We start from the raw sequence: 72,089 nt of genomic DNA, 5'->3' as shown, positions 1-72,089 counted from the left end.
CCTGCAATTTCCCCACTGAGGGACTAATAAAGGAATATCTAATCTAATCTAATCTAATCTAATGGTAATATTTGATATATTTGGTATATATATTTTATGTGGCGCATGTGCACTGATGATCTTTGAAATATGGAATATAAAGTCGTGTCACCCCAAACTCGGAAATGTCATTTAAAACATTTTTTCCAAACACCTTCAGCACTCAAATGACAAAAAAACAACAACAAAGCAAAACAACATTTTCATGTGCAACAACAACCCAGAAAGAAGAAATTATGTAATACAAGTTTATTTCTAAGAGATTTCAAGTTTCCACATCAAGTTTTAAAGTGCCAAACTGCATTGTTGATGTGAATATCTTTCATGATGATGAATTCAACTAGCTGGTGTTTAATTTTTGAAAAAAGGAAAGAAAAATACTTCCACGTATTTCCTTACAACGCTTATTTATCTAGGAGCGGAGGAGGCGTGTCCTCCAGTGTGACAGGCAGGTTTACCGTTGGCGTGCTGTGTGACCACCGGGCCATACTTCCTTCCTCTCTGCTGGCCCGGGGAAGAGTGTGTGTCCTGTTTCTCTGTTCCTCTAGGGGGCTCGAGCATTCGTGCATGTGTGTGTGTGTGTGTACGTCTGTGTGTGTTTTCGGTCATGGCCCGACGCTCGCGGGAGGTCAGGTGAGATTGGGTCTGGTTCCTGATTCCTGGAATAGTGGACAGCTGCAACTTCTCAACACAAACGTCGTGACACAAGACGCACAAGCAAGAGACTCATCCTCGTTACTCCGCATGTCTCACAGCTTCCCCTAAATGTCCACCAAATGCCTGCACGGTCTCCATTTTCTCTAAATTATTCTCGCGATAGTTCTGGGTTTCATTATTCGTAATAACGCACAGTGCTTATATGTCTTTCAAAGTTAACATTAGATAACTCGTTTTGTCAAAGGTGCTTCTTCTCCATATGCATGTGCTGATGGCAGCAATATGGATCAAATCATATTCCAGTGTCTGACCACCTTTAAAAAAAAAAAAAAATCTAATCACGTGTTATCTTCCCACCTCGCTCTACAGTACACAGACTTATCTCAGGGGGCCATTATAGCAACTTCTCCATATGCTGCTATCTGCACCGACAGTGATAAGATACCTGGGAGGGATGTAGAATAGAGAAGGGGGCCTGGCAGGGTCTCCCTCACCCTCTCTCTCACACACACACACACCAGGCCATAAACAGGTTGTCTGCGTAGTATCAGAGACGCGGCTTTGCTGTGATGCACTGGAGGAGCTGCCGTCTCCTGATCTCTTAGCTCTGTGTAAATACACCGCTCACTGTTTATATAGCGCGGTGTGGCTTCAGGTTCCAGGGACCATCACTCTGGGTCTGGGTCAGATCGCCAGAAACACACACACACACACACATTCATCCTAATGCAAACCAGACTCCCTCTCCCTCTTTTCTAAGAGAGAGGGAGAGGGAGCGCGAGTATAGGGAGACCGCACAGCGTTGGATCTCGGCCAAATGGACCAGCGGAGCTTGTTTGGAAAGCTTTCAGTCAGAAAGCCACTTTTTGGCAGGGGCCCTGTGAGTGCTGCTGAGCCCTCTGAAGCGGGATGGAGCTGCTAAAATAAATAATGGTTAGGGCCGAGGAGGTAAGAGTGGCGTTGGAGGGTAGGGGGGGGGGTATAGAGGGGTAGCAAGAGGGAGGGGAGGAGGGGTTGGGGGGACAGTGGAGGACGGAGGGAGAAGTGAGGGGGGGGGGGCGGGAGTTTAGAGACCGCTCCTGTAATTATATCTGTCAGTCGACACCGAGGCACTTGGACCGCCAACGCTCACGTTTCCCCCCTCGCTCTCTTGCTGTCACCAGATAGAGAGAGAGACGTGGAGAGAGAGAGAGAGAGAGAGGAGAGGTGGGAGGGGGGGAAGCATATGTAGGTTTTTTGTGTGTCTGAATTTCGCACTACTTCATACAAATTATTATGAGTGCATCAGCACGAGTCTGCGAACAGTCTTGCTCGCTCTGTGCGTCGTGTGTGAGCGTACGCACGTGTGTGTGTAGGTGTGTCGGTGTGTGTGTGTGTGTGTGTGAGTTGGTGGGCCTACAGGGAAACAAACCTGGTCATTCTGGGAGAGGGAGATAAGGAGGTGTTTCACACAAGAGTGTGTTGGTCTTTCAGCAGGGAGTGGAAGTAGCGGCCCCTCTTGTACGCGGCGCGCTACGAACATTTCACACATTCGCTGAGTGAGGCATGTGGAAGTGTTCTCTGAAATGGACTTTATATTTTTTTTAAGTTCGCAGGTAAATCTGCCGATTTATCCGATTTTCGAAATCTGTTTAATTCGGAGGCCTCGAAAAACGACGCCGGCAATCCCTCGTGGCCCAGGAAAACCACGGCGACGCAGAGAAGTCACATGAGCTGCGTTCACGTCTGCAGAAGATGAAGGTCAGCGAAAAATAGCTCTTGTTATTCCGACTCGGGGAGTGTTCACACATTATTCCGACCGCCGTAACTTGTAGTCGCGACCAACGCAACTAAGTCAAATGTAAACAATGTAACGTAAGTACGCGTAAACGTCGCTAACGTCACAAACGCGATATTAAAATAACTCCTGGTCTAAAAGTCCCCTCCTGCCTCCAGCGTTTTAGCTTCTTCGGTCTTTACTCTACGTCATCGGTTATTTTCTCTGAGACAATAATTACACGGGTGGGTTTACATTGCGGTTGCTTTTAAAAACCGTGGTGCGTCTCCTCCAGACGTCGGGATGAGACGGCGGAGTTCCGTGAAATAACGTTCGTAACTCTCCAGACGTCCGGCTGGGGAAATTATAACCAGGAAGACCGACTTTGATTATAATCTTTTACAATTTATTCAGCGAGCGCAAATGCCGCCGTTACTGAAACGACTGATGACCCCAAAAAGAAAAGAAAAAAAGTCCCGTGCTGTAATAAACCTGAATTATCCTTGAAAGGTCACAGGTACTCAATAGACTTTTATTAACAGAAGACATTTTGAGTGGGAAAGCAGGTGTTACGAGTAACATTAACCCTGCGCTTCGTGACAGGTGAGCACATTACCGGCACCCCGAAACCGATGCGTCTGAATATAATTCACCCGTTATTTATCCCTCTGATTTGCAATTTCTGCTTTTTCCTGCAGCGATACAATCAAATATCATTTCAACACAAATTGCTTCTGTGGCTTTAAAACTGTATCTTCAGTCTGTGGCTCTAATCTGATCCCATGCAGTCATCTTATGTTGCTGTTAGCGCCGACTGTAAAGCATCGAATAATTGTAGTTAAGGTATGCGCGTATGGATTCGCTTTGAACGCCACGTCGTCCCACACATACGAGTGCAGAGCATTCCTTTGCTCTGGCTCACTAATTCGTTCTCTTTCTCTCCGTCTCTCTCTGCTTTGTAGTGATCTGCCTGGCTCTCTGATCTCAGCCGGGATCAGGTCCAGGGATCTCGCCCCAGAGACACAATTACCACACCGGGCTAAATGCGCCGCCCACAAGCTACTGCTACAGTATCCACCAAAAGGCCCTCGCGCACTCTCGTTTCCTCTGATTCTTTCTATCCTCCCCCCCCTCTCTCTCTCTCTCTCTCTCTCTCTCTCTCTCTCTCTCCTGTATCTCATTCACACACTCTTTCACTCCTCTCACTCACTTTTTACCTTCGCATTGAAAATGCGGAAGGTTATGTTTTGGTCGCCGTGTATTTATTTATTTATTTGTATGCGTGTTACTCGCATAACTCAAAAAGTATTAAACCGAATCGCATGAAATTTGGTGGGATGATTGGTTATTATCCGGGGACCATTTGATTAGATTTTGGGATCGATCAGGTCAAAGGTCAAGGTCAAGGTCATGAAACGGTCAAAATCTTCTGGAATCGCATGCAATTTGGTGGGATGATTGGTTATTATCCGGGGACCATTTGATTAGATTGTGGGATCGATCGGGTCAAAGGTCAAGGTCATGAAAAGGTAAAAATCTTCATTGTTATCCAATTGGCATGCAACTAATGCCAACATGTTCATAATTCAATGCCCAATCTTGTGATATGCGAAGGTATGCGCTCTACCAAGTGCCCATTCTAGTTTCGTTCTGTTATGATGCTTGAGGTGAAATGAAAACTCATGACGCGTAGTGTACCTCGCAAGTACATATACAACAATAGCGACAGAGATTTTTTTTAACGAATTTTGTTTTCTAACTATTCTGTAGAGAGCTGAAATCCCGCCGAGAGGCACGCAGTCCGATCGAGTGGCAGACGGTCGGTCCGCCGCGGTGTTCTGGCGAGGAGTATGTGTGAGAGGTGTTGATTTAGCTGTAGGAAGGAGGATTAAATGGCTCATTGGCGGGGCTAGAAGGGGAGAAGGTGCGAAGCGATGAGCCCTCCCCTCTCCCCCTGCTCTGTCTCTCTCTCTCTCTCTCTCTCTCTCCCTCCTCCCTCGGCCAGGAGAAAAGGCCATTGGGGCTGAACAAACAAATCACATGGCCATCAAACACTACTCACCACCGCTGCACTGGGACTTCATTCAGACAGCATTTTACTGGTCTCTGCAGTGTGCTCATACACCACATCCAAAGACACACACACACACACACAGTCTGAACACACACACACTCATGCACGCTAACACACTGCAGAGTCTCCCCATCAACATGACAGTGGTTTTTTACAAGTCCCCGTAGTGTGAGGTCTCTTATTCCCCGAGTGGCAGTAGAACAACATCAGCAGAACGAGCCGGGGGAGGGCGGGGGAGGAAGGGGGGAGGGGAAGAGGGGACAATTCAACTATTGAACTGCTGCCGCTCGGCGTCGCAGGGAGGGTTGTCAATAAAGCTCATAAAAAGGTTGTGAAAGTTGTAACTGTTTTGTAATGGGCAGTTGGTGTCAACTCCCTTTTAAAGTTATGGCCCCTTTAAAGAGAAGTGTGCTTAGACGTGACAAGGATGCACCTTGCAGGGACATTTAAGATTGATGGGGGAACACTGAAAATGGCCGTTTACGTGTGAAACTTCAGGCGTGCGTGTGTGTGTGTGCGGTTTGGGAGGGTGTGTGTGGTATATGACAACCTGCCTGTAACAGAAACCTCGGGCTGGCATTTTCTTTTTTCCGAAAAAAACCCCAAGACTTTCACTTTCATGTTCTCTCCCTCGCCCCTTGGTTAGCCACTAAATGTCACTCTCCCCTCTTTAAAACAAACAAAGCCAGTGGAGTCTAGCATTAGCTGCTGTTTGAAATGGCTCCGAGCCCTCAGAAGGAACCCCTACGGTACTTTAAAAAAAAAGTGTATCACACACAAACACACGTACTAGCACGCTATTAGCTTAAAAAAAAAGAGAATCAAATGGAAAACATACCGGAGAAAATCTCTGACTTGACTGGATAATCACAGCCGTTGGTTATTACGGAGGGATGTGGGAGAGGCTGTGGGAGACACAGATAGTGGTAGAGAGAGAGAGAGAGACAGATAGCAAAGGGCACAGACTCTTGGTTTTTAAGCTACGCTAAACACCAGCTAGCTCCAAACCGCGCGTGACATGCAGCTATCGCCAGAGATAAGTCTTCAGTGTCATAACTGTCATAACATAATCACAAGGAGCTTATGGTAAAGAGCTCCATTGCCGTCGGTTTATGGAAACATATCTCAGTAGCTATAGCGCGTTTCATCTGCTTCTATAAAACACGTCCTCAGGAGGCCGATCCCGACACCTTGATACATACACGTTAAAAAAGCTGCGGTTTTACTTGTGAGATTTTACAAGATACGGTTCAGAGTTTTTCTCGGGTTGGATGGACGCTCTCCTTATTCCACAAGCGTTGGCGGGGAGACTGTCGCGCTCTTTCTTTCTGTTCGGAATATCTGCACATTAAAAGCTGCCAAAACTGAATGTTCAGAGGCTGAACCTAGAAAAATAACCAGCAAAACAACATCCTAGAAGAGATTTATGCTATAGAAGGGGCATATTTATTCATCTCCCTATCAGGCTTCACTGGGAATGGACCCAAAAGCAGGAGTCACAGACTAAAAGTACAAGTGAAAGAACCTTGGCAGAAACAACGAAATGGTCATGGGAGACTTTGAAATGAAGTGTCAGACAACAGAACCAAAAAAACACAGAGCAGAGTCAATTCAAATCAAAACCTCTTGAAAACTATTTAAGAATTGATCTCTAAGGAGCCTCACACAACGAGTAAAAGAGGAGCTAGTATAGACAAAGAGGGGCACACACACTAAATACACAAGGAAGGGTAATCAGGGACAGGTGAAACCGATCAGGGCGGGACAGGTAGGTTAGGGAATCACACTGGTGGGAAGCACATAGCTGAAACTAGAGATGAAGGTGAGTATCAAAATAAAACAGAAAATACCTTAAAAAACCACTAAAGACAAGAAAACTAACATTTATACCGGAACCAGGATGTAATATTTCACTTATTGATCTGAAAGCATAAAAATTGGTATGCATTAAAGGGACACTCACTACAAATGTACACATCAAGGTTAGTCCATTCTCCAAATTGTATGAGAAAATAATCCGGAGGAAGTCATTGAGATGTTCGGCATCATCTCAGGTTAAAATTGAGACATCAGTAGTTATAAATGGAGGTGGAGGATTTATGATGAAGGATCGCCTTATAAATGAAGGTGTACCAATGACAACCCGTAGGTGCTGTCATGGGTACACCTTCATCTATGAGGCGATCCTACCTGTGAGTCTTCATCGTGCAGAAAAGTATCGGAAAAATACTTCTCAGGACTTCCTGATGCTCACCGTCACAAAATGAAAGAATGGAAATATGGAAAAAGGCTTTTTTGGACTCTGCACCCTCATCCTGGAATATGTTGCAGAATAATTTAAAACTCACAGAACTGATAATACCACGTACTGCTTTTAAATATAAGATTAAATAAATGGAGGCAGGTTTCCAAAAATGTTAATGGTTCTTAAATAAATTCGGTTATGTCACTGTTTTTTAACTTTTAGTTTCTTTTAACTCGTGTTTTTTTGTTTGTCACTACGTGTTTCTTGTGTTGCTGCCCGTCTTGTCCATGTTCACCCCCGGAAAATATGTTTTGAATCTCAATGGGATTCACCCGGTTCAATAAAGGTTTTAAACCTTTTTTTTATTTTTATGTAGGACTGTTTTGGATGCGACTCATGCTCTGGATTTAAAGTGAAGGGACAGTGCCCCCACCATGATGCATCCCCCACCCTCCCAACATTTTCATAATAACAACAAAGAAATAGACTGCTTCCACTGCAAATTGTAAAAAAAAATCCATTGAGAGTCTTGAAGAAAAAAAAAGTTTCCTCCAATTCAATTCAATTCAATTCAGTTTATTTGTATAGCCCAATTTCACAAATTACAAATTTGTCTCGGAGTGCTTTACAATCTGTACACATAGACATCCCTGCCCCAAAACCTCACATCGGACCAGGAAAAACTCCCAAATAACCCTTCAGGGGGGAAAAAAAGGGAAGAAACCTGCAGGAGAGCAACAGAGGAGGATCCCTCTCCTAGGATGGACAGATGCAATAGATGTAATGTGTACAGAAGGACAGATTTAGAGTTAAAATACATTCAATGAATATGACAGAGTGTATGAATAGTTCATAGTAGGCATATTCCACGATGGAGACCTCCACGATCCATCAGGCAGATGGCGGTGGGGAGGAGGAGTGGGCGGAGTCTCAACAGGACAGTGGCGTAGTCATGAGCAGGAATTCCACGACCCAGACGATCCATCAGCAGATAGGATCTATGCCGTCTCATAGGGTCCGATGACCCCATGAGACGTAAAGTCAAAAGGACTTCGGGGAGAAAGCAGAGTTAGTAACGTGTGATTGAGAGATGAAAATTCATCCTTAAGGAGAGAAAAAAGAGGAGATAGGTACTCAGTGCATCCTAAAACGTCCCCCGGCAGCTATAAGCCTATAGCAGCATATCAAGGGGCTGGACCAGGACAAACCTGATTCAGCCCTAACTATAAGCTCTGTCAAAGAGGAAGGTCTTAAGTCTACTCTTAAGCGAGGTGACTGTGTCTGCCTCCCGGACTGAAATTGGAAGCTGGTTCCATAAGAGAGGAGCTTGATAACTAAAGGCTCTGGCTCCCATTCTACTTTTTAAGACTCTAGGAACTACAAGTAGTCCCGCATTTAGTGAGCGTAGCTCTCTAGTGGGGCAATATGGTACGACAAGCTCCTTAAGATATGATGGAGCATCACCAATCAAGGCTTTGTAGGTTAAGAGAAGAATTTTAAAAGTGATTCTTGATTTTACTGGGAGCCAGTGCAGAGCAGCTAGTGCAGGAGTGATGTGATCTCTTTTCTTAGTTTTAGTGAGAACACGAGCTGCAGCATTCTGGATCAACTGGAGGGACCTAAGAGATTTATTAGAGCAGCCTGCTAATAAGGAGTTGCAGTAATCCAGTCTCGAAGTAACGAACGCGTGAACCAATTTTTCTGCATCTTTTTGAGACAAGATGTGCCTGATTTTTGAAATATTACGTAGATGAAAGAATGCAGTCCTTGAGATTTGCTTTACGTGGGAGTTAAAGGACAAGTCCCGATCAAAGATCCAACCACTGTAGATGAATGCATCACGCACGTCAGACACAGCTGTTCCTGATATATTCCACACAGACACGTCGGCCTCAGACAGCCTCGGGAAGGGGAGGTGCTGAGGGGGCTGCAGCAGACTCCCCCCCCTCCCCCCCCCACCCACCCTCAGGCTGAGCTATACATGTGTACGCCTTTTCTCTTTTTATTACACCTTTGTTTTAATTATTGCGGCTGCTTTACAGATGAGTTCCTATGATATGTTGCGTCTGTCGTCTTTTGTCCGCGGGCCTGTTGACCGTGTGGTAGTTGATTTTCGTTGGTGAGGTTGGAGTCGAAGATCATTTTAGTCGATTTCTTTATTGAACATGAATTGTGGGAGGAAAAGCAGTCTCTGGAGAACCCACCGTACCTTTATGCCATAAACTCGCCACATAGCGAGACATACTTTATGTCCATTTATAGATGTTTACCAGCTTAAACTTAGGTTCTAACCTAAAGGTCAGTTATTTACATGTCAGGGAGAGATGCTGAGCACAGGCACACGAAACACAAGTCCATATATGGAGATGGTCAGAACACAGGCATGCGACACATTGATCTGTAAATAGAAAAGAGTTGACCCCACTGGTCAACCAGCCACACCTGTTTGACTAGAATGGGTCCAGTCACGCAGAGTTCATGTGTGAATATCGGTGTGTGTGTAATCCAACAACAAAGCTGGAGATATACATATATATACTTATTAGGGCTGTCAATCGATTAAAAAAAAGTTACTAAATAATCGCACATTTTGAAATTCATTAATCGCGATTAATCGCGATTAAAAGGTTTTTCTTCTTCTTTTTAAAGACAAAACTTCACACAGAGCTGTGTTTCAAAGAGGCTCCTACATATAAAGTACCAGCGAGGTATTTCATATCGTGGATCAGGCACGTGCAGAGATAGAGCCCTAGTGGTGCTCAAGCACCAGCCCTTTTGCCCTGGATGAGAAAGGTGCCCTTTTTGCTGGAGCCCACTTTTTTTATTCATCAGTATTTAAGAATAAACGTTACTCTTTCTGTCATCAAGTCCCCCCAAATGTGTTTTAATATCCGACGGGGCATTTATCTGAGAACTTCGCCCCGACATGCTCCGCGGCGCTCACAAGCTCACGTGCCGCCCTCCGCCCCCTCCTCCTCCTCCTCCTCCTCGCGCCACCAAACGGGTGCACCTCCTTCCCCTCTGACCCGCAGCACCAGACAAACAGGTCATGACAGTGTTTGTCCCCTGACGTTGTTTTGTGATAAATCAACCACAACATTAGCTGAAAACATGACGTCACAAGTACTGGTCCGACGTTTCCTAAAAAAATAAACAAACAAAAACTCACGAAATCCGTGATTTCAAAGCCTTGCAGCCGTTTACTGACGTTAGTTATGTTTAGAGAATAGAGAGAGTGAGAGAAGAAAGAGAGAGAGTGCATTCTTATTCCGTTTTATTTAACAGGGGCTAGTCTAGGATTTGCGTGGCCAGACTGAAAAAAAAATCATAATGCCTCTGGTATTGTTCAGAGGGATGTCTGTTGATGTCTATCAATATCGCTCATTTTGAAAATGACGTAAGAGGGCAATACTGATCCGTATCAGACCAGCGAGGAGGGCAATATGTGGCTGGCATGACGACCCATTAGCCAATCAGAACGCGTGTACTGTTGCTATATATAATAATTCATCTTTATTCATAAAGAAAATGTAAGCAAGCGGTCTGATGCTGCCCAGAGGAAACGCAGGTCGAGGATGTATTGCATCATCAGTGTATTGGTGTTTATGCTTCAACTCTGTCAGAATTCTTTTTGTGGCATTGGGTGCCCTTTTTTTGGTTTGAGCACCTGCCCCCCAAAATGTCTGTGCACGTGCCTGTCGTGGATGATAAATTGTTTCTTCAGTGAAACATCCAGATTAGTTTTTAAAAAGTATATTGAGACCCCATTGGTCCTGTCATCTTTAACATTGAACAGCAGCAGAACCAGTGGCCTTGGTAACTGACTGACATTCACATATGTCACGTTAACCCTCTGGAGGCTGGGGGCATTTTATACATTAAAAAAAAAAAAATGTAAATTCACCTTTTAAAGGCGTTTTAATGTGACACATACCCACGTGTTATACATCAAACATTCCAGAACAATCTCAGCTCTCTATATATTGAGGCACATTGTCCTCGCGCCGTGTTCTCTGTCTTCTCTGACTGACAGGCTGCTAATGAGCCTCACCTGTGAGGTGGGAGGTCCTTTGTGATTTACTGAGTGTTCATTGGTTGTTTTTTTCGCAAAATGTTGACAGACAAACGGATTGACAAATCACGTTGAAGGTTTCGTGTGACGAGTTATTTCCGCGCCGCGTCACCCGACACGTCGCCCCTTCGTTCCTCTGTGTATCAGAGGGGGAGACGGGAGGAAGGAGCGGAGGAGGAAACCCGACTGATTCATCCACGAGTTAAACTGATTTCTGCTCCTTATTTTCGCGGAGAAATATTTTTTTAAATAACGGAAACAGTGTTAAACCGCACTGCCGCGGTTTGACACTCAGAGGAGTGTAAAAACTTCAAGGCACACCGGAAGTAAACAAAGTTGCGTTAATTGCGTTAAAATATTTTAGTGCGTTAATTAATCGCATAGATTAACGCGTTAACGCTGACAGCCCTAATACTTATACATTGTGTTGAGACCTCTCAAACTGCTATAATACTACATACAATGTTATCAATCTTAACATGTATGCAGGTGGTATAACATATAATTTGGACTGGATTCAGGCGGCTTTTCAACTAAAAGCACAGACGTGTGGTTTTGAGTGACAGCTGAGCTCTCGATGGAAGGGTTAAAATAGTAATTTCTGAGCTGTTTTCATACTGTGATATTGTTTCGCCGATTAAACGTCATTATGGTGCTTTCAAGATGTGATTGATGGAGCTGCCGGAGCATTATGTCAGTCGTTTGCACAAAAGTGTAATTAATTCAAACTAATACTGTGGTTTTATTGGCCTAATTAAAAATGTAAGTAAGAAAAATTAGCTCACATAAAACATTTTTATAATCACCATGCAACAGCTTCTCACAAAGTTTAAAGTAACTTCATCAATTCCTCACTAAAATAAAAAAACTGTTTTATTAAAAATGATATATGACGGATATCATTTTTAATAAAATGTTTAAAAAACATTAAAAATCTAAAAATCACCATTCAACAGCTTCTCACAAAGTTTGAAGTAACTTCATCAATTCCTCACTAAAAGAAAAAAATAAACGTTTTATTAAAAATGATATATGACGGATATCATTTTTAATAAAACGTTTAAAAAACATTACAACTCTAAAAATCACCATGCAACAGCTTCTCACATAGTTTTAAGTAACTTCATCAATTCCTCACTAAAATAAAAAATAAACGTTTTATTATAAATGATATATGACGTTAAACGTTTAAACATATTATTAAACATAACATATTGTATAGTCTGGACGTGTCACACAGCTTTTTCAAATTCCACCAACGGTTTACAAAGTGTTTCAAAATTCTTTTGTGTGATGCATTTCATTTCTATCACAGAAAAAAGGGAGATACAAGTCGTGATGAATTGCCATAAGCTTGGCTAATGCACAACATCAGCTGCATAACTCATATTCTGGTGACACGCAGATACTTGAAAGCTACAAAAATGAATTCTGCTCCACTTTCCTCTCTCCGGGTTCGCGGTGTTTGTCAAATCTCTGTCTCTATCGGGACGCCGTCTGACATCTGTAATGTGTTTTTCTGTTTCTTTTTGCATGATTAAGCAAACTTGGCATGCAGGTGCTACCCAGTGGACTGCACGAGTACAACACTATTCCCAGAACAAATTAAACTAGCTGTCATATGGATCAGTCTCTCTCTCTCTCTCTCTGTTCCTCTCTCTCTCCCTCAGACACAAACAAAAACCAACCCGAAAAACAAATTAATGACACAGCCAATCTCAAATCGCAGGAGAATGGCAGAATTCAAACAAACAAGAGATTCACACAACTGCAAATCTCTCAAACTTGGACAAGACACGGTCTAGAGAGAGAGCTTTAGTTTGGCTGCATATTGAAATGTTTCCTGTCTGCCGTGATGCCGGCACATCCGCACGACGGGCCCACTCCTCTACGGCCGCCGCTAAAGTGTAACCCAAATGCACTGCGTCCTGCTCCGAGAGTAACGACGTAGGGGTCTCGAGTGACATCGCTAATGCGCTAACTGGTTTCAGTCCTCCGCAGTCTCATCACTTATTCAGATGAACCCAGAGAGAGAGAGAAAAGAGAGAGAGAGAGAAAAGAGACAGATATGGAGAGAGGAGGGGGTAGAGAGAGGAGGGGGTAGAGAGAGAGGCGACAAGCCCTTTGCACTCTCAATTACGCAGTGGAGCTCATCACTTGGCAATCTGTCCCGATCGCTTTAATTGGCTTGTAATATTGCCTCTGATCTTGTCGACCAATTAACAGGCCTGTCTGGCAGTGGGACCGGGGAGCTGGCGAACACATGTGATGCCTCCCCGATCGGTGCCATATGGAACGGAACCACTGATTGGCTACTGATGAGGCACCGCTTTGCTCCTCTCGCACCATGCAGGCCACTGTATGACGTCCCTCTGTGTGTGTGTGTGTGTGTGTGTGTGTGGAGGCATGTATAACTCTTGTTTCTAGGGACATGAATCTGTTCACACACTTACATTGTTAGGACTTGACATCCTTTTTGGGGACCGAAGACCTCAGAAGTATTTCTATGTCGATGAGGCGTAGAAAAGCACTTTTGGGAAAAGATAACTTGTCAGAAGCGGAATGAGTACGTTCACCAAAAGGGACAACTTTTAATCATCAACTACAGTCAGTCACACGTAGTGTGACACTTGCTCAGCCCGATGGTCCCACTGGCTTCCACTGGAAGCTGGTAAACGTGCGTGGAGAGACGAAAGAGGCAGAACGCATTGGCCAAAATGCAATCTGCTAACCCGCCGGCTGGTGATGTGTTATTGACTAAAATAAGCTTGTGAACTGGCTACTGATGAAATATATAAATTCAATTCAGTTTATTTTATGTAGCCCAATTTCACAAAATATGAATTTACCTCAGAGGGCTTTACAATCTGTACACAAACGACATCCCTGACCTTTGACCTCACATCGGATAAGGAAAAACAACCAAGAAATCGAGAAAAAAAATAGAAATAGAAAAATTGAAGAAAATATTAGCAGTGCAAAGGCAGGAGGCCTCACAGACATAGCCAGGTCCAATGGGTTTACATTTTGTCTCTCAACTCCAGTCTTACATCCTAAGTTGCCCGTTGGACTTTAAAACAATAAACCTGGCCTGTTTACCCACTAGCTACACCAGAACCCTATAAATAAAGCCCCTTGCACCTAAAGGCGTATCCATTGTCATGTTCCAAGATTGTATATCAAATAAGATACATCAGTTGATAATTTGGTCCACCTTCATCTGTATCCTCTATGTATTTCGGCATCCCCCAGGGATCTATACTTGAACCCCTTCTTTTTATCAATTTGCTCCCGTAGTTCGGATACCTTACCGGCATGCAAGGACAGACGGATTTACTTTGAAATCCATTCAGCTCCTCGTTACCCAGAACAATTCCCTCATCATATTTTTTGTTGTGGTAATACAATTGTGTAGCTATGTGACAACACTTGAAGTCTCACAAACGTATCGACAGTCAGTAGCAGGAAAATGGCAAATAAGGAGAAAAGTGCCCTAGGTTTCAAAATACTCAAAACGATTGTCTTTGCAAATGTTTATTGTGGAAGGGAATGCAAAGAACAAGTGTGTGAGGCCACATGAATACACTCTTTTTGACTCTTGGTGTCTTTTTTAGCATATCAGGACATACTGCTCATTACTTTGTTTGGATGTAAAAGAAGCTCTGTTGTCCCTGGTCCCTCCATGGTGAGATTTCTCAGACATAGAATGGGAGATAAATCCACGGGGACCAATGAGGGCCCTCAGATGGGAAGCATTTCCTGTTTTCAGCCTGAGGGAATCAAACAGAGATTCAGATGGACAAACGTCGAGAGGATGAGAAAACAAGAGATCAGTATTCATAGAAAGATCTACCTGCAAGTTAGCCAGAATAACTTGCCCTCACTTTCTTTTTACGGTCAGTATGATTCGCCCTGCGGTCTCACTATATGCTGTGGCTTAAACTGTCTCTCTTTCTTTCTGGAAACATACAACAGCAGCAGGACACAATATCTCACATCTCCATAATAACGTATCTCCGTTTCATCCGTCTTCGCCTCAGGACTCTGTGACATAATGTTCCGCAAGAAATCGTACAAGTCAAAATCACTTCAATGCCTTTTATTATTATTTCACAGTCCAAAGGTGTTTAACTTTCAACTGCTCTGCCAGCTGACCAGAGAGCACAAGCTCCAGAGGCCTGGACCCCGTGCCAGGCGAAGTATCCCCTGGATGCCGAGCACTTGGCAGGGAACCCACTAAACAGTACATGCAGGCACGTGCACAGACATGTTGGGGGGCGAGTGCCCAAACCCCAAAAAAAGGGCACCCACCCATCGCCAAAATGATCTATCTATTGATCACTGTAACTTAAAGTTAGCAAGTAATTGGTTGCTACGCAACAACTGAAACACATTGTGTCGTGAGACATGAGAGCTGAACAGAATGACATGTTTTCTATTGACAATTACAATTTATTTTCATTTATATAATAATAGGAGCGAAAAATGCCATATAATTCAATTCAATTCAATTCAGTTTATTTGTATAGCCCAATCTCACAAATTACAAATTTGTCTCGGAGTGCTTTACAATCTGTACACATAGACATCCCTGCCCCAAAACCTCGCATCGGATCAGGAAAAACTCCCAAATAACCCTTCAGGGGGAAAAAAGGGAAGAAACCTTCAGGAGAGCAACAGAGGAGGATCCCTCTCCAGGATGGACAGGTGCAATAGATGTCATGTGACCAGAAGGACAGATTTAGAGTTAAAATACATTCAATGAATATGACAGAGTGTATGAATAGTTCATAGTAGGCTTATTCCACGATGGAGACCTCCACGATCCATCAGGCAGATGGCGGTGGGGAGGAGGAGTGGACGGAGTCTCAACAGTGGGCGGAGTCTCAACAGTGGGTGGAGTCTCAACAGGACAGTGGCGTCGTCGGTAGCAGGAATTCCACATTTTAATAAATAATAATAAACACGTGAGGAGGAGGAGGGGCGCGGCGGAGCGTGTCGGGGCGAAATTCTCACAATAATTCGAATAAATGCCTCGTCAGATATAAAAATACATTTGCGGGGGAATTGATGACAGAGAGTATTTTTTATTCTTAAATACTTATGAATAAAGAAAAAAATGTGGCTCCAGCAGAAGGGCCACTTTTCTCATCCAGGGCAAAAGGGGCGGAGCTTGAGCACCACAAGGGGTCCATCCGGCACATGCCTGAGTACGTGGCATAAAAAAAAAACCCGATCCAGCAAAGCTAAACACCTGAGGAGAGGAAGCGGGCGGAGAATGGGTAGCGGTATAGAGGAAGTGGCAAAAGGAAGAAAGAGAAACAGTGTGGAAGTGGTGCAGAAGAAAGGGGCAAGAAAAGAAAAAAGAGCCAAAGAACATGAGCGAGCCTGTCTGGCCCCGTCTTTGTGTCCGCAGCGTTTTCATTTGGCTCTTTTCAACTGAAAGCCAGGCGATCCGAGCACTGCTTTCCCCCCCATTAACAGGGCCCCACATCTGTTTCTCTCATTCCAGCTGCACTTTAAAATCCCTGAAGGTGCAGTTAAATTAGAGCCAGCACAGGTTTATAAATGTAAAATCCTCCAATAATCTGGAGCTGACATGACCTCTAATCTTCTCGCTCTAGTCAGCATGGTGAACAGTGCTAACTGAGGCTTTGGCAGCAACAACATGTGTTTTGGCCTCCAGACTTTTAAGAGGAAGGTAGAGCAACGGAGGATTTTATGGGAGGAACAAGTTCTTATGTGTGTGTCTTTTAGCGTGGTTGAGACGTAGGTGGGCAGCACGAGTATCTGTGTTACTGCGGTTTTGATAAATAGGAACACTATTGTAGTTATTCCAATGAAACGATTAATGTCCCGAAACTACACTTGGAGAAACGTATTTAATGCAGAAATACGTTTGCAATAAAATTCAAACGATGGATCACAGAATCCTTCAAGATCACGACTAAACCTCGGGGGATAGAAACAGCATTAAAAGGATCGAGAGAAGTAAAGAAGACAGAAAACCCATGCCTCTCAGCTCCAGAGGAGGGGGGTTTCACTAAACTAGCCTGTCTAATGCAATTAATCTAATTGGAGCCGGCATAAAGTGACAAATTACTACCTTTCACACTGGGGACTAAGAGGAAACCTCTGGAGATGGATGTAGAAAAAGGATACCTAGGTAGTTAATGTTATATCTGTTAATTCCATCTTAAACTCTTTTGTAAATGGCTGATAAAACCTAAGATACACATATTTTCCATTATCCATTATGCTTAGCTTAGAGCATGTGTTTATATTAACAGCATACATGTAAATACATACTGTATATATATTATATATTTTTTTGGAGATATATAAAAATAATAATAACAATCCAAACTTATATAGCGCTTTTCTAAAAACACAAAGATGCTTAATATATATATATATATATATGTATATATATACACTTATATATATATGTATATATACATATATATATACATACAGTTTTTAATACCCTACTAGTATACTTTTTCATGATATTCTAATATTTAGAGATAGGATATTTGAGTTTTCTTAAGCTGTAAACCATAATCAGCAATATTAAAAGAATAAAAGGCTTGCAATATTTCAGTTGATTTGTAATGAATCCAGAATGCATGACATTTTTGTTTTTTTAATTGCATTACAGAAAATAAAGAACTTTATCACAATATTCTAATTTTCTGTGACAGTCCTGTATATACATATATGTTTTTGGGCTACACATACAAGCCCATTATCTTTATATTTTTTAATATAACATTCATGTCTTTATAACAGATTAATGTGTTCATGATTAATGTGTTTATATTAATAGCATACATATATATATATATACATACTGTACATATATTATAATTTTTTTTGAAGATATATAATAATAATAAAGTGCTTTTCTAAATACACAAAGACACTTAATATTTACTGTATACTGTATATATATATATATACACATGTTTTTGGGCTACACATACAAGCACATTATCTTCATATTTTTTATATATAACATTCATGTCTTTATAACAGATGATTAATGTGTTCATGATTAATGTGTTTATATTAATAGCATACATATATATATACATACTGTATATATATTATAATTTCTTTTTGAAGATATATAATAATAATAATAATAAAGCGCTTTTCTAAATACACAAAGACACTTAATATATATATATATATATATATATATATACAGGACTGTCTCAGAAAATTAGAATATTGTGATGAAGTTCTTTATTTTCTGTAATGCAATTAAAAAAACAAAAATGTCATGCATTCTGGATTCATTACAAATCAACTGAAATATTGCAAGCCTTTTATTCTGATTTATTGCTGATTATGGCTTACAGCTTAAGAAAACTCAAATATCCTATCTCTAAATATTAGAATATCATGAAAAAGTATACTAGTAGGGTATTAAACAAATCACTTGAATTGTCTAATTAACTCGAAACACCTGCAAGGGTTTCCTGAGCCTTGACAAACACTCAGCTGTTATAAATCTTTTTTTTACTTGGTCTGAGGAAATATTAAAATTTTATGAGATAGGATTTTAGAGTTTTCTTAAGCTGTAAGCCATAATCAGCAATATTAAAAGAATAAAAGGCTTGCAATATTTCAGTTGATTTGTAATGAATCCAGAATGCATGACATTTTTGTTTTTTTAATTGCATTACAGAAAATAAAGAACTTTATCACAATATTCTAATTTTCTGAGACAGTCCTGTATATATACACATGTTTTTGGGCTACAAATACAAGCATATTATCTTCATACTTTTTTATATCACATTCACGTCTTCATAACAGATGATTAATACAATAATTGATTATTAGGAGAACATGTATAGGAAGCAGCAGCATTTCCTCATCGACCTCGATGAGCCTGCAGTCAGAGGATCAATAGCAGCTTCTCTGCCCTGTATTTCATCGGTCTGAATGCGTTTCCACTTGACATTTGCGTTTTTTGATTTAATCTTAAAGAACTTATGCACGTGAACTCTGCATACTTCAGTGGAATTGTGTTAATGCGTGGCCTTTGCCGTAACCTTGATTACTTACTACAGTATAAAAAAGAAAACCTCTTTGCGGACATTGATTTCCGCCGGGGGCCACGCCGCTGAACCTGGAGCAGCGTATCTAGGATTTAATGAACTTGAAGAAAACTAGCTATTACCGAAACCTCTGACATTTTGACATTATCAAACGTCTCGGTTTAAAAGAAAAACCCGCACATATAGGAACAAAAATACGATGCGATTTCCATATTATTTGCATGTCCATTTCCATAAGCGATGGAAAGTTGCACATGATCCCTTTGGGTGTGCAGGTGTTGATCTTGATCGTAACATAACGGTTTTAATTGCATTTCCTAGACGTCTGTGTCAAGTGCTGTTGAAGTATTTATGTAAAGTGGGAAAACTTTACAAGCGTTTTTTTTTCCTCGTTGTTGTTGTTTCGGACCATGAAATTCCACATTTGTGTGACTCCACTTACCTACGATAACCGTGAACTCTGACCCCAATAATTGTTCTAAATTGTGACCTGTGAACTCTTGAGCTCGTGAAAAAAAACACGGAGGAGGAGGAGGAGGAGGAGGAGGAGGAGGAGGAGGCATCTAGAGGTGGAATGCTGTGCCGTTGGGGCAGGTACCAACGGGCCCAGAGGGAGAACCTCATTGACCCAAAAAATGTGTCTCTCTTCATCTCCAAGTCCCCCCCCCCCCCCGACCCCCCTCCTCCTATATATAGTTTGGTTCCGGGTCTCGTCTTTCAACAGATTAAACTTTTTTTTCTCCCTCCGTACCTTTTTCTTCATCCCTCTGTTCTTTTAGTTTCTTGAAGTCCATCCCCCCCTCCATTACCTCCCCCCCCCCCCTCCTCCTCCCTTCTCTTTCTCTCTGTGTCTGGAGAGGAAACGGTGGCCATTAAAGGTGTCTGCTGGGGTCTGGGAGTCTGGAGAACAACCGTCACATTGTGTGACCCCACCTTGGACCCCAGACGGACTAATGAATAAGGGTACCCCCCCCCCCCCACACACACACACACACACTACCAAACCCCCCTCCCCTCTCTTCATGCCAGACCCCTGGTAGGTAATTCTCCCACTTCTTTCACAGGGTCCCAGACATCTCCCGCGGCCTTTGACTGAGGGCTTATCTTTTCAGAGGGAAATGTGTGTCATTTGGGGTTTAAGGGAAAACAAAAACAAAAACATTGTCACTATACCATACAGTTCGACCCCCTCCTCAACAAAAAAACCCCACAGTCCTTCACTTCTTTCCCCTTCTTTTCCAAAAAACTTGCAGGGTCTGGACGCGGGCTTAAGGACATAGTGTGAGACATCCACAGTGTTTCCAATTATCTAGAGGAATATGTAAATAGGTGAAGAGACAGTGGCGGGATTATATGCAACTGGCAACGGCTCATGACATGCGGGGGACAAAAGGCTCGGTGGAAAACAGGATTATTCTAACTAGAGGGGCCAATATATTACTGAGACAGATACAAACCTAATTATTCTATGAAACTACCGGAGAAACTAAGCAAACTGTAGTATAACATGCCCTATATATCAGAAACAATGACCAAATATCACTAGAAAGTAGATACAAGTATTCGATATTTCACACGGGACCATGTTGGTCTCCATCTGGTTATTTCTGCTCTTTATGAGGCAATTTCTACTGTAGTTTGATTCGTTTGTACAATAGTTTAATGGAATAATTAGGTTTGTATTTTACTGAGACACATTCAAGCCTAATTATTCTATAAAACTACGCAAAACTATGATAAAACATCTAATACATCAGAAAAAATGACCAAATATCGCTGAAAAGTTGATAAAACTATTAAATGTGAAGAACACAAAGCAACCAGGAACCCTCAGAGATTAACAAGGATGACATGAGCTCAATGCACACAGAACATATCTTCTTCTTCTTCTTCTTCTCCTCCTCCTCCCTCTTCTCCTTCTTCTTCTTCTTCTCCTTCTTCTTCTTCTCCTCCTCCTTCTTCTTCTCCTCCTTCTTCTTCTTCTTCTTCTCCTCCTCCTCCTCCTCCCTCTTCTCCTTCTTCTTCTTCTTCTCCTTCTTCTTCTTCTTCTCCTTCTTCTTCTCCTCCTCCTCCCTCTCCTCCTTCTTCTTCTTCTTCTCCTCCTCCTCCTCCTCCTTCTTCTTCTCCTCCTTCTTCTTCTCCTTCTTCTTCTCCTCCCTCTCCTCCTCCTTCTTCTCCTCCTTCTTCTCCTTCTCCCTCTTCTCCTCCTCCCTCTCCTCCTTGTTCTTCTTCTCCTTCTTCTGCTTCTCCTCCTCCCTCTCCTCCCTCTTCTCCTTCTCCCACTTCTCCTCCTCCTCCTCCCCCCTCTCCTCCTTCTCCTCCTCCTTCTTCTCCGTCTTCTCCCTCTCCTCCTCCTTCTCCCTCCCCTTCTTCTTCTCCTTCTCCCTCTCCTTCTTCTTCTCCTCCTCCTTCTTCTCCTTCTTCTCCACCTCCTTCTTCTTCTCCTTCTTCTTCTCCTCCTCATCCTTCTTCTTCTCCTTCTCTTCCTTCTCTGTCTTCTCCCTCTCCTTCTTCTTCTCCACCTCCCTCTCCTCCTCCCCCTCCTCCTCTTCCCTCTCCTTCTTCTTCTTCTTCTTCTCCTCCTCCTCCTTCTTCTTCTTCTCCTTCTTCTTCTCCTTCTCCTCCTCCTCCTCCTCCTTCTTCTTCTTCTTCTTCTTCTCCTTCTCTTCTCCCGTCTCCTTCCTGCGTGTCATGTGACGCGATGCCCACAGCGCATCTGAACTTCGTTTCACGACGCTCAGTGATTCAGAGCGGTCTCATCATTAGCATTTCTCGTAGCTAAAGCGCTCGCACTTACGGCTAATGTATTCCTCACACACCAAAGGATCGACCGCCGCTATCAAAGGCCTCGCCTGAACGGCGGTAATAACTGGCAAATTATTTCTGACAGCCTGAAACAATCTACCGAATGATCACAGAACTTTATTAAAATAATTTCAAATCAAATTAGCCAGCGTCCCTCTGTAATGAATTAAGTAAAGGGTTATGCCGGCGTTAATCCCATCATGCTCGGAGGCACGGGGGGGGGGGGGCGCTTAATAAACCGGTCGGTCCCTTCCAGCTTCTGGATCCACCATCCTCCGCCCCGATGCCCGCTCCGGAGAGAGGGAAGCACATCAAAAGACTTCCTCTCGCCTCTTTTTTTACTCTGCCCTTCACCCCCCCCCCCCCCCCCACACACACACACACACACAGCCTCCTCCATCCCTGCTCCCTTTATTCTCTCCATCCCGCATCTCTCTCTCCTCTCTCCCCTGTCTCCCCTTTTTACTCTCTCTTTTTTCCATTCCCCCTCAGACCATCCCTAACCCTCCTTGTGTCTTTCTAAATAATCTGTCCCCCCCCCCCCCTCCCCTTCTAATGCTCCATTGTGCCCGTGGGTGAGATTATTCATAAGGGGGTGAATCTTGGTGGAATCTCAGAAGGCGGGTGATAAGTGGTGGAACCCTTTGGGACGGCTTGGCCTTCCAAGAGAGAGAGAGAGAGAGGCAAAATCAAATAGGTTACTCTTTTTTGCTGTGGTAAAACAGAGAGGTATTTGGGATGGAACTATGGCCTAATATGTCTTCGAATGGCCCAGAAGGAATTAAAATTCAAAGAATCTAAATTTGAACGTGGGAAAAAAAAACTAATAGTGTAATATATGTGTTCAAATTCAAAATCCGGGAAGTAAAATGTCCGCCCGAGCCTTTCGTCATTAAACTAGACTTAATGGGACGAGCGGTCGTCCCGTAACCACAAGGTAGCCGGTTCGATTCCCGCTCTCCCGCTCTCCCCCCCCCTCCCCCCCCCCCAGTTCACTGCAGCCCGCTGCTCCTTCATGACTCAGGATGGGTTAAATTTCCCCACGGGGATCAAAAAAAGTGTAAATTTCTTTCTTTTCTTTCTTTAATGGGAATATGAAAATGAAACTGGTCCTATACCGACACTATCGCTATCTATTGTACATCTGGAGTGAGGCGACAGAGGCACCGCGACATTGTTCGCTCTCCAGGTTCTTCAGGTTCATTTGATTCAAATGAATTACAACGTGATAATAGGATTGATCGTCCGCTGCGAATCTGTTTTCTGAGATCTGTGGACGTGGGAGCAGCCAGACCACAATCACAAAAACCCTCCAGTCAGCCAAACTTATTCGGGAAAGGAAAAACAAAAGACGGAGAGCAAAGCGATCGCCCCAAACTGTTTGTTGTGATCAGTCAGCGCAGTTTACCGACCTCCTCCCTCAGCCTTCGTCCACCGAGGGGCTTTTCAAACAATCGGGCGTGTTTACAACCCGTCTGTCCGCTCACGTTGCTTCGTCTCACGTCGTCGAGGCCGTGCCGCCGTCTTCAGACGTATGTGTATTTCAGCCGTGGTTTGGTGTGTAAGAGCACCAGATTCTACCTGCAACGCCCATATGCATTACGCTCGTCTCGTGTCAACCCACATGCATTCCTGAACCTCCTATCTCTCTCTCTCTCTCTGGACCGTTCACCCATAACCACCGCCGCCGCCACTCCTCATGAAAAAGTCTTTGGACGTGGACTCGCAGGTCCTGTTGCTGGGGCGGGGGGGGGGGGGGTCATTGTGTGCAGTGCGGGCGGGGGTGAGATAACATCTGCATGTATAGCGGGGGGGGGGGGGTAATGTCCGCGAGGCGGGGCCCAACAGGCCGGCCAAAAAAAAACATTCTCTGAATATGTCACGGCATGCCTTGATATCACCATGCATAGCTTGTGTGTGTGTGTGTGAGTGTATGTGTGAGTGTGTACGTGCTTTGATTGGCATCACTGATAACCTACCCCCCCCCCCCCTCCTCCCCTCTATCTTTGTTTCCATGTGTCTTCAATGTGTGAGAAAGTGTGGGTGAGAGAGGGAGGAGGGGTCACTGCGCTGTTTCCCCTAAGGAGGGTTTGTCCTTTGCCATCTGGCACCTCAGAAGCATGGGCACAGGGGCAGGGGCGGGGGGGGGGGGGCATGTGTGTGTGTGTGTGTGTGTGGTTGAGGGAGGTGGGGGGGGGGATCTTGACATTACGACGCATATACGTCGTGCATGTCCCAATGTGCCCACAGCAAGCCCCTCGTTTCAACACCTCAACATCCCATACGCCGTGTTTTCTTTTATTGTCTCTCTTTTTTCTTCTTTTGTCTCTCTCTCTCTCTTTCTCTCTCTCTCCATTTTTTCCACACGTTCAAAACTGCGATTAAAAAAAGTGTTGTTTTTTTGGGGGTATTCGTGCCATCTGTCCTTTTCCTGCCTTTTTTTTTTTTAATGATCTCCAATCACCTTCTCGTGTGTTCTTCTCGTCACCTGCTTTCCTTCCCTTGCCCCCTCGTTTCCCCTCATTCTCCTACTTCTTCCTTCCTGTCACGTTGCACTTCCCCCCGCCTGTGATGCATGGCAACAGCTTGGCCAGCTGATGAGGGCCAGTTAGAGATAGCACCCAACCTTGACACCCGCAGCTGCAGTCCACACACATACACACATACGCGTGTACACACACACACATACACACACACAAGGATTGGGGGCATTGCGCTATGTCAAATAATCACAATGCATACATTCATTGTGCTGTGGATTTGTTGCTATAATAAGGCTGGAGGAATCATGAATATTCACAGACACTTTAAGCAATTATGATAATCGGCATTATTCCTCGCCTCGCCGCGATCTGTCAGCGGAGGCGAGAGAAGTAGATCGGGGAGTCTGCAGTTTTACACTCTTGAAGTGATATTATTATATTACACTTTCCCCCCTCTCTCGTTCTTACCTCTTCTTTGTATCTCTGTTCCTCTGTTCTTCCTGCGGCTGCTTCTTCCTCTGCTTCTTCCCTCATCTTTCCTCCCTTCTTCTTCTTCTTCTTCTGGGCTTGTGTTGGTGCTAACGTCCATTGTGGCTGTATGGGGATCCTGAAGAGTGAGAATGGCCCCTGGGTGCCACAGAGATGGCAGCGGTGTTGGTCTAATCTTCCGGGTCAGGCCTGACGCTTTCATCTTCTCCCACTCGGAGTCCCTTGTGTTTGATGTGAACTTAGCCCAGGAGTAACCGTTCCTTTCTTCTCCCCTAACCTGGCCCTGGAGTGAGGGGAAAGCACTTTGTTGTTATCCTAGGAGCCAAACAATGCTGGAAGGGGTGCAGAGAAAAAAAAACCTTAATGAAAGGCTTTTGATCCACGCTGATATTAAAGCAAGATCCTTGAGAGAGAGAGGGGGGGGGAGGGAGAGAGAGAGATGGAGAGGGGGGAGAGAGAGTTGGAGAAAGAGAGAGGGAGAGAAAGAGTGGGATATGGAAAGAGAGAGAGAGAGGGAGAGAGGGGGTGGGAGAGGGAGAGAGAGGGAGTGGAGAGGAGAGAGAGAGAGTGGGAGAGGGAGAGGGAGAGAGAGAGGGGGGGAGAGAGGGAGTGGGAGAGAGAGAGGGGGAGAGAGAGAGAGGGAGTGGGAGAGAGGGAGTGGGAGAGGGAGAGAGAGAGGGGGAGAGAGGGAGAGGGAGGGGCGAGAGAGGGAGTGGGAGAGAGAGAGAGAGAGAGAATGTGTGAGGGAGCAAAAAAAATCACAGAAAAATCCAAACGCAAATTGCATGGATATGTTTAGATGGAAATGGTTTTTGTTTTTTATTCCAACCCGTAGAAATTAATTATTTTCAGAGTTGCCCGCATTTGTTTTAAGTTTGAGGGGAAAAGAAGAAGAAAAAAGAAGCCGCAGCTAATTTATTGTAGAAGTTGAATTACAATCATCTCATGAAGCCTGGCAGGGCTTCAGTGATGACTCCAGTTCTAACTCCAACGTCTCTCTGCTTCCCTCATCAAGTGTGCCACACGTGTTAAAAGTATTCTCTTCTACATCTACAGTGTGTGTGTGTGTGTGTGTGTGTGTGTGTGTGTGTGCGTGTGTGTGTGTGCGTGTGCACGTTACTGTTGCGCCACTGAACCTCACAACCAGTGGCCGTTTGTTATTTTCCCTGGAACCCATCCAGTGACCTCAGCCCCTTGACCCCCGTGACCTTTCCTTCATGCACTGCTGCTGCAGGTTTAGTGCGCCCGCAGGAGGAACAAACGTACCGGTGTTTTACAAAAAAAAAGGAGGAACTTGTGGTCTGGGGGGTCATTTAACGCTCTCTCTCTCTCTCCGCTGGGCTCCCTCGAGCTCAACAAGAAGTGAAACGTTGTCTTTTCCGCCCTCGACTCCACTCCCAAAGTGTCAACGCTAAATCTTTTCGACCCACAATTTGAAAATGAAGTTGAACCCAAGAGGGGCCGGGAAGAAAAAAAACAAAGTCACAAACAAAGCCTCCCTTTCTCGGAGGAAGGAAACGCACCGTGGGTATTTCTCGACATGCCCGCTGCCATGGCGATAGCCCCGAAAACCTCTGTGCAACAGCAGCGCATTAACCCCTCTTGACCCTCCATTCTCACCTGTGATAAAAGAGGGAGGAAGAGAGAAGGAGGAGATGCCCCCCCACCCCCTCTCCCTTTTTCCACCGACACACACTCACTTTTTTTTTCTTTCTTCGAGTACCCGGGCACCAGCAGGCCCTTGAGAGCCCCACGGTCATTAGGAGCGCTTTATTCTCGTGGAGGTATAGAGAGAAAAGGAAGAGAAGAGGGTTAAAAAAATATATGAAAAAAAAGGAGAGGAGGAAGAGGAGCATTGAGCCTGGAAGATAATGTATGGTCAAGGCTGGAGACTCGTGGGCACTGGATGAAGAGCGGGAAGCGACGCTTTCACACAGAGGCACCGAGCGAGCCAGCTGCTTTGGGGTTTTTCTTTTCTTCTTCTTCTTCTTTTTTTTGTTTGTCTTTCATTCTAAGTAAAGAAAGGTAGGTGGAATGAGCTCTGGGTAATTGGTCCAGGGCGCTGACTTACACACAGGGCTGTGGACACAGGATATAGAGTTTCTAACTCTTTGTTCCTCGTCTTACCTATTGGCCCTGCCGGGTTTTGTCTGCTGAAGAGGGGGATGGGGGGGGGGGCAGTTTTGTTTTTTTAAAGGCTGGCCCATGAAGTTTAAATGGGCTGAAGTAAAAATGAAATAAAAAGACCATTAAGAACGCATGTAGAAGAGAGAGAGAGATAGGGAATGGGAGAGAGAGAGAGGGAGTGGGAGAGGGAGAGAGAGAGGTGGGAGAGGGAAAGGGAGAGAGAGATAGGGAATGGGAGAGAGAGAGAGGGAGTGGGGAGGGAGAGAGAGAGAGGTGGGAGAGGGAAAGGGAGAGAGAGATAGGGAATGAGAGAGGGGGGAGAGAGAGAGTGGGAGAGAGAGAGATAGGGAATGAGAGAGAGAGAGAGGGAGTGGGAGGAGAGAGAGAGAGAGGTGGGAGAGGGAAAGGGAGAGAGAGATAGGGAATGAGAGAGGGGGGAGAGAGAGAGAGAGGGAGTGGGAGAGAGAGATAGGGAATGGGAGAGAGAGAGAGGTGGGAGAGGGAGAGAGAGAGAGGTGGGAGAGGGAGAGAGAGAGAGGTGGGAGAGGGAAGGAGAGAGAGGGGGAGAGAGAGGGCGAGAGAGAGGAGAGAGAGATAGGGAATGGGAGAGGGGGAGAGAGAGGGGGGAGGGAAAGGGAGAGAGAGAGAGAGAGAGAGGGGAGAGGAGAGAGAGAGGGAATGGGAGAGGGAAAGGGAGAGAGAGAGAGAGAGAGAGGGGAGAGAGGAGAGAGGGAGAGAGGAGAGAGAGATAGGCAATGGGAGAGTGAGAGTGAGTGGGAGAGGGAGAGAGAGAGGTGGGAGAGGGAGAGAGAGATAGGGAATGGGAGAGGGGGAGAGAGAGAGGGATAGGGAAAGGGAGAGAGAGAGGCGAGAGAGGAGAGAGAGAGTGGGAGAGGAGGAGGGAGAGAGAGAGAGGGAGGGAGAGAGAGAGGTGGGAGAGGGAGAGAGAGATAGGGAACGAGAGAGGGGGAGAGAGTGGGAGAGAGAGATGGAGAAAAGGAGTGGGAGAGGGAGGGAGAGAGAGAGGGGAGGGAGAGAGGGAGTGGGAGAGGGATAGAGAGAGGTGGGAGAGGGAGAGAGAGATAGGGGGAGGGGGGAGAGAGGGGGAGAGAGAGGGGGGAGGGAAAGGGAGAGAGAGAGATAGATAGGGAATTTTTTTTAACCCTTGTGTTGCCTTCGGGTCAATTTGACCCGATTCAATGTTTAATGTCGGTGTTCTTTCGGGAGTCAACAAACAAACATAAAGTACCTCACACTTAAACTTGGAAAACAATATTAATTCTAATAATTTTCTGGAGATTTTAATAGCTGGGGTCATATTGACCTCAAGGGTAAAATATGTTAGTAAATATAAAGGTAACAGGAGGGTTAAACATTGAATCGGGTCAAATTGACCCGAAGGCAACACAAGGGTTAAAACGCTGACCCATGAAGTTCAAATGAGCTGAAGTAAATAATAAGACCATTAAGAACGCATGTCTGGTTGTAATATTATTTCTGTTCTTTGCGTGGAGACAAAGCGACAAAGAGAGGGCAGCGTGCCGCCACACCCCCCCGACAAACGGGCCGGCTCTCCCCCATTGACCGGCGGGCACCGGGGAGGGCGGACCTCAACTTTCACTGGCGGCTAATCCCTCCGATAATCAATAGTATGGACGAGCTTTCATGTCAGCTGGGGGGGGGGGGGGGGGGGAGACGGATGATTGGACAGTGTCAACGTGTTCCTCCCTGAGAAGTAATGTGGACAATAATAAATGCCTCTCTCCTCAACACCAAAAAAAAGGGAAGAAGATTATGCACATCTGATGATATGATGAAAATAAATGAATAATGCATTGGCTATCAATGAGGGAGCAGAAGACGCATTGCTCCGGGCGATGGCTACGCCTCTATTCATAAAGAGGAGGCAGACACAAAGGCCCGAGGACGGTGGGAGTCCACCGCCGGGGAGCGGGACAGGAATGAGGGCACACCGCGCTTTTTTTTATGAGGAAAAACTGATTTTTTTCTCTCTCTCCTCTCGTGTGGTTTCTCTAGTCGTATTCCTCATAATTAGATGTGTTGCACACAAAAAAAACCTGATTGTTGTTTACAGTTTGGATTAGCCCGGGCCAGGATGTGGGAGGTGAGGAGGCCCACGTGGATTATACTCAGACACATGCTTAGTGCACGAGACGATTGTTGTTCTCATCACTTATACCCTGGTTAGTGGAATAAATTAGTCCAATTGCTAAAAATAAATAAAAAAGAAGAATGTTTGAGGGTATATCAGGAATTTTAAATATGGATATTTGTCTTTTTAAAAACACATGGGAGCTGTTCTCATCCATCAGGTGCCATGATCTCCGCTAACCTGATGCGTCACACACACACACACACACATAAAGAAGGCCAATTTGAGAGTGCAGTGCAGATTAAGGAAGGGGAGACAGGAGTATCAGAGAGCAGAATAGGGGGCTCTGTTCTTTTGAGCAGCATTTGGCTGTCTGCGAAATAAAGATGTCTGGGCTCGTCGGTTATTGATCAAGTACGTCGGAGAACAAAGAGTTAATCCTCCTGAAGGTCCACAGTGAGTGCTCTCTTCAGTTTGAAAACAGTCTGTAACATCCTCTTTTCATCCGCGGTCCCTTCACTAAACTCTTTTATTATGTCTTCATATTTAACCCTGAGGGGTTAGCGTAGCTGATGGTGTGAACCAAGGCCGATCTGGAAAATCCCGTTTGTCTGACATTGGGACGGCCTCTCTCTCTCTCTCTCTCTCTCTCTCTCTATTATTAGCTCCTGTTGGGTGGTGAACAATGCCCGGCGAAGGACACTCAGGCTTTAAGCTATGCTGGCATGAAGAGTTTTAAGTAACATTCAAGAACGTATTTCATCATGTTTTGACTAGTGCAAGGTTCACCGACATGAAGATTCTTTAGGAAATTTCTTTAGGTTATTTTCTGGTGAGTATCCTTCAATATAAAACTTTATGCAAGTGATATTGTTGTTACTGACTTATCTTCTTTTTTTTCTTTCTTTTTTTTCTATTAAAGAGGGCTGTGATCACAGGGCTCTTGGCTGCTGGCTTGTGTAAGTCATGATAAGTTAACTTTCAATTATATTATGTCAGAGATATTTTAAAAAATAATTAATAAATATAATATAGAATATTTAAAAATAATTTATATTAATATTTCAAACAATTTATTATTATTATTAATTATTTTTTAAATCAAAAATGTGTAACTGAATATAAGATAATATAAGATATTCCTTTATTAGTCCTACAGTGGGGAAATGTCAGGATCACAGCAACATTAGAGCATTAATAAAAATAAAAGATAAAAATAAAACACAATAACAATACTAAATAATAAAATACTAAATATACAGATGGAACACATATATACACAAGGCAGTGACCAAAGTGAATAACCAGCAGGTTAAAGTGCTGAGTGTGCAAGATCTCCAGCGATCGACTGATTACGTATCTGGAGTGATCAGTTCATTTTCTGTCAAATCACAGATTTCCCTCTCCTGCATTTCCCAGAATTAATATACAGTTCCCAAGTCAACTGATTTTGCTTCCTGCAGTCATTCGTCACCTGAATTATAAAGAGATACGCGACGACAGCATTGTGACAACAAAGAGATGTTTTCCAGAAGCAGAGCCGAGCCGAGCTTAGCACGTCCCGATGTGATGAACGGGTCCACCTGGTCATTTATGTGTAAAACCTTTTAGGTGACCAATATTGCAACGCTCTTCCCCTCTTTAAGGACTTATCATTATTGTTGACGTGTCAACTCCTTTAATGCAATATTTAAAATTCTCATATGTGTCTTTTGTTGCAACCCTTTTCCTCTCATATCTGTAACGTGTGTAATAAACACAGGAAAGAAGTCACAAAAATACTCATTTAAGGTTGGAGATTGTGATTAAGGACAACGCACACACACACACAAACACACACTAACACACACACACACACTAATGAAGAGGCTGAGATATTCTGACTTTTAGTTCCTATGGATTAAATGCCAAAACAGGGAATTCTTATATTTCCCATGATGCAAATCAAGAGCATATCTTTTGTTAGATGTGTCATATACCTGGAAAATAGCAAACTCCGTAATCCCGGTTTATAAAACTAGCTTTTAGTTTGACAAGTCTAACCCGAGATAACCCCCAGAGCAGTATATCTTTAAAGAGTACCTTCCAGAACTACGCATATATATACATATATATACAGGACTGTCTCAGAAAATTAGAATATTGTGATGAAGTTCTTTATTTTCTGTAATGCAATTAAAAAAACAAAAATGTCATGCATTCTGGATTCATTACAAATCAACTGAAATATTGCAAGCCTTTTATTCTGATTTATTGCTGATTATGGCTTACAGCTTAAGAAAACTCAAATATCCTATCTCTAAATATTAGAATATCATGAAAAAGTATACTAGTAGGGTATTAAACAAATCACTTGAATTGTCTAATTAACTCGAAACACCTGCAAGGGTTTCCTGAGCCTTAACAAACACTCAGCTGTTATAAATCTTTTTTTTAACTTGGTCTGAGGAAATATTAAAATTTTATGAGATAGGATTTTAGAGTTTTCTTAAGCTGTAAGCCATAATCAGCAATATTAAAAGAATAAAAGGCTTGCAATATTTCAGTTGATTTGTAATGAATCCAGAATGCATGACATTTTTGTTTTTTTAATTGCATTACAGAAAATAAAGAACTTCATCACAATATTCTAATTTTCTGAGACAGTCCTGTATATATGTAGTGGGATTATGTTGTGTTGGTATAATTCAGGCCAGGCTCCTGGAAGTACATTCAAAACAATCTGCATTTGCAATTTTGTGCAAACTATAACCAATAAGATGCTCGTGAATAAACAACCTGCATGATTCCCGCACAAAACGCAACAGCGAATGCAATTTCGTCCGAGATAGAGTTGAGTAAATATTCACCTTTATGCCATTTCCGACCATGAGGTGACGGCTTTAATTCAAGATGACCTAGTTTAAAAAAAAGAAAAAAAATTATTTACAGTGCAGTACAGGAAAAAATGTCAACATCTCCACACTACTTTATGTTTCGTGGAGTGGTGAAGAATGCAGCGAAGGCCTGGAGGCCAAGTCTTGAACCTTGTGTGTCTGCTTCTCGTCATGTCGGATTTCTTAGTGTGTGTGTGGGGGGGGGGGGGGGGGGTCGAGGATACCCTGGCCCTTTCTCTCTTCTGAGGGCTCTTTTTTGTGTGTGTTTATATGGCCAAAAAGGACTCTGCGAAGTCTCATCAGCCCACAAGCAACTGGAAGCTGAACCTACGCATGTACCACCCGGTCCGGGGAAGAAGAATGTATTATTATTTAAACTGTTAATTCTTGGCATTTCTCGTCTCACCCGAGAGACATTTTAGAGTCAATCGTCAACGTCGGCGTCCTCGCTAAATGTTTCGCCGCTTCGCTCCGAGGCGTCTGATGGAAAGGGGCGGCGACATACAGTGACCATTCCACCACAATGTTACAATGCGTTGCTTCACCCGGGCTACACACACACACACACACACACACACACATCAGATGGGCCAATGACACAACTCCTGTCAGGGGCCCCCAATGTCCTAATGTCACACACGTCCCAACAGTTTTACTTCAAACTTTCTCCCCCCCCCCGTTCCTTCGTTCCTTTCATGCACAGCCTCGCTATCCCTTTCAACGTGCCCCCCCCCCCCCCCTCCACGTCTATGCACTCACTCCTCTCACCCCACACCTCTCTGTCTGTCTGTCTGTTGTCTCTTATCATGGCCTCACATTAACCCTCTCCTCACCCGCCGGCCTCCGCCCGATGCCTTTTGTCCCCAGGTGTAACATATGCTCAGACCGTCGCCGAGAGAGAGAGAGAGAGAGAGAGGGGAGACACGCTGCCGGGTCTTGTCCGCTTCACGGCGCGTGAGGACGGACGTTTGAAGAGTCCTCCGGGCACCGCTCGTTGTCTCCGGCGCTCAGCCTCAACGCGGCCCGCTCGACCTCGCCGCGAAAAAATACCGTCGGTGGCACGCGGCGGGAGAAACTTGATCACATGATCGCAAACACGACCGCGGACGTGTTCGATATGCACCTGTGTGCTTTTCACCCACCACTCTGATGTGTCCCCCCCACCCCCTCTGTGTCCGGCCCTTACCTATTCCCCACCCGTCTATATCTGACCAGGGCATGTAGGTTTCCTTCAGGCACAATGGCGGTGCTGTGTGGAGGTTGCGCTCTGACAGTTGTCACAGGCTGATCCCTCCTGACGCGCCAATCGTGTTGACAACCGATTGAAGCCGTATTTGGAAATTAAGAGTCCCTTTGTCCTATTTGTAATTTTTTGTTGTTGCTTTAACAGCCTTTTCACACCCGGCTATCTGAGAGAAAAGCTATCCCGCAGATTAGGTGTCAGGCCACAAAAGGGTTTGAATATTTCCCACATGTGTTATGCCACGTATTCCACCGCCAGCATGTCCGCCGGTTTGCACGAGTGTTAGTCAAAGACAATGGCGTGTGAGGACTGAGGAGGGTGTGGGCGCTGGGGGAATATGCTAATCGTTATTAATAGCCATTACAGTCGTTATTGTTCCATCGTCGGACGGTGCCAATATAGTACGGGGGTTTAACGCGTTATGTGGCTTTAATTTGACCCGGTTAATGTTGAATAACCCAAAAGTGGTCAGAAACCACCAAAAAAACACAATTCAATCAGTTTTTAGTGGAATTGAGTTATTCACCCCTCCATAGATCAGAGTTCAATCAGGAGAACTCACTCGTTATAATGAAAAATACACGTTCAAACAATTCTTTAGGTACATTGAAAAAGTTTAAATCTAAATTGCATTAGTCTATCATAACATGTATTTTATCCTCAATTTTATTTGCATTTTGTATTTTTTTTTCTTTCATGGGGTGATTAAGATAAATAGAGATGAGGCACCTGTGATGTTCAGGGTCATAATGACCCACTCACTCAACATCAAGCCAAATGAGTCATAAGGATTTCTATTGGAAGTAAACTTTCGTCATGTTTATTTCTAGTGTTAAGATGCATACATTATATTATAAAAGATGACCAAAGGCCAGCGTGAAGTCATCCTCTCGGTGCGGTCGCATGTCTCTGCAGGGTGTAATGTTGTAGGACTTCTCAGCAACCATTTTGCATGTTTGGCCGCTCCTCAGAAAAAGTACTTAGAAATATTTTTCCTAGATTTTCAAACTTTGAAACGGATCAATTCGACCCGCAACATAACAGGAGGGTTAATCTGTCGATGGGATAATTCTCAGTATAAATCGGCGGCAACGTTTGAGGATGTAGCGCAAAGCGGACTTCTCCGTCTTCGGCTCCATCCCCCGGAAAGAATCGTCGGCGATGCTAATCTGCCCACCTAGTCCAGCGCTTCTTCGGTCCAAGCTGCTTTTCTCCCCGCCGCCTCTTTAAGCCCCCCTCGTCTTTCTCCGCGAGTCCATAAGCGTGGCGCAAATGAGACGACGGTTAATTCTCATTTTCCAAGTCTTCTTCTTTCAAAGCAGACGAAATAAGGACTCTGTTTTTTTAGGAGGAGAATCAACTTTCCCTTTTGAGCCCCGCAGAAACATCATCATCATCGTGGGATCAGCTGGCACAAAAGATCCAGGACGTTTTCTTTTCAGAGAGCTTGATTATTCACTGCCAGAAAAAAAAGAGCATCATGGAGTGAATAAGACGGCGTTTGAATCGCATTCAAATGGCGAATCTCAGTCTGCTTTTCATCTCAATAAAGACCCTTATATAGCACTCAGGCGCTACGTGAGGAGGGGGAAAGGAGTGCGTAGTAAAACAGAGATATTGCACCGCTGGATGTTGAACTTCATCCACTTCTGTACGGCCTGTAAATGTGTTTCAGAGGTAAGGGGATCACAGCGCTGGTCAGAGAGAGCCGCAATAAAACGCCACAGATCCTCTGACACACACACTCTTTAAGAAAAGTTTCCTTCTTGGGCGGAAAAACATTGTAGCTCTCTCTACGGGGAAGACGTTTAGCTAAGAGTAATGTTTTTGTAAAAAATGCCTAAAGCCGTTTTGATGAAGGTGAAAAATCTAACTTTTTGGGCTTTAATGTATGAAAAGGATTCGGTTGAGGTTGGAAAAGATTTGGTCACTGAGAAAAAAAATTCCAAACTAGATGGAAAACATTTCCTGAAAAGAGATGTGTATTTTAGAATAAGTCTCAGAATTCCTTGAGTCACTGGTTTGTCAAATAATAATGAAAACTACCATATAAAGTACTAATTACACAATGCAAACACATTTAATACCTAATGAGGACAAATTGCATGAAGATGTTTACATTTTTAAGCATATGGAAATGTAATTGTACTACAGAATAATCATCCTGAAGAATTATTCTTCGTAAAAAAAACACTGTTTGGATATGAGAAGATCCAGTGTAAATTAGATTCTGAGGTTTTAAAATTCTTTATTTCGAAAAAGAAGAAGAAAAGGCGCTGCTTTGCATTTTATATTTAATGACAAAGCGTTTTGTTTTTGTTGTGCAAAAGCTGCTTTGTATGTGTAAATGAGGTCGGAGCAGCGAAAAGATTAAAACACGTCTTAAATCGTAGAAAACCCAACGGAGGATATAGCGTACAGCATGTGTAGCCACAATGAAAGGGATGGAAAACATGTGAACTCTACTTGAGCCACGGCTTTGTCAAATAACAATACAACTACCATATAAAGTACTAATTACACAATGAAAACACATTTAATACCTAATGAGGACAAATTGCATTAAATGTTTACATTTGTAAGCATGGCAATGTCATTGTGCGACAGAATATTCATCCTAAAGAATTATTCTTGGTAAAAAACACTGTTTGGATATTTGATAAGACATTCAGTTTCAATTAGATTCTGACATTTAAAATTCTTTATTGTGAAAAAAAAAGAAAAAGTGTTGCTTTCTTTTTATATTTAATGACAAAGCATTTTGTTTTTGTTGTGCAAAAGCTGCTTTGTATGTGTAAATGAGCTCGGAGCAGCGAAAAGATTAAAACGTGTCTTAAATCGTAGAAAACCCAACGGAAGATATCGCCTACCGCATGTGTAGCCACCAGTGGCGGTGCGTCCATAGAGGGCGCTAGGGTGCCGTCCCTCTTAAAATGTTGAGATGAAAAAAAAAAGAAGAAGAAAAAAATATAATATATACTGTCAAAAAACATTATATACCAAATCATTTAAATAGTAAATAAACCGTGTTGACGCGCTAAATGTGTGTAGGAGACCCTCAGCCTGTCAACATGCACTTAAGTTAAATGTGACATAAATAATATATTGCCACTCATCATCACGGAGAGAAGCCCCGCCCCCTTTTCGGGGTACCAGCCCAACCTGTGTGTGCGCGGCAGCGAGCAAACATTTCACGGTCGTTTCGGCAAGGACGGCTTCTCATTGGTGGATGAAACGTGAATCTTGGGGCGCAAACATGTGCGCCCTGGCCAATGACATCGTTTCTTATTTCACGTGACTGGACTATTCGGCCACTCAGAGACCGGTATCGTTCCCTCAGCCCAGAGAGCTCCACGGAGCTACGGGAGCAGGTAGCTAACGGAGCTGTTAGCTGGAGGTTCAGTGAGTAATGCGCTGTTTAGTTTCCCCTGTCTGTTGTTCCAAAGTCCTGGGACTGAAACTCTCTGGACTTCAACGGGGTGAGGGATCTAAAGAGCTTCAGACAAGTGTAAAGCATGAAACTTGCCGCAGTTATCTAGCTAAGAGCATGGAGCTAACGAGCTAACAGAATGAAGCTAACCCTGTTTGCAGAGCAGAGCAGCAGCAGAAGACCGAACTGGCATCGAAAACACAACGAAGAAGTTCTGAAAAACAGACACATTCCCTCCAGAATAATGGAAACAGGCTGGTTACAGACATGATTGACTTTAACCAGAGAGTTATGGAGAAGTTTGCCAACTTTAAAGAGAGTAGGGCTACTTTTCTTTACTAGTAGTGGGTCTACTCTGTCAAACACCCAATGTAACATGTGCTGCATCTCTTTCTGACTCTATTCTGCTCTGAACCTCTTTCATGTGAGGGTGAAACTCTTTTATTTTGCAAACCTCTGAAACCCAACCCAATGTTCCTTAAAGCTGCTCTGAACCTCTCATGCCCAAAGTTACAGTGTGTTGATAGTTGTTATTGGACAGTGTTGAGCACGCTGTGTTCTTGAAATAAAGCTTTGTTTTTTACAATATTCTACTCAAAACCTCTTTTCTTCTCATTGTTGAGTGCTATTTAAACCGCGTCGCCCAACTGCGCCCCCCCCCCAAAATAAATTTCACCAGCCGCCACTGGTAGCCACGATAAAAGGGATGGAAAATCACGTGTGAACTCTACTTGAGCCACGGCTTTGTCAAATAATAATGAAAACTACCATATGAAGTACTAATTACACAATGAAAACACATTTAATACCTAATGAGGACAAATTGCATGAAGATGTTTACATTGTTAAGCATATGGAAATGTCATTGTGCTACAAAATAATCATCCTGAAGAATTATTCTTCGTAAAAAACACTGTTTAGATATAAGATAAGACATTCAGTGTCAATTAGATTTCTTTATTGAAAAAGAAAAAGAAAAAAAGCATTGCTTTGCTTTTTCATATTTATTGACAAAGCGTCTTGTTTGTGTAAATGAGCTGGGAGCAGCGGAAGGAATACAAAATGTCTTAAATCGTAGAAGACATTTGTAGCCACATTCAAAGGGATGGAAAACGTGTGAAAACATAAATCAAGCCGGAGCTGTCGTTAAAGACATCAGGCTCACATTTCCCCAACACTGCGTTGCCTACGCCGAGTTAAACATGAAAGGAGAAGATGAAAAAAAGAAAAGGCCTGCGGCGGACTCAACGACAACGGCGTCTGCTAGCTTGACGCTCACGGTTTAACGGCGCGCTGCTTATCGCTCCGCGTCGGAGTCGTCTCTTTGTCATCGGGAGGTCAGAACATATACGCTGGAGGTCAGCCGGGCCGCAGCTGACATCTTTATCCTGGCTCCTTTTCAATCTTTGAGGTCAGCTAATTGCTAACAGCTAATCACCGATGCTACCGCGCCGCTCTCTGACGCCATCAGGCGCTCGCTGAGCGGAGCCGCGGAGATGCTCTCAGTGTTTTGTGTTTACAATAAACACGGTGGACGAAATGGATTCATTAGAGGCAGCAGATGGAAGAAGAAGAAGAAGAAGAAGAAGAAGAAGGAGGAGGAGAAGAAGAAGAAGAAGGAGGGAGAGCGAGAAAGAGCAGAAGGAGAAGAAAAAGAAGAGGGATGAGGAGGAGAAGAAGAAAAAGGAGGAGAAGTAGAAGAAGAAGAGGAAGAAGAAGAAGGAGAAGAAGAAAAAGGAGGAGAAGTAGAAGAGGAAGAAGAAGAAGGAGGAGAGGGATGAGGAGTAGGAGAAGAAGAAGAGGGATGAGGAGGAGTCGGAGAAGAAGAAGAAGAAGAAGAGGGATGAGAAGAAGAAGAAGAAGAAGAAGAAGAAGAAATAGCCTCTTGACTAGTTGTCCTAGATCTTCTGTGTTGGGCGTTGAGGTGAAGTCAGCACGGTGGCGGTGGAGCGTGATCAGCCGGCCCCGTTCCGGAAAGTGCTCTCCCATGTAGGGCGATCGAACAAAAGTGCGTCGGAATTGAAATCAGGTCGTTCTCGAGGGCCAGGAGTTGGCGAGGAGAGGAGGAGACGAGGAGGGCCGAGGGGTCGCACGCGTGCGAGCCGACCTCGGTCGTCACGACCGCGCTCCAGGAGCGAGGAACGTGGCCGTGCGAAGAAAGAAAAAAAGTGTGACTGCAAAGTGCTGCGAGTAATGGCGGTAAGTGACGATCCGGCGGCGGCGAGCGCGCGGAGCTCTAAGAGCCGCGGCGGGAGGAGGGCCGGCGTCCTGACATTCTCCGGGCCTCTGAATTCCCCGGAGAGCAGGCGGGCTCGCCAAATGTCATCCGCTAAACACACAGGAAATCACACGTTTACGATCATTCGCACGCGTTTACTTTCCACTCATTTGAATTTGAAGTCCACATCTAAAAGGTGTCCTCGATGTTTTTCCGAATCCCAACACGGGACCGCGGATTATTAATCTGTGAGCGCGTTACCGCCGCAGCCTACACGTCGGCTTCGAAGATTGATCGTGAATTTGACCAGGATCCCTCATCCCGATCCCCTGAGCACGAATAACTGCCTCATCCGCTCTTCCCTCTCTCCTCTCGCCGCCTGTCCGGGGGCCTAATTTAGCCCTATAGTCGTCTCTCCCGGTGCCTGAGAGAATTCTCCTTTATGCAAGCCGGGTAAAAATGAGAGCGCGGCGCGCGGAAGAGGGGCCCCCTCTCCATCACGGCGACGGCGGACGGGGGGAGTCACGGGTGACACCCCCTGATCAGGTGTGCATGCGTAATGGCCGTCCCAAAATAATCACTGCTTTGAATAATTCCCCCCCGCTCGCCGTCTCCCGCCCGGTGATTCTTGCTGCTTCGACTCGTTTTGTGGCGGGCGTCCCATAAATCCTCGCGGTAAATGTAAATCAGCGGGCCGGGTGCGTGTGACGGATGGGGGCTGCGAGGAGTCCTGGGAGATCTCTCCTCTCACCTTTCCCTTCAGCCGGAATGGATGAATCACTCGCCGGGCTACGGCTAAACAGCATTAGTGGGCTGAGAGAGAGAGAGAGAGAGAGAGAGAGGGAGAGAGCCAATATGTGAGCCAATACCGGGGACATATAAGTGGGGGTCATTTTGATTGAGAGTGATCTGCGAGGGGGGTGGGGGGGGGGGCATGTTGGGGAAGACGGTGTGGGGGGGGGGGGGTGGACAGTAACCAAATCCTCCTCCTGCCTTTTTGTTGTTGTTGTTGTTGTTGTCGTTGCGATGGGGAAATGAGGTTGTGCAGGTGGAGGCTGGCGGATCTTCGAGCTGTCAGCTCCTTGGAGGATTGGAGATCTGAGGGGTGGAGGGGGAGGAACGAGGGGGAGGGGGAGGAGGTGGGGAGGGCCCTTCCTCGGGTCCCCTTGGCTGTCTGTGGAGCAGAACCCATCTCTCATTAAGGGAGAGTGCCGAGGAGACACTTGAAAGTGACATTCACCCTCCCTCAACTCCCCACCCCCTTTTCCCCTCCCTCCATTTTAGAGATGCTATATGCATGACGGCCACTGCCACTCAGCCAGCAGGGTCACCTCTCTCTCTCGCTCTCTCTCTCTTCTCTTCCTTTTGCCTGGGGGAGAATATCAATGCCGTGGTGCTTTTGGCAGATATACATACACCACCTCCACCCTTCAATGAAATCCATCAATTACGCCCCCCCCCCCTTTACAGGGAAGACGGACGACGACGGTCGCGAGAGAGGCGAAAAAGGGAAGAGGAAAGGAAAGGCAGATTCTCCTTATTAGAGATGAGGGAAGCTGGGTGGAGTCTGATAATATGCAAAGAGATGAAACGATCTGCGTTTTTTCTTTTTCTTCTTGATGTGCGGATGAAAAATAGAGGAGAGGAATCAAAGGCTGCAGCCCGCTGTGGGGGTCAAGGGCTCGGGAGCTGGATCATCTCCGCCGTGGCAGAGCGTCGATTCTCGCCCCCCGGTTGTAACCTCGGGCCTCGACTCCTCCGCTCATATCCATCCTTTTAATCTCGGGAAGCTCCACCTAATGAGCTGCGTAGTTCACGGAGTCGAGGAACAATGGGCGCCTCCACTCCATTGTCCCCCCATGAGCGCCAGGCCGTCGCTCTGTGCGGTTACGATCATTAAAACCAATATCACGTGTCGATGTATTATTATTTTGTTTCCCTTTATGTAATTACTCAGACAAAACACGAGTGTGGTCTTTATAAAAATAAAAAAAGCACTTCCTGTTGACTTCCTGTTGACTTCCTGTGTCTGTACGGTGGTCACGTTTGCCCCGGTAATCGCCACCAGCTGCTTGAACGCCGCTCTCGGCCAATGAGCTTCCTCGACCCGGGCGACGCAGCCCATAAATAAATAACCGCAGCGGCCCCGCGGTGCTGTCATACTTCTTAAGTGCGCAAAACACTTGTAATTAAAATTCACGCAGATACGCTGAAATACCCCCCCCCTCCCTCCCTCCCTTGCCCCCCCCCCCCCCGTCGAAGGATTCAAAGCACTCCGGCCTTGAAGGCGTTATTGTATCCAGACATAAATCCTGATGAATCTATTGGCTCATAAAGGCTCCGATGTATTTAAATGTCTGCGGACACACGCACACACACACACACACACACACACACGCTCACGGGGAGCCGGACTCCTGCCAGTCGTTTGTCGTGGAATCCTTTGTCGGGTTCGGCGGTGAGACATCAGGGAGTTGATGAGAAGGCAATGAGGAGCAATGAGGAGCAAATGGGAGCAATCAGGAGCAATGAGGAGCAAATAGGAGCAACAAGAGTATCAAATAGGAACAACTAGGAGCAATGATAGGAACAAATAGGAGCACATAGGTGCAATGAGGAGCAAATAGGAGCAATGAGGAGCAATCAGGAGCAAATAGGAGCTAATAGGAGCAATGAGGAGCAAATAGGAGCAATGAGGAGCAAATAGGAGCAATGAGCCGCAATGAGGAGCAAATAGGAGCAACAAGAGTATCAAATAGGAACAACTAGGAGCAATGATAGGAACAAATAGGAGCACATAGGTGCAATGAGGAGCAAATAGGAGCAATGAGGAGCAATCAGGAGCAAATAGGAGCTAATAGGAGCAATGAGGAGCAAATAGGAGCAATGAGCCGCAATGAGGAGCAAATAGGAGCAACAAGAGTATCAAATAGGAGCAATGAGGAGCAAATAGGAGCAATAAGGAGAAACAAGAGTATCAAATAGGAGCAAATAGGAGCAAGGAAAATCAATGAGGAGCAAATAGGAATAATAAGAGTATTAATAGGAGCAATGAGTATCAAAAAGGAGTAAACAGGAGCAATGAGGAGGTCCCTATGCGCCCGGGCCGGACACGAAGCCATGATCATCCGGTGAGTGGCGTCGTCATGGCGCCTGTGGGACTGGGATGTTTGTGCTTTAGCTAAACATTTAGTATTCGACAAAACATTCAAGGCTAATTGTTTGAATCCGTTCCGACGCCGTGTCATTAAGATCTCTGTTCTTTGACCATGAAAATGTCTTTAACATTTAGAGGTGTTCGTTATGACTTCTCTCCGGCGTATTAACTCCACGTCTGCACGTTTTTTTCTGAATGAAACACGAGTCTCTTCTTTTAAAATCACACTCAGAGGAGATACAGGGTGCATATACTCTCGGCTATTTTCTCTTCAGTTACAGTCCTCGTCACACACTGGCTGAGAGGGAGAATAGCCAGTGCCCATGTGAGGGATAATTTGTACCTTCTCAATGAATGAGGAGGACAGGCAAATTACTGGCTGAATAAGGACTGCCTGTGGATCCCACTGTCAGAAAGAGAGAGAAGGGCAGAGAAGGAGAGTGTAATTATCAACTAGCAAAGTGCATTCATATCCCATCACAAAAGGATCGGGATGTGGGTTGGAAGGGAAGAGAAAGAGAGCAAGGGAGAGTGAAGGAGGTTGAAAAATGGAGAGAGAGATATGGAGAGGGGGGGTGAAGGACTCCTGGACCAAATGGATGCGAGGCCGTCGACAGGGTTAAAAACAGCCTCCTATGGTCTGGCTCCATGAATGCAGACACATTAAGACCTTTTAGCCCGGCGCACAAGCACCTCTTTGGAGTTAAAGGAGAGAGGAGCCGGGGCCAGAAGATGGAAGGAGACGAGGGAGGAGGGAGAGGAAAAGTGGCGCGGGGTTGTGCGCTCACAATCAAAACCACACATTTCTAATTTGAATAGACCCCCGGTTATGTTATAAAGAAGGAGGGGGGGGGGTTTCTTCTTTTTTTCTTTCTCCTCCTCGTCTTTTTTTCCCTCCTTTTTTCGGGTCGCTGACATCGCAGAACAAAGCGAGTCTATTAGTGACCTTGAACTTTATTGACAAGCCTGCCATTACCCATACTTCCCGGGGTCTGCGGGGTCAGGGGGGGTCACAGACGGGCAGGCTTGAGGGGGCCCCGTGAAGGGCCTGGGGAACACATTTAGAGAGCGGGGACACCTGTAGGGTCGCATCCAGTTCAGGACGTGAGAGGGAGAAAACAATGCGGGCCTAGTCTCCTAACAAGTCTCCCACCCTCCTCCTCCTCCTCCTCCTCTCGAGCTTTCTTCCTTCTACCACACATGGCTACAGTTTACTGGGCAAAGAGGTATTGAAAAAAAATCTGTATGCAATTTTGAATTTGTTCGTCCATTTAAACGTGCGTGTGTGTGTGTGTGTGTGTGTGTGTCTGCGTGTGTGTGAGATGTGAATTGGGTATAAAGTTCTGTAAAACGGCGGGAAATAAAATCCCCAAAGAAATGAAGGCGGAGCGGGGGTGAACGTCTGGTCGCAGATAATCCCCCCCAAACACTTTGATTCACTCTGATTTTCACACGATCAATCACGGCATTACGCCGGACTGTCGTCGATCACACACCCACAAGAGTCCGCGGCGGTGGCTGAAGCCAGATGCGAAACACAAACACACACACACACACACACACACACACACACAGACACACGCAGACACAGACACACAGACACACGCAGAAATGCACAGCGGGGCAGGTCAGCCGACTGAGGGCTAAGTGATAGCAGCATGCATCTGATGTGTGTGACACTGCAGACGGAGGGCATCGGTGCTGTGTGCTGGCACAGCGTGGCAGCGTGTGGTGCACCGCGGGCGACTGGCACACCAGCCAAACCTGGCACACACACACACACACTCACACACACATTCTCCGAATGAGGAAATTAATCCCCAGTGGGTTTTGCTCTGTAAGTCAGAGCGTGTGTGTGTGTGTGTGTCTTTTTGAATGCGCGTGCTCCTACCGGGCCTAATATTTATGTAAAGCATGAGTGATGATGAGTATATATATGTTATATTTGTGGCTGCAGGTATTCACCAGATTGTATAGACGTGTCATTTTAATACATGCTTACAGTATCTCTCTCCTTCAGCATTGTTTGTGTGTGTGTGTGTGTGTGTGTGTGTGTGTGTGTGCTCCCTGGCAGCCGGAGCGGCGGCGGCGGCGGCGACAGCAATCAGGTGTCGCTGCATATGTTCTCGGTGTCAGCTCCCTGTTTTCCCCAGCGGGCAGGCCAACTTATTGCCAGCCTCGTAATAGGAGGGCTGGGCAGGGGCCATGACTACCACTTGGCACACGGCACCACCAATATGGTGGGCTTTTTGTTCCCACCGCCCTCTCGGAAAACTTAACCACTTCTGTGCCAAGATTGATTGCCGCGAATTTGCATAGCGTCGTTATCGCGGCACGTGTCGGGAAAACGTCCGTCTTCATTGTGTTCCATTAATCACCGGACCACACAGGGAGGCGGACGGTGGCACGGGCCGTACAGTAAGCAAAGGAACAGAGGGGTCAGCGGTGTGTGTTTTTATTTTTTTTAAATAATATACACTACCGTTCAAAAGTTTGGGGTCACTTAGAAATGTCTTTATTTTTCAAAGAAAAGCACTGTTTTTTCAATAAAGATAACATTAATCAAAAATACCCACTGTACATTGTTAATGTGGTAAATGACTATTCTAGGTGGAAACGTCTGGTTTCTAATGAAATATCTCCATAGGTGTATAGAGGCCCATTTCCATCAACGATCACTCCAGTGTTCTAATGGTACATTGTGTTTGCTAATCGCCTTAGAAGACTAATGTCTGATTAGAAAACCCTTGTGCAATTATGTTAGCACAGCTGAAAACAGTTATGCTGGTGATATAAGCTAGACAACTGCCTTTGAGCTTGAAGTTTGAAGAACAAAATTAATACTTCAAATATTAATCATTATTTCTAACCTTGTCAATGTCTTGACTATATGTTCTATGAAATGTTCAATTCATTTGATAAATAAAAGTGTGAGTTTTCATGGAAGACACGAAATTGTCTGGATGACCCCAAACTTTTGAACGGTAGTGTATATGATGAGAATATGATGGAAAGACTTCAAACAATACACATGCAAATGTGTGGTGTGAAGCCACTGTATCCATACAAAGTAAAGACTCATTTAAAAAGGACGAGAGGGTTTCATCCATCCCCCACCCAAAAAAAAAGACAATTACACGCCCGTGTTTTATGTTTTTTTATTCGTATTTATTTTTAAATGTCTTGTTTTAAATTAGAAATATCCTGTCTTAATGTTTTTATTAATGTTTTTACCTGTTGCTGCTGTACTGACTGATGAGTCGCCTACTTCATTTCGTTGTTTATACAATGACACTAAACATCTTTACCTCACGTCACCTTACTAGTATGCATTTCATACAGTCAACATGTTGTGAAGTTCAACGCCTCTTAGCCTCCTGCTGGTCTCCCGAGGTGCAACGAGGAACTCTTCCAGATAATGTATGTTCGGTTTTATCTTCAGTGGCGAAGCGTATTAAGTACATTTACTCGGGTATTCTGCTTTATGTTCTAATTTGAGATGCTTTTGCTTAATTTGAGTATTTACGTTTCATGCTATGTCGTACTTCTACTCCACAACAATTAAAAGGTAAATATTTTTATAAATAAATCAATAGGTCTATAATATATATATATATATATATATATTTATATATATATATGTTTGCATATATTTATGTATTTATTTATATATTTATATATATGTATATTTATATGCATATATATATATATTTATATGTATATTTATATAAATGGATATATATTATATAAATATATCTATTTATTTTTATATATTAATATTTATATATTTATATTTATATATATATATATGACATAAATATATGTATTTTTTATATAAACATTTACCTTTAAAATGTTGTGGAGTAGAAGTACGACGTAGCATGAAACGTAAATACTCAAATTAAGTAAAAGCATCTCCAATTGGAACATAAAGCAGAATACCCGAGTTAATGTACTTATATATACTGTACATGCAGTGTGTGTAATATAGTAATATGACACTCACAGAGGTATCTTCTCTGTGCTGAACACTTTGGATATTCACACTTTGCTGATTTAATTTTCTCAGTGTGATGTTGCTCCTTTTTTACTGAAATACATGAGAGTATGTTCTCCACCTCCGTCTTATCTTTAAATATGATCTACTTTGCGCTGCATATTCACACGTGTGCACGACTCTGACACCTTCGTTCACACTTATCAGTTTGTCCCACAGGCTTTGTTCTCCATCTAAGGATATGTGATATGTGACAACTCTGTCTTCTTTCTTTTCTGTCTGTCCCCCCCCCCCCCCGCTGTAAGACATTCTGACCCGGCACAATATCTGCAGATCAAAAGAACAATGCACACACCCACACGGTCGCATGCACAAAGGGAGTTCATGTTTTTCAGGAGCTTGTCAGAAAGTTTTACAAGACAGTAACAGACTATGAACTCTGTGTGTGTGTATATACAGGACTGTCTCAGAAAATTAGAATATTGTGATAAAGTTCTTTATTTTCTGTAATGCAATTAAAAAAACAAAAATGTCATGCATTCTGGATTCATTACAAATCAACTGAAATATTGCAAGCCTTTTATTCTTTTAATATTGCTGATTATGGCTTACAGCTTAAGAAAACTCAAATATCCTATCTCTAAATATTAGAATATCATGAAAAAGTATACTAGTAGGGTATTAAACAAATCACTTGAATCGTCTAATTAACTCGAAACACCTGGAAACACATTTTCAAATGTTTGATTTTGTTTTGCTGTTATAAATCTTTTTTTTTACTTGGTCTGAGGAAATATTCAAATTTTATGAGATAGGATTTTAGAGTTTTCTTAAGCTGTAAGCCATAATCAGCAATATTAAAAGAATAAAAGGCTTGCAATATTTCAGTTGATTTGTAATGAATCCAGAATGCATGACATTTTTGTTTTTTTAATTGCATTACAGAAAATAAAGAACTTTATCACAATATTCTAATTTTCTGAGACAGTCCTGTATGTGTGTGTGTGTGTGTGTGTGTGTGTTTGCATGCATTTTTGGCATAGGACAAAAAAGTTAAATTGTTCCCATAACTGTACAGACGCTCAGTATTTTATATAATTATCAAGCGACACATTACAAAAGACGATAAATATCTGCTCTCACACACACACACACACACACGGACAGAAGCACTCATATGACATGCTTCAGCCATGCGCCATATGGAGTGAAGCCCTGTTTTTTTCTTCTCTTCCTTTGCTTGATTTCATTCCCTGTGTCCGAGATGTTCCACAGCCCTGGGCCCGGGCCTCTGACAACGAGAGCACATTGTTTATTTTCCCCTGCTGGCCATACACACACACACACATGCATTGGACGCATGCACGCACACATACACACATGTATTAATACATGAACAGACCAATATGGTAAACACACACAAAGAACTGCACACATTGATGCTGGACAGTGTAAGCACACACACATTCATTTGAAACTTGATAAACACACGCACACACATATGTATATATATACACATATATATATATATATATATACATGTATACGCACGCACACACACACACACTTTGTTGCTGGCCTGGCCAGAGCAGCCAGGGTCAGTGGCAGGGCAGCACGTCTCTGTTATTCATCCATGTCATTCAGGCCAGCATCACGAGGGGGGGGGGGAGGGGAGTGGTGGAAGGAAGAGGGTAGGAGAGGCTTTCATGGCTTCACATTCAACCCCCACACTGTTGCCCTCTGCTCACCCACTGCCTCCCCTCCTTACTCACTCATTCTCTCTCACACACACAAACACACACACACACACACACTCACACGCACTCCTTCCACTCTGTACCACCTCCACCCGTCCCTCCCTCGTCCCCGTCCCTGCTCCTCCAGCATGGGTCAGTGCTAAAGAGGACACATGGCACACGACAGATAGACCCAAGGCTGCTCGGACCCCGTCAGACCCTCATAGCCAGGACGTGTGTTTATGAACGAGTGTGTGTACTTTACAAGGTTTTAATTGATTTGTTTGAATCTGACCGCTGAGCATCCGCGTTTACGGCGTACGAGTCATCGTATAGGGACGAAACAAACAACATGTTTGTGGAATATAATAAGTGTTTGACATTTTTTTTTAAACTACCCCCTGTCATAATATGTGCAGAGTCGGATGAAGTCCGCCAACAGAACCTACGACAAAGCAATTACTTGCACTGATAAGGCAAACACGCCTGTTGTGTGCCACTGGCCCGGTTGTGCTAATTGATGGAGAATCACACACACACACACACACACACACACACAAAGTGTCTCTGGAGTGCGAAGATGAGCGCGTCATTAAGGGAGGCTCACATGCATTTCAGAGGAGTGCCACTAATCCGGCATGAAATTCAATTTAAATCTTGGAGCGCGTCTCGCTTTGATACGGAGCCAGATTCTGACGGGAGATGGAGAGGCTGTAAACACGCAAGTAAACAAACACGTGGAGGAGAAAAAAACGAGAGATGCATTGTGTTCCGCTCGCTTTTTTTTCAATATTTATTTTCTACTTTTTAGGATGTTAACCTCAGAAGGAGCCGAGAGTGATACATTAGGGAAAGCGATGCTCACGTTTTTTCAAAAGGATGGGACTTTTTTTTCTTCTTAAAAAAAAAAACTCGGCTATCTTTTTCTACTCTGGATCATCACTTAACAATAACGAGCGCATTGAAGCTTCACGTTTCACGGTTGCCACGGCGTTACTTTGGGAGATACTTTGCTGTTTAAAAAAAAAAAAAAAAAAAACAATGGGTGAAAAATGACCTGTCAGTAAGCAAGCCCCCCCCCCCCCCGCAACAATACCGCCGCTGGCCCCGCCACTCTTTATACTTAGGCGGAGAGGACAGGGGGAGGGGGGGGGGAGGGGGGCTTCTATAACCGAGACCATGGGGTGAAAGGTCAGCGTGGACCTCTGGACATATCCTATGATAATACCCTGGGCTGTGTGTCATGTGGCGGGTCGAGGGGGGGCGGGGGGGGGGGGGGTTCTATATGTGAAAAGAGAGGAAAAACAGGCCGAATGATAAGAGAGAGAGAGAGAGAATAGGAGTAGAGAGAGCTCGCATTTAGGAAGGACTGGAAGGCACAGATCATGAGATCAGCATGCAGGTCATCTGTTTTGAAATCCATTTACACGATTCATGCCCATGGGTTGTCAAGTCCACACTGTTTGTCCCAGAACACCCCCACCCACACACACACACACACCATATCCCAGGCCCTCACAGTGTTTTCCTTCTCCACCGCAAAAACCCTTTCTGGCTTTCCATAATTAAAGAGGGCTTTGAGACACTGGGAGCTCCACAAGAAAATGGCTGCCACATTTTAGTGGAAAGAGCTGGGCGAGCACGGCGGGACGAAGACCAGTCGTATCCCACAGAGCTGAACGTGAGGCCTCATCATTATCCGGATGATTCTCACGCCTTGTCATGGACGGAACAGAACATGTTGTTGTCTGCTTTGAATATGACTTTTGGACACACACACACACACACACACACACACACTGTCCTGGCTGAAGACATTTGAAGTGGTCGGGCTCTCCTTAATTACGAGGAGACATATTCTAGTCACTCGCTCGCGGTTTCTCGTTAAGGTGAAACAGAAAAAACTACTTCCTGCATCACTTTATGACCCGGCGTGGGCCAGACGTTGTTAAAAGTTAAATTCCTACTTCCATTTAGTTAAATCGCCGTAAGAATATACACGTTACAATATTATAATGTTATGACCTTGTGATTAATCAACGACTAAAACATGAGAATAAATATAAAAGCCGTTGTGCCGTCCGTGGTTCGGCTGGAAGTTAAAGCGTGAAGATAGAAACAGAAAGTTTTCAGCGGTAGGAAAATACGAGTCACATGCACCCCGGTGCCGCACTGGAGGAGTTTTCATTAAATAAATGTGTTGCATGTTAAGTCTGACCAAAGTGTAATGTCATGAAACGATATGAAAGGCGGCTCTTTTGGTCATATTGCAAATAAAAAGGTTTTGTATGCTAATAGAAAACTTTTTCTTCCCAGAATCAACTATTATCTACCAAATAAATAAACCACATGAAAGTTATCAAAGTGAGTCCAGTACACAGAACACTTTTATTTTGGAAATAGATGGCAACAAAATTGAATTTCCCTCCATCGTAGCGAGGCGGAGGCAGAAATCTCCTTCCTTAAAACTTTAACGGTAGAACAACAACACTATTTATATCTAATTTGGGTGAACCGGCCCTTTAAGAACACGAAACTTGGTAAAAATGTCATTACAATGTCGATATTTAGGAGGCTTTTGTACACGGGGCTCATATCCCAACATAAAGGTTCAAACCCCCACATTGTGCTCTTTCTCTCGGCCGGAATGAAAAACCTCCAGTGTCTTCACCGCCTGAGGAGGTGACGGCGAACAATGGCCACGGCGATATATTTTTTAAAAGAAAAGAGAGAGAGAAGCAGGCTATCAACCGCCTAGCCTCTCTCTATCATCACATGACCCACATGCTGGACGACATGTCACAGCTATAGCGTGGCCTCATTTGCATAAGAAAATCACCTCCCTTTTTTTTTTCCGGACGCAGGGGCACAAATGTTAGACGACATGCTTTTGGACGGGTGAAGCCCCGCACACACACACACACACGCACACGCACACAGGCATGCAGACGCCTTCAAACGGGGCACATGCATAAACACCTATCTCCATCTCCGTGCATCTATTCATACACGCAGACACACTCACGCCACTTCAAACACACTCACACACACACACACACACACACAGACAGACAGACGCAGCCTCCAGCCTCCAGCCAGGGTATGACTATAAATCAGCTCCAGGTCGGCCTCCGCTTGATTTTTCGCATGCTGTGTTATTATGATGCCCGCGGATCAGGCATGAGAAAGTATTAAATACATCACACACACATGCAAATCCTCCGTGATGGAATGACAGGACGGCCCAGCCCGTCATTTAGATATGCAGATTGCTTCTTACTTCTGGAGATTATGCGATTCTTCTGGCCGACGTGCCACCGAGGGGTCAAAGGGACAAGTCTTTTGATATGAAATATGTGTTGATGCGACCACAATGAGCGTTGACAGTGCGTGCAATTATGTGTATATGACTGCATGTGTGTGTTAGCAGTGATGTGGGTGGATGTGTGTGTGTGTGTGTGTTGGTCTAGGGTGGCCAGTGGCCCCTGATTGTTTGATGTAGGTATTTATCCAGCAGGATGGGTCTCTGGAGAGCTGATTATATCTGTTTTGTCATCTGTGGCGACGCACAGCCGCTCCCTCTCCTGAATGTGTGTGTGTGTTGTTGTTTTTGTGTGTGATGCATCTACTTGCAGCGCTTTGCATATAACACAGAGAGAGAGAGAGAGAGAGAGATCCTTGCGTATAGTAGTGCAGCTGTCACCCTGCAGTGCGTGCGGTGGGTTAGCGGTACACTCCACTTCTTGTCCTGCGTTTATTATCATTATTTTTAAAAGAAATGTAAAAAAAAAAAAAAGAAGTGGCACCACACATCTGTCTGCTGTCACAGTGTGGCAACACTAAGGGTGTGGGGCGTCGGAATTAGAGAGAGAGAGAGAGAGGAGGGGAGGGAGAGGGGAGAGAGATAGGGAATGGGAGAGGGAGAGATTTAGACCTATCATGCCATAACCTGAGAGACAGTGAGTGACCAACACACACATACACACACACACACACACACACACACACACATCTTTTATTGTGTCCTAAGAAACACATCTGTACTTTCTTTCAATGTATTTATTTCTGTCATATTATTCTTGTTATCCACATGAATTGTTTATGTTGTTGTGTTGCTGTGTCTTGATGCTTTGGCAACAGTGGTATTGCAACATGCCAGTAAAGCCTATTGAATTGAATTGAATTGAGAGAGAGAGAGTGATATATATATATATAGAGAGAGAGAGAGAGAGAGAGAGAGAGAGAGAGAGAGATAGAGAGAGAGATGGCCAGTCGAGGGGAATAGTCGAGGGGAATAGAACAAAACGAGAGAAGACAAGATGAGAGACGGAGAGATGACCAGAGAAAAAACATATGGGTCACTTCATCGCTGTCCGAAAGGGTCTCATTTACCCCCCCCCCCAACTTGTTTCTCTGCCACAGCAGACAGCATCGTCAGGGCGAGAGCAGAAGTGACCGTGAGAGCCGTCGCTGCAGACAGAAGTTAGCTATTGTTGGCCGAGGGTGTGTGCGCGCGCGCGCGCGCTCGTGTGTGTGTGTGTGTGCGTGCGTGCGTGCGTGTGCTGCTATAACTCACCGGGGGGGGGGGGCTGGGCCCTCGTCCCGGCTGCAGGCAGCTTGCAGCAGCACTAATCAACACCTTGCTCTTCACACAGCGAGGTAGCAGTCATTAACACGTCGGCTGCTTGTTTGCATATCTGTCAGCGCGTTGCAATCGAGCTGATTCTGTTAGCACTTTAAACACGGCGGGGTGAAACTGTTCCTCAGTTTGCCAAAAGTTTAAAAATATATATCTGTTCGCTAGAAAGCTGTTTTTTTAGGTGACTTATATCAAAGATGTCGGTTTAAAGTTATACTTCTTAAAGATTTTTTGATGATACACATCTTCATTTGTTGGCTTTTATTCTGCAGTGGAGATGAAATGTATTCACGCGCATTGTTTACGTTTAGTCAGCGTTATCTTTTGCCTTGCTGGATTTAAAGGGACATGCACACGCTCCAGATTCACAGGAAACAACATATGCACGCGCCGAAGGAAATGGTACGCGAAGATTTCCTTCTTTTCATCATTTTTATTTTATGTTTTTACAAATCATACCAGACAAGAACAAATAAATAAAAATGAGCATAACAACTATACGAACAATCAGACAAGGACAGAAAAACACGGACAGAAATCGAACATAAATCATCATCCTCCATATTGAACCTACTATAACAATTGTATTTATATCATTCTTACCACCATTTTATTTGCAATTCATCTAAAGGAGGCTTATATACAACATGCTCCCGACACAGGAAGCCAGACACATTGACAAAACCAATGTTTAAAAGAAAAAGGGTATACAGAATTGCTGAACAGGAAACCCCCTAGTATATCCGTCAAAACCAATAAATCATAAACAATGAAATATTCTAACTTTGGATTTCTAATTGAGCTGCAAGTACTACCAAAACTCTCAGGCTGTTATTACTAAGACGTCCTCAGTGCAGATGGCAGGGTGAATGAAATGCTGTTTGTGGTGCTCAAAACATTCACATTTCTTTTTTATATTCAACATCAAGGTGTCTTTCCATATCGACGTCGCTCATTAAAGCACAGAACACGCTGTGAGCAGCTTTCACTGACAAGACTTTCATGTAAAGAAATACTCCCAATTACAAAAGTGTATAGATTAAAAAAGGCTCTCTCTCTATATATATAAATATATATAAATATATGTATATAAACTCGTTTTTATTAAATTACATTTATAATTATATACATATATAATATATATATATTTATTATATAATGTATATATATAATATATAAATAAATATAATTTGTATATATATATACTGTATATATATATATAATTTATATATATATTGATATTTATTATATATCATATATACAGGACTGTCTCAGAAAATTAGAATATTGTGATAAAGTTCTTTATTTTCTGTAATGCAATTAAAAAAACAAAAATGTCATGCATTCTGGATTCATTACAAATCAACTGAAATATTGCAAGCCTTTTATTCTTTTAATATTGCTGATTATGGCTTACAGCTTAAGAAAACTCTAAAATCCTATCTCATAAAATTTTAATATTTCCTCAGACCAAGTAAAAAAAAAGATTTATAACAGCTGAGTGTTTGTCAAGGCTCAGGAAACCCTTGCAGGTGTTTCGAGTTAATTAGACAATTCAAGTGATTTGTTTAATACCCTACTAGTATACTTTTTCATGATATTCTAATATTTAGAGATAGGATATTTGACTTTTCTTAAGCTGTAAGCCATAATCAGCAATAAATCAGAATAAAAGGCTTGCAATATTTCAGTTGATTTGTAATGAATCCAGAATGCATGACATTTTTGTTTTTTTAATTGCATTACAGAAAATAAAGAACTTCATCACAATATTCTAATTTTCTGAGACAGTCCTGTATAATGTGTATATAATATATAAATAAATATAATTTGTATATATATACAATATATATAAATAGACTGTATATATATTACTTATATATTATATATATATATAATTCATATATAGATATGTATATATATACATATATATACATATATATTACCCTAATCAATAAATAAGTATATATAATAAATAAGTATATATAATAAATTTAATATGTTTTCCCTAAACATGTTACATTTTTCTCTCACACTAAGTAAACCAGCTAAGAGATCTATTTTCTGGTATTATTAGAGTACTTAATAAGTTCATCCTTGCCATAAATTAAATTGTCGTCTCCACTTTCACTTCTAATGCTCATACCTTAGCAGTCTTTCATTACACGCCCTCACAAGAAAAGCTGAACCTGGTAACCAGCCTTTGACTTTGAGTTTAAAAACATACAGAGAGCCTGTCAAAACTGGCCTATTTTATGAGCTTCAACGTCCGTATTAAACGTGTTATTGTCACTACGGGTTACGACTCCTGACTGCTGGTCCACGTGGTGGAGCCGCTGAGGCCGTACAGCGTATATAGAGAAGGTGCGGCGTGCACCCCTGGATGCGGTTTGGCTCCTCGTCCCGCTGAAGGACTTCACGACGGCGGCAGCACACGCTGTTTTAAGCTTTTTATATATTTTTTTTAACGGAAAGATCTTCTCTGCAACCGCTACTACACCAGCAGCACGCCGGCCCAAACTGCCTCTTGACTGCTTCTTCCCAGGGAACCTCCGGGTGGGGATACTGTTGAGTCTGGATTAGCCCAGCTCGCACACACACACACACACACACACACATATATAGACCTGCATATGTACCACTATGTTTTTATCCGCGCCTTCAGTGAGAGAAACAACTCTTTAATCATTTCATACGATCATTTGCCTGGCAGATATGCCTCAGGCTTTTCCCATTACCCCTGGCTGCCTTGACCTAGATATATGAGTGTGTGTGTGTGTGTGTGAGATCATTGTCGGTGGAGAATTGAGTGTAAGTCCAGCAGTGGCTAAAGGACACAGAGCAGCGTGAACCAACACGCACTGAGAGGCAATTAAATGGTCCACCTTCTTCTCACCGCCTTTTAACTCTCCCCGCATGCTAAAATATACACGGACTATTTGTTTACCTGAATATTTGTTTGCTTATGTATCCTATTGTTATAACAACGAGTAGTTACAGATTCACAACACATCCCCAGGTCTGTTGTTTTACTGTCCAGAGATGTGATGGAGTGATGCCCGTCTGTTTATCTGGGCGCCGTCAGCCGGTCCGTGTGTGACGAGGTCGGTCCGACTGTATTTCAGCTCACGGCGAAAAAAGCAAACACTCGATCGGAGCGATGCAACAAAACTTCACGAGCAAACACAACGCACATTCTTTTTCGGGGTTGTGTGGATTGGGACTTCAAATACACTTTGTCTGACGTGGACTATTTGGTGGACGGTGCCGCCGCTCAATGTGGAAGAAGATGAGGAAGACTTCAAGCGGATGAGCGGGCTCGGTGCAATAAGAGAGGGATTTTATTTTATTTTATTCTGTTTCAATGAGCAAAAAAACCCGCGAAAAAACATTGTAAAAGACAAAAAGAGGAGAGAAACATTTATAATAAAGAAAAAATACAAAAAAATACTGAAAGATTAAGAAAAAATACTAAAAAATTAAGAAAAGACAGACATAAGTAGAAAATATATAGTAAATTAATAACGGCTCATTTATCACTCTTTACAAGTTATGATCTTTTCACATTACTCATCTTTTCCGTTGTATCCATTTCCCCCGGCGTTGTGACCCTGCTTTGGTCCTCAGGAAGAGAGTTCATGTTTCCATCGACACCGCCAGCCCCTGTCTCGGGGTTGGAGGGTCAATTTTCATCCAGCTCTTTGTCACGGCCTTTTTCATTTGCTGGTGTCATGATTTTAAAGAGGCAGATGTTCTTCTTTTGGATTATGTCATAAAAAAAGAGGAGCTTTCTAAACCAAATGTTTACCGAAACACAAAGGGCCAAAATGAAACCCAAGTCAAACGAATAAACTCAAGAGAAACACCAAAGTGAAGTGAGTTGTGTCCTGATAGCAAGCTGACAACTGAATGAGAACTTACCACCTGCAGGTAGCTCATATACATTCATGAAATTACCATGAATACAATATTACTAAGTTACTACAGGCATCACAAATCATATATGGGCACTGATCATTGTTGTTACCACAGCACTTAGTTTACAGTGTCGACGACCTTCTGTGGGACACTGTTGTCAAAAGGCCCTCATAAGTAGAATACACTACCGTTCAAAAGTTTGGGGTCATCCAGACTATTTTGTGTCTTCCATGAAAACTCACTTTTATTTATCAAATGAATTGAAAATTGAATAGAAAATATAGTCAAGACATTGACAAGGTTAGAAATAATGATTAATATTTGAAGTATTTATTTTGTTCTTCAAACTTCAAGCTCAAAGGAAGGCCAGTTGTATGGCTTATATCACCAGCATAACTGTTTTCAGCTGTGCTAACATAATTGCATAAGGGTTTTCTAATCAGACATTAGTCTTCTAAGGCGATTAGCAAACACAATGTACCATTAGAACACTGGAGTGATAGTTGATGGAAATGGGCCTCTATACACCTATGGAGATATTTCATTAGAAACCAGACGTTTCCACCTAGAATAGTCATTTACCACATTAACAATGTATAGAGTGTATTTTTGATTAATGTTATCTTTATTGAAAAAACAGTGCTTTTCTTTGAAAAATAAAGACATTTCTAAGTGACCCCAAACTTTTGAACGGTAGTGTATATGCAAAAAATATGGGTGTTAAATATTGTCCCTGTTTAATCTGGTCAGCTAGTGAGTCAGGAACCAGTGAAAAAGACACATTTCTGTCATTATACACCACATGCCCAATGCCTCTTTATGAATTCCAATGATTTAGAAAAACAAGACCTTTTCCATAAAAAGACCGATCGCATGCGCACGCCAAACCAATTTCAACGGACAGTGAAGTCATCAAATAAAAAACCGCGAGCCGAGCAGACGGCGGGGGAGCGGTCACCCTCCCGAGACCTCTTGTACAGCCGGCGCGGCTCCCGCCCGCCTCGGGACAGCGGAGTGACGGATGGAGGGACGGAGGTGCAGCATGAATCAGGGACAGACCTAAAGGATGTCAAGATGGAGGGTAGAATCGGGGACGAGGGGACAGGAAGCAGGGGGGGAAAACAGGAAGATGGAGAAAGGCAGCGGAGAAAACAAAAGGGTTGTTGCACTGTTGATTCTGGATGCAGAAATGACCTTTGAACCCTCAAACATACGGAATTAACTCAAGTCCCTATAAAGATAACAGACTTCATTCATCCTCTCCTATATGAGGGCGGCACACATGTGAGTCATGTGACCAGTTTAAGGAGTCATGTGACGATCTTAAGGAGTCATGTGACCAGTTTAAGGAGTCATGTGACCAGTTTAAGGAGTCATGTCACCATCTTAAGGAGTCATGTGACCAGTTTAAGGCGTCATGTGACCAGTTTAAGGAGTCATGTGATCAGTTTAAGAGTCATGTGACCAGCTTAAGGAGTCATGTGACCATCTTAAGCGTCATGTGACCAGTTTAAGGAGTCATGTGACCAGTATAATGAGTCATGTGACCATCTTAAGGAGTCATGTGACCAGTATAATGAGTCATGTGACCAGTTTAAGGAGTCATGTGACCAGTTTAAGGAGTCATGTGACCTCCCCCTCCTTCTCAAACCTACTGTAACCTGTGAACCCCGGTGGTATTGATTAAGGCGAAGCACTAAATCATATATACTGAATATTTATGCGTTTTAATACGACCGGAATGCTACATGATATCTTCGATAGCCTTTCTTCTGGCTGTCGTGCTTTGACCGACACAATCTCATCAGACCCGGCCCGGTCCGTTTTCACATTCAAGCGGCGGAGAAATAATGCCGCTTTCTAATCTCGTGGAATAACCTCCGGGCTACACGAGCATACACACACCTGATATATTTCTGATACCGCGCTCTGTCCACGAGATTGCGGTCGGAGCTGCACTCGGTACCCGAAGCAATATCCCACGCTCTTGTATCTCTTCATCCCGGTTTCAATCAAACACCGGGCCGACGTTTCACTGGATGCGCGGCGAGGAGAAACCCTTCGGGCGTCCGGAGGGGTGGCGAGGCCGGCGTGTTGCCACGACGACATGAAAAGGATTTCTAATTCACACACCTGATCTTATTTTCATAAATCAAGATTAGATTAGATTAGATTAAATATTCCTTTATTAGTCCCACAGTGGGGGGAAATCAGGATCACAGCAGCGGGTGCACATTAAATCATTCATAAAAAATAAAACACAATAACAATACTAAATACTAAATATACAGAGGAAACATAATATATACACAAGGCAGTGACCAAATTGAATTTCCAGCAGGTTAAATGTACAATAGGGTATATATGTCCAATTAATGTATAATAGGGAATATACAATAGACAATAGATCACTCCTCTCACATACATTGTTTTCTTTTTCTTTTTTTTGTTTCATTCTGTCTCTTTTTTGTTGTTTCACACTTTTTTCTCTAAATATGTATAAAACTAAAATGAGCATCATCTTCAAAATCTGCAGATGAAATGTCGATTGTCTGAAAGACATCTGTAAATGTCTAATGGATGCCTACTTTCAAAAAAAAAAAGAGTGACAAAAAATAAAGTGAAAAGGACATCTAATTCATAGACCTGATTTTATTTTCATAAATCAATGAATGTACAATAGGGAATAGATCTCTCCCCTAGATATACATTGTTTTCTTTTATTCATTTTTTGTTTCATTCTGTCTCTTTTTTTGTTGTTTTACACTTTTTGCTCTAAATATGTATAAAATTAAAATGAGCATCATCTTTAAAACCTGCACATGCAATGCCGATTGTCTGAAAGGCATCTGTAAATATCTAATTGATGCCTACTTTGAATAGAGCGATTGAAGTCGTATTGTGTAACGCTGTGTTGTGTTGCTGCAGGTACCGATGAGACCTGGAAATACGATCCAGGAAGACCGCTAGTAGTAATAATTGGATGGGTTTAAAGGCTGCACCGCAGTTCATGTAACTACAGTTGAACATCTCAGTGACCTTTGACCCGGCGATCACGTGAACACAAGATAAAACACGACGCGTTTAGACACAAATGTGCGCTTGGACCTATGTGTTACTGGATGATGTGTTGCAAATAACAGTTTTACCTTCTGTTTTTGACAAGACTTCATTTATTGTTCCTGACCATCTCAACGCCACTATTTGTCACTTTATTTTTTTACTTTTAACCCTCCTGTTACCTTTAGGGTCAATTTGACCCCATTCAATGTTTAATGTCGGTGTTCTTTGGGGTCAATTTGACCCCAGGCTGTTTTTCACTGTGTCAAACATATAAGAAATATCAACTTTTTTTATATATTTAAAGGGCTATTTAGGTAGTCAACAAACAAACATAAAATACCTCACACTTAAACTTGGGAAACAATATTAATTCTAATAATTTTATGGAGGTTTTAATTGCTGGGGTCAAATTGACCCCGAGGGTAAAATATGTTAGTAAATGTGAAGGTAACAGGAGGGTTAACTTTAACTGAAATGTCACCGATATCTTTAGTGAGAGGTCGAGGACAGCAGGTACGTTCGGGGTACCCTGTACATGTGTGCACTCCTGTAGGTAAACGTTAGACTATTGGTTGGAGCTGTATCGTTTTGACAAGAACTTTGTGAGAGAAGCAGATGAAGCCATTTTGTTTGTTTCCATAGAGGTAGTTTGCCAGGCCTAGTTTTGTTATCTTGATTTCATTTGTTTGGCACAACTGTCCCAACCTCGCCCACTTCATCGAACTTTTGTCTTTCGCGTGAGAATAAATATTATTTGAACCCGTTACTCCAACTTTGGATCTTTTCACGTATTCTTGGACTGTCATGTGTTCGTCTCCGCCGCTTCTCACCTAGACCAAGAAGGGGAGGCAACAGCTTCCATAACACGACGTAATCCGAGGGAGAGATATCACTTAAAAAGAGTGAAATCGTTCAAGGATTTGATTGGATGTTAACCCTCCAGTTCAGTGGCGGTTCGTCCATAGGGGACGCTAGGGCACCGCCCCTCTTAATATTTTGAGATGAAAAAAAAAAAGAAAAAAAATCCTGTCAAAAAACATTATATGCCAAATCATTTAAATAGTAAATATACCGTGTTGACGCGCTAAATGTGTGTGGGAGACCGTCAGCCTGTCAACAACCACTTAAGTTAATGTGAAAAAATATAATATATCGCCATTATCACGGAGAGAAGCCCCTCCCCTTCTTCGGGACAACGGCCCAATGTGTGTGTACGGCATCGAGAAAACATTTCAGTCGTTTCGGCAAGGACGGCTTCTCATTGGCGGATGCAACGTGAATCTTGGGTCACAAAAATGTGCGCCATGGCCACGTGATTGGACTATTCGGCAGATCAGAGACCCGTATGGTCCCTCTGTCAGGAACCCGGAGTCGGGAAAAAACCCGGGTCGCTGGAGTGGTAACCCACGATTTACCCAGTGGGCGATTGAGGACCCAGATGCAGAGTACAGTCAAAAGATTGTTTTATTTCCTCTCCGTCACAACAGAGTTTCAAAGAATGTAAACGTGTCTTTGACGCAGCAATAATGCGAACACAAAAAGGTATAATCCAAATGAAAGTGTTAAATCCAAAAAGGGTATAATCCCAACAACGAGTCAAATCCAAAAATGGTATCCTCCAAACCAAGAGTCACAATCCAAAAATGGTATAATCCAACAAATAGTCAAAATCCAAAACACAGAGGACTAGCAAACGTTACGAGAGGGTAACGAGGATCACAAAGTATAATCAAACGTCGCGATGACGTGTCTAGCACACTGCCAGGTATTTATACCCTGGTCAAACAAAGTTAATTCAAGTGAAAACAGGTGTGGACCAGAAAGACTGAAATGTCTTTCGGCCACCAGAGGTCACCAAATGACCCGAGTGGCAAAAACAGAAGTCCCAAATCATGACAGTACCCCCCCTCTTAGGGGAGTCTCCCGACGACCCCTGGGCGATCAGGATGCTTGCGGTTAAAGTCACTGATGAGGGAGTCGTCAAAAATGTTCCGGGCCGGGACCCATGAGCGCTCCTCTGCGTTGTAACCCTCCCAGTCCACCAGGTACTATAACCCGCACCCCGCCCGACGGGAGTCCAGCAACTGGCGAACTGTGAAGGCAGGCTGTCCACCCACGATGCGGGGGGTGGGAGGGGGCTTGGCCGCCGGGGCCAGAGGAGAGGACAGGAGGGGTCGCAGGAGGGAAACATGGAAAGAGGGGTTAATCCTCAGGGTGCGAGGGAGCTGGAAGGTCACCGGGTTGATCCTCCGGACGACCTTGAATGGGCCAATAAACCGAGGCGCCAGCTTGCGGGACTCCACTCGCAAGGGAATATCCCGTGCGGACAACCACACCCTCTGTCCCGGATGGAAGGAAGGAGCAGGTCGCCGGCGCCGGTTGGCCTGGGACTGGTTGGTCCTCGCGGTGCGCACCAGGTTCTGCCGAGCCTTCTTCCAGGTCCGCCTACACCTTCTCATGAAGTGTTGAACAGAGGGCACCCCAACCTCCTCCTCCTGCTCTGCAAACAAGGGAGGCTGGAACCCAAACTGACATTGAAAAGGAGACAGATTAGTAGCGGAAGACTGGAGGGTGTTGTGTGCATATTCTGCCCACGGAAGACAGGAGCTCCAGGAGGATGCGTTGTCTGCCCCCAGTGCCCTCAGGGTGGTCTCGAGCTCCTGATTCATCCTCTCCGTCTGTCCGTTCGACTGAGGGTGGAAGCCGGAGGAGAGGCTGACCGTCGCCCCAATGCTCTTGCAGAAAGCCCGCCACACCCTGGAAGAAAACTGGGGACCACGGTCGGACACGATATCCAGTGGAAGACCAAACAGCCGAAATACATGGTTAAACACGAGTTTTACGGTTTCAAGTGCGGACGGTAGCTTGGGTAATGGCACAAAGCGACAGGCTTTCGAAAACCTGTCTACAATGACAAGAATAACAGTGTTCCCCTCCGATACGGGGAGACCGGTCACAAAATCCATGGAAATGTGGGACCACGGTCGGTGTGGGATGGAAAGGGGATGTAGCAACCCCTGAGGCCGCTGGTGGGAGTTCTTGCTTCGTACACAGACGGAGCAGGCCCCGACAAAAGACTTAACATCCTCGGCCATGCCAGGCCACCAAAACCGTCTCTGCATGAACTCCAGCATCCGTCGAGCCCCAGGGTGTGCTGTGATACGAGAAGCGTGACCCCACTGGAGTACCTGTGATCGTACGCCTCGGGGAACGAAGAGTCCAGGCCTCTCCGGACCTGGGGTGGGTTCGTCCCGTTGCGCCCTTCTGACCTTGGCCTCAATCCCCCAGCGGATGGATGCCACGATCCGGGAGAGAGGAATGACGGGCCTCTCTTCCTTATCTTGGCTATCCGAGGGAAACTGCCGGGATAAGGCGTCGGGCTTGATGTTCTTCGACCCCGGGCGGTAGGAAAGGGTAAAGTCTAACCGACTAAAAAACAGGGACCATCGAGACTGTCGGGGGTTGAGGTGCTTGGCGACCTGGAGGTACTCAAGGTTCCGATGGTCCGTCCACACCAGGAACGGATGTTGAGCGCCCTCCAGCCAGTGCCTCCACTCCTCGAGCGCCAGCTTGACGGCCAGCAACTCCCGGTCACCCACGTCGTACCGGGATTCTGCAGGACTCAGCCGGTGGGAGAAGAAAGCGCAGGGGTGGATCTTGTTGTCCTGAGCCCTCTGAGAGAGTATAGCCCCAACCCCTACCTCAGAGGTATCCACCTCCACCGTGAAAGGCAGGGATGGGTCCGGAAGGACGAGAATGGGAGCTGAGGAGAACCTTCTCTTCAGTTCACAAAAGGTCTCCTCTGCCTTAGAGGTCCAGACGAAGGGACCCAGACCCTTCTTGGTAAGGGCGGAGATGGGTTCTGCAATAGAACTAAAGCCTCGGATGAACCTCCTATAAAAATTTGCAAAGCCCAGGAACTGCTGCACCCACTTAATGGATTTAGGGGCCTCCCAGTCCCTCACTGCCTTCATCTTCTTTGGGTCCATCTCAATCTGGGCCTCCCTGAGGATGTACCCCAGGAAGGTAACCTCAGGCCTGTGAAATTCACACTTCTGGGGTTTCATAAAGAGATGGTCTTTAAGGAGTCTCTTGAGAACTTGTCGGACGTGTAGGCGATGTTCCTGCAGAGAACTGGAGAAAATCAAAATATCGTCCAGGTACACGAAAACGAAGTGATTAATCATGTCACGGAGCCAGTCATTGATCAGGGCCTGGAACACGGCTGGAGCATTAGTTAGGCCGAAAGGCATCACCTGGTATTCGTAGTGCCCCGTCGGGGTGTTGAAGGCCGTTTTCCACTCATCCCCCTTCCGGATGCGGACCAGGTGGTACGCATTTCGCAGGTCTAGTTTGGTAAAAATGCTTGCACCCTGGAGGAGGTCAAATCCTGTGGACATCAGTGGCAGGGGATAGCGATTACGGATGGTGATCTTGTTAAGGCTCCGGTAGTCGATACAGGGCCGCAGGGAACCATCCTTCTTGCCCACGAAGAAAAACCCCGCTCCGGCAGGGGACGTGGATGGACGGATGAACCCGGATGCTGGAGAGTCCCTGATGTAATCGTCCATGGCCCTCCTTTCTGGACGGGAAAAATAAAAAATCCGCCCTCTGGTTGGCATGGTACCTGGTTGTAGCTCGACTGAGCAGTCGTATGGCCGGTGAGGTGGAAGAGAAGCGGCCCGGCTCTTGCTGAACACCTCCTGCAGATCCAGGTACTCTGCCGGCACCAGTGACAGTTCAGCAGGCTCAGGAGGCTTGGGAAAACAAAGCGGAGAATCAATGAAGAGACAGGTGGCGTGGCAGGTAGGACCCCATTCGAGGATGCGGCCCGTTACCCAGTCAAGATGGGGGTTGTGGCGGTTGAGCCACGGGAACCCCAAGACCACCGGAAACTCCGGAGAGTAGATCAGGTTTAGGGAGATCTCCTCACGATGATCTCCCAGTTGCAGCCTCACCCGTGATGTGACTTGGGTCACGCTGCCGTCTCCCAGTGCTCGCCCATCAAGGGCGGTGACAGCAAGCGGTGCCTCAAGGGAGACCAGAGGGATCTTGAGCCTTAGTGCAAGACCCCGGTCTATGAAATTTCCCGCTGCCCCGGAGTCTACCAGAGCCTGGCATGAATGTTCATTCTTGCCCCAGGAGATGGAAATAGGGAGATACACCGCTTGGTCCGGAGACTGGGGAGAAAGGGTTGCGCCCGTCACAACCCCTCCCTGGTTGGACGGACGACCCCTTTTCCCAAGAGCTCGAGACAAGAAGATATGCGGTGACCAGTCTCGCCGCAGTAAAGGCAAAGACCCTGACGCTTCCGCCGTTCCTTCTCTTTGGCCGACAGTCGGGCCCCGCCCAGCTGCATAGGCTCGGGATCTTCACTTGACCTGGACCTCCCAGAATCTGCTGGTAGTAGCCAGGAGACTCACTGGTCCCGGCGACGCTCCCTCATACGGTTGTCCAATCGCACGGTGTGTGCAATCAGAGGTTCTAACTCCCTGGGGCACCCGATCGAAGCCAACCCGTCCTTCAGGGCGTCCGACAGCCCGTGGTGGAAGGCCGTTACCAGAGCCTTGTCGTTCCATTCACTCTCCTCTGCGAGAGTGCGGAACTCAATGGCATAGTCCGTAACGGAACGCTTGTCCTGCCGAATGGTCATTAGCAGCTTGGCAGTGTCTGGCCCGGTCGTGGACTGGTCAAAGACCAGTAACATCTCTTCCTTGAAATCCTAGAAGGAAGAGCATACTGAGCCCTGCTTCGCCCAGACTGCGGTAGCCCATTTCAAGGCCTTGTCTGTGAGAAGGGTAATGATGTACGCTATGCGGAAGCGGTCCGAGGAAAAGGCACGGGGTTGGAGCTCAAAGATCAGGTCGCACTGTGTGAGAAACCCTCGACAACCCCCCTTGCTGCCATCATAGCGATGCGGCTGGGAGACCCGGGGTTCCACAGAGGAGTGTGGAACAGGAGCCTCAGGAAGATGCTGTGCTGCGCCTCTCTGGTCCAGTTGTTGCAGGTGCTGGGTGTGGCGAAGTACGTCTTCCTGCTGGAGAGCAATATCCGCCTGTTGGCGGGCAAGGTTCTCCTGCTGGAGAGTCATGCTGTCGCGCTGGGAAGTAAGCAGCGCCTGCTGGTGGACCATATGCTCCCGCTGCGCCTCCAGCTCTGCCTGCTGGCGAGTAGCCTCCCTCTGCTGGCGATCCTCTGCTTCCTTGTGGTGCACTAGTGCTTGTTCGTGCTGGTCAAGACGGGTGTTGCTTGACTGTAGGCTAAGGGATATAGCCTGGAGGGTCTGCTCCATTCTCTCCCATTGCTGGGACATGTGCTCTGCTAGGTCCATAATGATCGCGACGTTCTGTCAGGAACCCGGAGTCGGGAAAAAACCCGGGTCGCTGGAGTGGTAACCCACGATTTACCCAGTGGGCGATTGAGGACCCAGATGCAGAGTACAGTCAAAAGATTGTTTTATTTCCTCTCCGTCACAACGGAGTTTCAAAGAATGTAAACGTGTCTTTGACGCAGCAATAATGCGAACACAAAAAGGTATAATCCAAATGAAAGTGTCAAATCCAAAAAGGGTATAATCCCAACAACGAGTCAAATCCAAAAATGGTATCCTCCAAACCAAGAGTCACAATCCAAAAATGGTATAATCCAACAAAGAGTCAAAATCCAAAACACAGAGGACTAGCAAACGTTACGAGAGGGTAACGAGGATCACAAAGTATAATCAAACGCCGCGATGACGTGTCTAGCACACTGCCAGGTATTTATACCCTGGTCAAACAAAGTTAATTCAAGTGAAAACAGGTGTGGACCAGAAAGACTGAAATAATGTCTTTCGACCACCAGAGGTCACCAAATGACCCCAGTGGCAAAAACAGAAGTCCCAAATCATGACACCCTCAGCCCATAGAGCAGTGTTGCCAGGTCCGCGGTTTTCCTGCGGAATTGGGCTACTTTTGAAGTGTTTCCGCGGGTTGTATTTTTTGTCCGCTGGTTCGGGTAGACCTATTTTGCATGCAAATTACATGAATATCTTTAAATAAAAATCCATATTTTAAATGAAATAATTTATTCATACCCAAATCCTACCAAACTGACTCCAGATCAGCACGTACACACATTTTATTTATGATAATATACTGTATAATTACACAAGGCCATTTTAGGACCTAGGTGAAATAACTGTTTAGGGAAACCTGCTTTTAATGCTGGCATACTAAACATATGTTGTTACTTTGTAGATATTACAATACATTTGGCAATGATAGCAATGCTGTTGGACTTTAAAAGCAGTGTATATGGTTTGGCACAGGCATATTTTGAGTTCTGATATTGGGCTGGTTTTTGGGCTGGTTGTGTCACACAGACCTGGCAACCCTGCTGCCCAGAGCTCCACGGAGGTACGCGAGCAACATAGCTAGCAGAAGCTTTATGTTAGTATGGCGTCGGCGACTGAAAACTCTGTGGTATCTCTACACCAAACACCTTTCAATCGACGGTCAGATATTGACAAGAAGAGGCTGAAAGAGTTGGGACCCGAACATCCGGATTTAAAAATTCTGCAGCAAAGCGCTGACCGCGGGAGGACGTACACCCGGAGGTTCTCCTCAAGCCAATATGCTAACCGGAGCTGGTTAGCTGGATGCTCCATGAGTAATTCGTTTTTTGTTTCCCCTGTCTGTTTTACAAAGTCCTGGGACTGAAACTCTCTGGACTACAACGGGGTGAGGGATCTACAGAGCTTCAGACAAGTGTAAAGCACGAATCTTGCCGCAGTTATCTAGCTAAGAGCATGAAGCTAACTCGCTAACAGCCTGAAGCTAACCCTGTTTGCAGAGCAGAGCAGCAGAAGGAGACCGAACTGGCATCGAAACACAACGAAGAAGTTCTGAAAAACAGACACATTCCCTCAAGAATAATGAAACAGGCTGGTTACAGACATGATTGACTTTAACCAGAGAGTTATGGAGAAGTTTGACCACTTTAAAGAGAGGAGGGCTACTTGTCTTTACAGTAGTGGGTCTACTCTGTCAAACACCCAATGTAACATGTGATCTCTTTCTGACTCTATTCTGCTCTGAACCTCTTTCATGTGAGGGTGAAACTCTTTTATTTTGCAAACCTCTGAAACCCAACCCATTGTTTCTTAAAGCTGCTCTGAACCTCTCATGCCCAAAGTTACAGTGTGTTGATAGTTGTTATTGGACAGTGTTGAGCACGGTGTGTTCTTTAAATAAAGCTTTGTTTTTTACAATATTCTACTCAAAACCTCTTTTCTTCTCATTGTTGAGTGCTATTTAAACTGCGCCCCCCCCCCCCAAAAAAAATCACCAGCCGCCACTGCTCCTGTTACCTTAGGGTCAATTTGACCCCATTCAATGTTTAACCCTCCTGTTACCTTTATATTTACTGACATATTTTACCCTTGGGGTAAAAAGTATTAGAATTAATATTGTTTTCCAAGTTTAAGTGTGAGGTACTTTATGTTTGTTTGTTGACTACCTAAATAGCCCTCTAAATATTTAAAAAAGTTGATATTTCTTATATGTTTGACACAGTGAAAAACAGCCTGGGGTCAAATTGACCCAAAAGAACACCAACGTTAAACATTGAATGGGGTCAAATTGACCCTAAAGGTAACAGGAGGGTCGAGATGACATGAAAAATTACTTTTTATTATAATTTTGTTTACCCTTTTATATCACATCACTGGTGATTTTGAACATCTCTTCAAATGAATCCAATCATCTTTTCTTGCTTTAAAAACATAGCTAGACGTCACCCATAGCAACCAATAACATCACGACATCATCCATCAATCGATCTGTAACTTTCGGTCGGTCAAGCCTGTCAACTTTTTAGAGGTCAATCGAAGACCGCTTAAAAAAAAGGATTTTTTATCCCGAGCAAACGCTCACAGAAGCTAAAGATGCTTTAACTTTTTTTCTTCTTCTTTCTGGCACTTTAAGAATGTTGTCGCTCTGCGAAGCATAAATCTGGAGAATGGGGAGTGAGCCTGCAGAGGACAGTTCACCTTTTCCCCGACCGGTAAACCAACACACACCTCCGACCCCATTCTAGATAAATCTATATACGTCCCGGGGGCCGGATAGGTTGTCACAACTATTTTGACATTTTTTTCCCCGCAGATAAAAGAGACGGATGACCTCATCGCGCAATTTATGTGATTTGGGTGAACTGACCTTCACATTACTTTTCTTTTAACGGTGGCGGCGTGCTCGGCCTTCTTCTTCGGGGCCCGGCCCGCTGAACGCGCTCCGGTCGTATATCACCGGCGCATATGTGAACTATCTCTGTGGACTGCAACCTTTGCGAACGCACCGGCACCGTCCTCCGACTACAGCGCCGCGAGTGTGTACATTTATCTGTAGGCGTGTGTGTGTGTGTGTGTGTGTGTGACCCTTTCCACCTAAACTGTCTGCGTTGCCCAACGTGTGTACGGGCAGGGCGCTCAGAAGACATTGACTCGGATGTATGTGCCCGGCAGGATGTCTGCATGAGGGCCACGGGGGGGGACTATTTATGTCACGTAAAATGAAGACGGCGAGCTGGGCCGTGTGGTCATGGGAGGACATGTGAGGGCGAGGGGGGGGGGGGGGATACTGCACACGGAGTGTGTAAACATTTCAGTTTAGGGGGCGGGGTGATTGCTCTGCCGGCGGGGGTCAAGGGAGCGTCATCCCAGACACTCTTGACAATACACATTTCTTTAGTCTGAGTGATTCATGCTTTCAAAAAAGTGTTTCATAAGGCGTTTACGACACGGTCGAGCGTTCCCTACTTTCAGATTCGTTAAGCGATACCTCCAAAGCACCTGTCTCCGCCACAGAGGACCGGAGACATTTTTTTCTAAAGGTCATTGTTTATTTCCGTACACAGAAGATGATATTCAGCTCCCGACGGTCCCAGAAGGACTCCGATGTGCCGTGAACTCATTCCGGAATGTGTTCAGCGGGTCTTTCTTCTTCTTCTTCTTTTCCTTTTTCTTCTTCTTCTTCTTCTTCTTCTTCTTCTTCTTCTTCTTCTTCTTCTTCTTCTTCTTCTTCTTCTTCTTCTTCTTCTTCTCCTCCTCCTTCCTCTTCTTCTCATCCCTCTCCTCCTCCTTCTCATTATCCTTCTCCTCCTCCTCCTTCTTCTTCTTCTTCTTCTTCTTCTCCTCCTCCTTCCTCTTCTCCTCCTCCCTCTCCTCCTTCTTCTTCTTCTCCTCCTCCTTCCTCTTCTCCTCATCCCGCTCCTCCTCCTTCTCATTATCCTTCTCCTCCTCCTCCTTCTTCTTCTTCTTCTCCTCCTCCTTCCTCTTCTCCTCATCCCTCTCCTCCTCCTTCTTCTTCTTCTTCTTCTCCTTCCTCTTCTCCTCATCCCTCTCCTCCTCCTTCTTCTTTTTCTTCTTCTCATTATCCTTCTCCTCCTCCTCCTTCTTCTTCTTCTTCTTCTTCTTCTTCTTCCTCTTCTCCTCATCCCTCTCCTCCTTCTTCTTTTTCTTCTTCTCATTATCCTTCTCCTCCTCCTTCTTCTTCTTCCTCTTCTCCGCATCCCTCTCCTCCTTCTTCTTCTCATTATCCTTCTTCTTTTTCTTCTTCTTCTTCTCCTCCTCCTCCTTCATCTTCTCCTCATCCCTCTCCTCCTCCTTCTTCTTCTTCTCCTTCTCCTTCCTCTTCTCCTCATCCCTCTCCTCCTCCTTCTTCTCATTATCCTTCTCCTCCTCCTCCTCCTTCTTCTTCTCCTTCCTCTTCTCCTCATCCCTCTCCTCCTCCTTCTTCTTTTTCTTCTTCTCATTATCCTTGTCCTCCTCCTTCTTCTTCTTCTTCTTCTCCTTCCTCTTCTCCGCATCCCTCTCCTCCTCCTTCTTTTTCTTCTCATTATCCTTCTCCTCCTTCTTCTTCTTCTTCTTCTTCTTCTTCATATATCAACACCAACCGGCAGAACAATCATCCTCAATCCAGCCCCTTTTTTTTCTGTCAGTCATTCCGAAAAAAAAGAAACGTTTTTAAAAAACACACACACACCGCATTGGCAGCGCTCCCAAAAGCTAACGTGGCATCACATTCATGACTAAATGTGCATAAAAACAAATTAGCCTGGCCCATACCATTTGCAAAGAGATGTGTGCAGCCAGCCAGCAAATAGATGTCATTCCACACCAAGGTCACGATGGGATGGAGGCGGGAGGACATTTAGGATTGATGTTTGCACACATCGAGGCGCCTCCACTGTTCACTCTCTACGTCTGACGGGTTGGATGCCGGCTTATGGGGGACGCCAGCCGCTCGGACCGGGACAGCACACACACACACACACACACACAGAGGGCGATCCTCGTCAGCCGTGTGATTTAGAGCTGAATTTAAAGACACAACGTATACCTACATTTTGATGTTTGAAACAAAAAGAAACGCTGCGTGAGATTAATTTGAGCGAGACGCATTTCCAGTTTTCTTTGGCACGACAATTTTTTTGAAGGCTTTTATTAATAATTTAACCTTTGAGGAAGTCTGTGTGTGTGTGTGGGTGTGTGTGTGTGTGTGTGTGTGTGTGTGTGTGTGTGTGTGTGTGTGTGAAGGACGGTTCATACAAACATGAAGTAACTGAGGAAAGTTGTTCAGCATCCGAAACTTTATCTGGAGCAGCCCTGATATGCCATCCTCCAATATAATCACCATAAAAACCATGATATCACTATATGTCATGTTTTAGATCTTTAGTCACATTTGGTTGTTTACGACCTCTATACCGTCTTTATTTTTAATCCCATGCGTTTACAATATTGACTAAACCGTCATTACGTGAGATCTTAATGCTGCTAATGTGTGAAAATAATGATAATAATTATTCCCCCCCCCCACACACCCCTTCTTCTCTCTGACCTTAAGTGAAGCCAATATGTAGAGGAATATTGATTGTTTCCTCTTTAAATGCTACAAACCGGTCTCACTCCTTTCATGGAGGTGACACAATATGGAAATGACCATAAGGCACCAAATAGGGAAATGTTCATGTTTTATTTATATGTCATATGGGTTAGACATAAACACATTTAAGTGCCTTTTCTTTACCAAAAAGCAGTTTTATTATATGTGTAAACCCACAGAGTGGAGCTGTCAGTTCTTATTTAAAGCTCCAACATCTGAAAAAAAGGATGAATTGAATATGTAATAAGCTGAATTCAAAGTGTCCGGTTCACAGGTGCAACAGAAGCGTCTCTCGCTGTCCAGCAGAGGGCACTACTAAAAATTTCTGATGGTTTTATAACTTTTTAAGGACACGTCGAACATCACGTGTTCCCATTTAAAAAGGTCCGGTTCTCATTCCACACTCGTCTCATGTGGACGCAAAGAATGTGGAGGCTTGAGAAAAGGATTTGAATAAGAACGTGTGTCACTTTAAATCCAGTTACGTAGTTAAGTCGTGAACTTAAATGAGTCGCTGCCAAGCTCGTAAAAAAAAGAAAAAGGAAGCAGTCAGCGATGAGATACTAAAGGTAAGACTCTCTCTGGTCACCTATTGCCACACGCCTGACCCCCCACCCAGCTCGTTGTATCTCAGACTCACGCATGACACATGGGGTATGAGTTAAGTTTACGTGTTGCTAGGGAGGGTCCAGATTCTCGGGACTTCCTTTAGACCTTTACGCCAACTGTCCGCACCAATCGCAGACGCAGCATAGACAAAGAGTTGAAATAGATAAGGAATAATCACAATCTGCACAGCCAACGCCACAAAAGGTGTCAATGTGCAGGTGCATGTATCCATCCACACACAGCTATCCATACCAGTGGTTCTTAACCTGGGGCCGATCGAACCCCAGGGGTCCGGCGAGTCACACAGTGCGTTTACATGATGGTATAATTTGAATCTTGCTTTA

Source organism: Pseudoliparis swirei, chromosome 24 (assembly GCF_029220125.1).
Source record: "Pseudoliparis swirei isolate HS2019 ecotype Mariana Trench chromosome 24, NWPU_hadal_v1, whole genome shotgun sequence".
Lineage (NCBI taxonomy): Eukaryota > Metazoa > Chordata > Actinopteri > Perciformes > Liparidae > Pseudoliparis > Pseudoliparis swirei.
This window is presented reverse-complemented; position numbering follows the sequence as displayed.